We start from the raw sequence: 72,089 nt of genomic DNA on the forward strand, positions 1-72,089 counted from the left end.
AAAGTATCATATTTGAGTTATGCACGGTTCTTAAGAAAATGATTAGATGTGGTGGTTTTAATAATTAAACTAATATAATTTACACGAATACCCTTAATAATTGTTGTTAATAGATTGGTTTAATAAAGAAAAAGTTAATAAATAGGGATGTAGTAGTGGAAAAGTAATAAGAAATGTTGTATTGATATTGTAAAAGAATAATTATTTTAAGATAGAAAAAATTGCAAGTGAGACACTTTTTATAATACGGATGGAGTAATAATTAATGTGTTGTTTTTATAGATTTAGCTTGTGTATTAGACTTATCTTGTTATGCCACAACTAAAAATGTTGGAACATACACAAACTATTTTGGTGAATCAATGGAGAAAGGTGATAATTGGAGAAGATGAAGTGAGAGAATAATAGAGAGAGAAAGAGAGTAATTGAGATGAGGAGAGAATTTGGCATTAAAGAATCAATGTTACAAATGAGGGTACTTATTCAAGTCGAGTAAAACAAATGGAATACAAAACAATTTAAAAAATAAGCCAAAAAACCCAAACACGTTTTCGTAACCGGTTACGCCAAATGCTGTAACCGGTTATGCCTTCGATCAACAGAAAGTGCAAAACTAAAATTTCCTTCCATAAACGGTTACGCCTTTTAACGTAACCGGTTACGCTCACGAAAAAACCAGTTCCTATAATTCATAAGTGCTTATTTTTTAAGCTGCTCTCATCACTTTGCTCCCAGAAGCTTATCCAACACATTTGAATTACTATGTACATCCAATACACCATCTTAATTCAAATGCTCCAAGTTCTTCATGCCCAAGCTCATCACCAACTTCTTGAACACATTATTTGTGATTCCCTTTGTCAAAAAATTTGCAACTTGTTCTTTGCTTCGACAGTATCCTAATCTCAGCTTGTCTTCACACATCAGATCCCTCAAGTAATGAAATCTCATCTCAATATGCTTGCTCATCCCATGTGCAATGGGATTCTTAACAAGGTTAATGGTTGAAATGTTATCAACTAAGAATGTGACAGCTTCTCCAACATTGTTGCTCAGCTCTCCCAACACATTCATAAGCCACACAACTTGGCACGCATATAACGATGCAGCGATGTACTCGGTCTCACAAGAAGAGAGCGCAACCACCGGTTACTTTTTAGAACACCAAGATATCGGTGCTCCTCCGAGCATAAACATATAACCAGCCATAGACTTTTGATCATCTTTATCTCTGCACCAATTAGAATCAGTATAACTGAGTAAATCGTATTTTTTGCCTGTATCTGCTGCGGGAAAGAAAATTCCACAACCAAAAGTTTCTTTGATGTATCTTAGGATCCTCTTAACTACTTCCAAGTGAGACACATTTGGTTTCTCCACGAATCTACTCGCAATACTAACAGTAAACGCCAAATATGGACGTGTATTGCACAAGTAACGTAATCATTCAATCAATCTTCTATATTGAGTTGGATCCACATTATGCTCATCATCACTTTTGGACAGATGTAACCTTACTTGAGTCGGTGTATTGACGGCATTACAATACTCCGTATTACACCTCTTCAATATCTCAAGTGCATACTTCCTTTGGTGCATGAGCAGTCCCAATTTTGACTTGTGGAACTCCATGCCAAGAAATTAAGTCATAATCCCAAGGTCACTCATTTCAAACTCTTCCATAAGTTCACTCTTGAACTTAGAAATACTCAACTCATTGCTGCCCGTGATCAATAAGTTATCCACATACAAGCAAAGTATGATCACATCTTTGATTGCATCCGTCTTTACATAGACATCATGCTCGGAAACTCATTTCTTGAAGCCAATGTTAACTAGGAAACCATTTATGTGTTTGTTCCAAGATCTTGGAGCTTGTTTTAAACCATAAAGTGTTTTCTTCAATTTGTACACTCTTCCCTCTTGATTTGTCACAACAAAACAAGGGGTTTGTTCTACATAAACTTCCTCCTCAAGTGGACCATTCAAAAACGGGGATTTCACATCCATTTGATAAATCAACCAATTATTTCAATTTACAATGCCAACAACTAGCCTTATGATTTCTATTCTAACAACAGGTGCAAACACCTTATCAAAGTCTATACCTTCTTTTTAAAAATCCCTTCACAACTAGTCGAGCCTTATACTTGACAATTTCACCTTTGGGATTTTACTTCACTTTATAGACCTATATCACATTGATTGGCTTCTTTCGTTCTGGTAGATCAACAAACTCCCAAGTACTATTTTTCTCAATCGATTCCAGCTTCTCTTTTTCATCATACACACCCACTTTGGATCACTTAATGCCTCTTCCGTGCTGACAGGCTTGAATTCGGCCATAAGCGTAAAGTGAATAAAATCACCATCATTATTGATCTCATTATCCCAAAATACTTCACAATTTTGGAATCTCTGAGGCAAACCACTCTGCCTAGTTGGTCGTATACTATTTTCCCCGATTTCGGCTTTGACAGGTTGTTGTACGATACCTCCTGCAACCTGATTTTCTGAATTTTCATTGTCGTAACCAGTTATAGGAATCTCGTAACCAGTTACGACCTCTGTCATACTAGTTCCACCAACCCCAGGAAGTAGAAAATTGCGCCCGTAATCGGCTACACCATTCTGGCAACCGGTTACAGGACTTGTCAAATTCATTTTTCTACTGTCAAAAGGCCTTAGTTCTTTGACCACCACGTCCTGACTAATTACGATCTTCTTGTTTGCAACATCAAACAATTTATAACCTCTAGTATGATGATAACCAAGGAGCAATATCATCTCACCCTTGTCATCCAACTTCTTTCGAAGCTAGCCTAGCACGTGTCAAAATGCTATCTAATTGAAAACTTTCAAATGACTTAAGCTTGGTTTAAATCCAGACAATACCTTTTCTGGAGTCACCTTATCAAGCTTCTTTGTAGGGCACCTATTCAACAAATAGGCGACTGTAGAAACGGCTTCACCCCATAGCTCATTTGACAAGTCTTTTCCCTTTAACAGGCTTTGAACCAAGTTCATTCTCAAATGATTTTTCCTCTCAATAACACCATTATGCTCTGGTGTGGAGGGTGACAAAATCTCATGTACTAATACTGAAATTCCGGTAAGACAGAACTCAGATGTCATATATGGATGTCGTGACATCTGATCTGACATTATAAAACAGAAAAGGTAGGCAAAATAAAACAGTGCAGAAAATAAAGAACACAACAGAACTGTTCACCCAGTTCGGTTCAAAAAACCTACTCAAGGGGCACACCAAGCCAGGAATGAAGTCCACTATTAGCAGTATCAATTCAAAGCTAAACTCCCAATTTACAACTCCTCACTTAATCACTACCCAATGACCCCTCTACATAGGTTCTCCCTAGATATGGAATATCTCCATTCCACTCCCAATCATAGCAATGATGTCTAGCAGTCAACAACTCAGCCACTGCATCGACGGCCTAATTTTGAACACTCTAAGCACACAAATAAACATAACTTTGAGTTGCTTCAAAGCTTCCTCCAAGAACACAACTCCACTCATTGCTTCACAGTTTCTGAGTGAATAAAACAAACCTCTTACCTACAGGCTTCGAGGCATAAATCAGTGACCTTCCTACAAACCGAGAGGTTCACCTACACGGCTAACCCTAAAAACTACATCTTGTCAATACTCGGCTAGCTTACAAAACTAGGTTACAAAGCTTCTATTTATAACCTATTCCCAACTGGACTTGGGCCTTCAATCACAGCTTTATTTACTGTTAAAACTCAGCAGAATTTTTCTGCTAAAAGAAAGGTCTTTAATTATAAGTTTCCTAAATTATCTCCATAACAAGAAACTGCATAATCTTCAACATTCTGACTTGATTCTTTTGACCTTTAAATCGTGACAAACTAACATAACAAACTGTTGCTAAAATTGCTCCACAATATAAGCTCCAAGATATTCTCCACAAATATCTCCAAGATATTCTTGACAAATATCTTCAAGATATTTACCACAAATATCTCCATAAAATATGCTTCCAAAAAACAATAATAAATTGTTACGCTTTTGCAACAGATTCTCCCATAAAATCTTTCCACATAGAATTCAATGTTTTAGGAATATTCTGTTTCTGTTATAACAGAATCCAAACTGTCAGCTCAAATCCGATGTCACGACATCGTGTTCGACATGTTTTTCCAACTGTTGAAACATTTCAACACAATATGTTTTTCCATTAAATAGAACTTCAACCTGCTTTCTCTTACAAATTATAATTCTATTTAACCTATTGCCGCTAATTTAATTTTACCAAACATAAAGCCAATGTGAAAACATCTACAATCTCCCCCTTTGGCTTATTTTGGCTAAAACTAATTTTCATAACCTTTGTATTACAGAAGCATAAAAAATACAATGGTTTAAACATTACAATTCAGTAGCAGCAATTTAGAAGTCTTCAGTCTTCTTTTATGATGTTGAAACATCATACTAGGACATCTGATCGGAAAAATAGCAAGTGTACTATTTTGCCTCTGTAGTAATAATAGGGAAATTCCCCGAATGTCAATCTCAAGGACTGCGTAGTAATATCGAGTTCAAATTATAGATCAATTAAACAAAAACTAATATTGGGGTTTTGTTTGCAAATTGTCACTAAACAATAATTAAAATAAGCAGAAAAGTAAATTGGCTTTTTGACAAATATGAGTATTATGCTAGGGGTATAGTGTGTGATTGTTCCTGTAATAACCTTGGATTTAGATCTCTTCAACAAGTTCATAACCTTTAATTACCGCCCTTTAGATTATTTTCCCCTAAGTCCTTAGTGGGAAAACCTTTGAACATTCATCCTAACTGCTAAGTCCTTAGAGAATTATGATGAAATCAAGCCTTTATGTTATCAAGAGTTAGCCGGTAACTATAGGGTATCCCTAGTCCTAGGTGATATCTACTATAGTCTAATCGTACAAAAACCTTAACAACCGCTGTCCAGCTGGTTGTTAACCGTAAATCAATCTTGTTGGTCCGACAAAGAAAGCATAAAAACCTTGTACAATTAAATTAAAAAAAAACAATCTATTGATGAACTCAGGAATTCAAAATCATTACAGAATCAAATCAGGGACACCCCCTAGCATTAGGATTTAGTTACTCATATTGTTCAAAGAAAACAAAATATAAAATAGAGACATTACAAGAATTGAGATGAAAGTTGATCTTCAATCGCTTCCGTTCATGAAAACCTTCTTCTCTCCCAAACCCTTGTTTTCTCCAATCTTCAATCGTGCCTTCTCCTTGCCAAAAAGTGCCCTCTCCTTGTCTCTCAGATCACTTTTAACTTCTCTAGGTTTTCAGATCCCAGCCAGAATACCAAAATTGCCCCTGGGTCTTTAAAATTGTAAAAACATCAAAATTCAGAAATTCTGTCCGCACAGGCTGACACGGCCGTGTCACTTGACACGGTCTGACCGTGTCCGTCTCTGCCTCTTTTGGCTTTGACTTCAACATCAAAGTTGTAGCCCTTTTCATTAGCGAAATTTTTCCGCCGGAACCGCGTCATTCCGAGTTATGAAGCTCCAGTTATGATCAAAATACTACACGCATGTCACGATTTTCAACTTCTTTTACACCAACACTTGTGCAATTTCCATCTGATCCAGAATTAACCTACAACCACTAAGTAGAGAGATCAAAAGCACCTAATAGACAAAGATAAATGGCATAAAAACAAAATGCACACAAAATAACTAGAACTAGATGAATCAAAGAAAAACACTTAAAAACAACCACAAAGTGTTACCAAGTATGGCGATCTTATGCCGAATTTATGACGAAATTAAGTAGAAATGGTGACCGATCACAACCCCAAACTTATCTCATTGCTTGTCCTCATGTGATGCAAGAGATCAAACCGAGGTCACCTTAAACTTTTCTTTTCCACAACATAGTCGATGTCTTTCGCAACTTACTTCCCTTTCTTGATTAAGCTTTTGGGCTTATCGAACCTTGTTGCCCATCACACTTCACAACAGAGTGTATTTCACCTGCAAACTTTTCACACTTCTCACATTGTCTCTCGGGGTTAGAGTGTTTTTCGCTCAACATCACGATATGCAATATCAACCCTTGACTTTGCATACATCCTACTTTCACTACACAAAAAGAATTCACACACTTTTGAGGACTTTTTAGGTTGTAACGGGGCTGAGGTGGAAGGAAGGATAACCAAGAGATTGATTTGCAAATGGTTTATGAACTAGCACTTATGTTATTTTTCTTGTCTTTGTGTTCGGTTTTGTGTGAGAGGGTTTCTTCTTAGACTCTCCTTTTTACCTAATTATCGGGTAGTCAACATCGTTCGAGTCTTTCAAATCTTTTTAGGCAAGTGTTTCAAACTAATTTTTTTCTTTTTTTTCTTGTGCTTTACACATTTTTCTTATCTCTTTTTTTTTCATATCACACTTGCCCTTTATTTTCTTAAGCACCACCCCAAACTTACAATTTCACACAAGTTCAAAAGAAACAATAATTACACAAGTGCCAAACAAAAATGATAGAATTATGGTTAAGGATGACATGTGTGGATTTAAACAAACAAGGGGGAATGGCTCAACGGGTTTAACGAGGTATAAAACAAAAATAAATGAAGGACGGAAAGGCTCTGGGGAGAACAAACAAGTGCCTCAGTGTGTGATTTCATATTTGTACTGTGTCGGTAGGACAAACGCAAAATTAGAGAGATAAAGTCATACCTGATTTCACTCTCATGATGATCTTTACATGTGTTTGGCTTTTTATATTCCTCACCACGTAGGCTAAGTTTGCAGCTTCAACACACCCTTTATGTAATGTGACTTTTCTTTCTGGCTCGATTTCACCACTTACCTTCTCAGTCCAGTTCTTCAAGTTGCGTCCGACACTTTCGGCTATGTCCACTTCCAAAGTACCTCGAGAGATTAAGTTTAGGTTGCACCTTTCATCCACTAACTACCATTCATCATTCATTCGGCATCCATCACTCAATCTATAACACAATGTCAACACAACACACAAACAAAAACAAAAATGGAAAACAACTAAAAGCAAATGAAAAGAACCCATCCCACACTTGAACTAAACATTGGTCTCAATGTTTTAGAACAAGCCTTGGAGAGGTTACTTTCAGAGAGTATTGCACTCCAATGATCACTTCCGAGCTTTCACTAGAGACGCCCTCTTTTATTTCCTGAAAATAAAACAAACAAACAGAGAAATTAATTATTAAAACCGTGGGTTGCCTCCCACGGAGCGCTTCGTTTAACGTCGCATGGCTCGACGGTCCATTCCTCTTGTTAGGGTGGCATATATGACACAAAGAACACATCATCTTTTTTCTTTCTTTTGTTTGGTAGCAATCCCATGAACTTAAAGTACTGATGATGTTGCTGCCAAATCCTTTTTAGCTGGACTTTATTAAACAAGGCATAAATGTCTTCCAATACTTTGTCAATTTCTTGTCTTTCATCTGCCTTGTTATAAAAATAGTTTTTGGGGATACTCTTTTGTTGAAGATTTTCTTGTGGGATGTCCACATCTTCAAAAATTGTTAAATTTGTGGTTTTATCCAAAACTCGATCATCTTCAACTCTCCTTATTTCTTCTTCCCCATATTTCTTTTTTACCTCAAATTCTTCTATTCTTATTGCATCCTCTTCATCTGATGTTATGCATTTTTCTCCAGGTTCAACATATTCTTCTTCCAACTCTAACTTTCTCCAAATAAACTTATCTGGATAAAAGTTAGCTTCCTTACATTCATTCATAAGGATTCTTACCTCCTTCTTATATGCTTTAAAAATTTTAGTCGCCTCTTCCAAAGTGACTCCCGAATCAGGCGACCAACATGCAGAAGATATAGGTGGCAATGTATCAAAACAATACATAGCTACAAAACTCAGACAATTTGTTAGTAGCAAAGTATAGAAGAATTCATGAAGCAAAAATAATCAGATTATTTTTTTATCTTTTTTTTTTATAATAAAATCAAATTCAAATAAACAAAAACTGAAAACAAAATTTTAGTTGACGAGCAACAAAATTTTAATTGAACTAAAATTAAAACTCTATATTTTTGGCAGTCCCCGGCAACGGCGCCAAAAACTTGATCGGAAAAATAGCAAGTGTACTATTTTGCCTCTGTAGTAATAATAGGGAAATTCCCCAAATGTCGATCTCAAGGACTGCGTAGTAATATCGAGTTCAAATTATAGATCAATTAAACAAAAACTAATATTGGGGTTTTGTTTGCAAATTGTCACTAAACAATAATTAAAATAAGCAGAAAAGTAAATTGGCTTTTTGACAAATATGAGTATTATGCTAGGGGTATAGTGTGTGATTGTTCCTGTAATAACCTTGGATTTAGATCTCTTCAACAAGTTCATAACCTTTAATTACCGCCCTTTAGATTATTTTCCCCTAAGTCCTTAGTGGGAAAACCTTTGAACATTCATCCTAACTCCTAAGTCCTTAGAGAATTATGATGAAATCAAGCCTTTATGTTATCAAGAGTTAACCGGTAACTATAGGGTATCCCTAGTCCTAGGTGATATCTACTATAGTCTAATCGTACAAAAACCTTAACAACCGCTGTCCAGCTGGTTGTTAACCGTAAATCAATCTTGTTGGTCCGACAAAGAAAGCATAAAAACCTTGTACAATTAAATTTAAAAAAAACAATCTATTGATGAACTCAGGAATTCAAAGTCATTACAGAATCAAATCAGGGACACCCCCTAGCATTAGGATTTAGTTACTCATATTGTTCAAAGAAAACAAAATATAAAATAGAGACATTACAAGAATTGAGATGAAAGTTGATCTTCAATCGCTTCCGTTCATGAAAATCTTCTTCTCTCCCAAACCCTTGTTTTCTCCAATCTTTAATCGTGTCTTCTCCTTGCCAAAAAGTGTCCTCTCCTTGTCTCTCAGATCACTTTTAACTTCTCTAGGTTTTCAGATCCCAGCCAGAATACCAAAATTGCCCCTGGGTCTTTAAAATTGTAAAAACAACAAAATTCAGAAATTCTGTCCGCACAGGCTGACACGGCCGTGTCACTTGACACGGTCAGACCGTGTCCGTCTCTGCCTCTTTTGGCTTTGACTTCAACATAAAAGTTGTAGCCCTTTTCGTTAGAGAAATTTTTCCACCGGAACCGCGTCATTCCGAGTTACGAAGCTCCAGTTATGATCAAAATACTACACGCATGTCACGATTTTCAGCTTCTTTTACACCAACACTTGTGCAATTTCCATCTGATCCAGAATTAACCTACAACCACTAAGTAGAGAGATCAAAAGCACCTAATAGACAAAGATAAATGGCACAAAAACAAAATGCACACAAAATAACTAGAACTAGATGAATCAAAGAAAAACACTTAAAAACAACCACAAAGTGTTACCAAGTATGGCGATCTTATGCCGAAATTATGACGAAATTAAGTAGAAATGGTGACCGATCAACATCTTTCTGGTAGGTCCTATTCCAATGTTCTCTCTTTCTTTTAAAGGTCCCACAGATCACACAAAGTTTCTCCCCCTTAAAAGTTACTCTTCAGAGATAACATAACATAACCACTTCTCCCCCTTTTTAGCCATAATAAGACAAAGGCTTTGTGGAAGAAAAACTCACTATAGCATAGGAAACATAACATCATAGATATCATCTTCATATAGAATGAGAAAACTGAGACCATGATGCACATGAGGAAGAAAATACTAAATGCTCCCCCTCAAACTGAGAACTATGCTACGACACAAATTGATACAACATCCTCTTTCAGAGCATAAGAGGATACTTACTAACAAAAATTTAAACACTTGGATTATCCATTTACAGACATTGAGAACCAGACCTCTATATTGGATAATTCAGAATAGAAGACAGTCAGTATTCATGACTTTAGAATGATTCAATAACTTGGACTATCCATAGAGATAACATTTTCTCTACAGAGGACTTGGAACACAAGAAACGATTTGTGTTCACGACTCAAAACAAGACTCTTTATTCTTTACCAAACAGTTGTAAAGAATGACCTCAGACTTAACAATGCCTGAACACTACCCTTATTCCCTATGCTTGTCACAATTTGACAAACATAACCTGGACTCTAAACTTACCCATATCCGACAGAAGGACATGAGTGACTCAGACAAGACTCAAGAGAAAAGAAAAGAAAGCAAATACTCTAAAAACCTGAGCAATGGAAATAACATACCGAGATTGCAACAAATGTCTTGATCAAGAGTTGTTATTTGAGAAAGAAACTGCATCAGGTGGACTTGTGCTATGGTTGGAACATACACTATATCAGAACAAGTGATATACACCATCAATGCATGTTTTTAGGTGATACTTCAAAGAATGATCCTTGCTGGTTTTCAAGGATAAAACATGTCTTGAGTTATGTTGTGACATCTTGAATGACATTGTTCTTCTGGCTCAAGGATTAGTCTTTGAGAGACTTTGCATTTGATTAAAAGCAGAATAACATTGTCCTTGTTGATCTTCATACTCTCTTACTCCCCCTGAGTTATACAAATTTAGGACATCTTTGATGTTCGTCCTCGAAGCACTCTTCATTTGGAATTTGCCACAGTTTCCAAGTTTAGAATCTTCAGTTTGCTTGCTACACAAGATTCAGATTGTCACACTCTGCAACTTGAAGTAGAAGAAACTATAATTGTATAACCATAAATCAATCTTCAGCAGATAAGTCTTAACCTTATCTCTCTGGTATCCTCAACGGTAGTGATGATGTATTTTCATGTAGATCTTTTTCCTTCATCACATACTTCTTCTCTTCATACAGATATTGCAAATATCCAGCTCCCATCAAGATATTTAACAAAATTAGTATGCTTCACCAGATACCATTGCCACACTTTCTAAGCTTGTGAAGATAACGGTGAACAATAACATTTAGTTCACACTAGACCTTGAATACACACTGGAAGGGTTTCTCATCTAATAGGTATTAAGTCTCCCATCAAAGTACTTTATTAGTTACTTAGTAAGATTTACTACTCACACTAGTTCATCTTGACTGATTTCTTCTTCTTAGTCTTGCATCCAGGTTCTACACCCAATAAGTACTAAGTCTCCCGTCAAGGTACTTACCAGTTAGTCAGTTAGAATTTGCTACTCACACTAGGTCCTTCTGACTGATTACCTCTTCATATTTATATATTTTCTCTTGGCAAACACAATACAAAGAAGCTGAAGATCTTGAGATGATGTTGTAACATCTGTCGTGACATCATCCTTCATGGTTCTTGGTTAACATCTTTGACATCTAATTCATAGCACTTGGGGTGGAAACAAAAGAGTGCAATTATCAGCAACATCCAGACATATCAAGGAATATAATAGCCAACATCTCAATAAGCTTTTCTTCAAACTTTCATTCTGATTTTGAGATGATGGATGCCATAGTCTGTACCTATAGAGGAGATTCCCTCCTTTAGGTTTCTGGAACAGACTTAGTTATGACATAACACTGAATTTAGTCAGATTCTTCTGAGCCATCTGACTTCCTTGATTCTACAAAACACTACCCTTTCTGGATAATAACTAGGGCAGTCAACATTCGTGACCATATTTCACTGTGGTTGAGACACAATATTCAGCTCCAATAACTGCTCTATGGTTATGAATGAAAGTACACATATCTGGTTCCATTGATCAGAGGAAAATACCAGATATAAGCTCATCTTGATTTAAACATAAAGGATCAGAAAATAATACCTTCACGAGTCTTCTTTAACACTGAGCTTTTACTTCTAACCTCCCATAAAATAAGATGTGGAGTAGAAGTACATGTTGGTCGTGTCATGATCAACTTATAATCAGATGTCTCCTCTTCCAGACCAGGAGTAGGTTCCAAACCAATGTTCTCACACTACATTAGTTTAGCACCAGAACATCTGTTTTTCTGCTGGTAGCTGCATACCAGTACTCAATATCCTAACATCCAGTAGGACATTTGTTCCTCCTTTTAGGAACACTCCATCCTTGAAACTCTTCAAGGTTCACACTTGCAGATGATTATGAATATCATTGATCAGTTGACATTCATCAACTCTAATAAACCATGCCATTATGAGTGGACTTGAGAGATTACTCAAGTATCTTTGACACTTTACTTATAGCTATAAGGTTCTTCCATACATTCTGTTGAATATAAATAACCCTAGAATCTTTCTTTTACAATAGGGGTTACACCAGAGGCTATGCAGCGGAAAATAGGCATACTTCAACAGAATTCACAATGCTTTCTTCTGCACCAAGCAACAGACTAGACCCTACTCCAAACATACAAACCTAATCATAAACCTTAATTACAGAGGTTACCTTATCAGAGTCTTCACTCCCGCATGAAGCTTTTGATAATACTCTTCTCCGTGTATAATGATTGAACAATGCAATCCAAAATCCTCACCCCCGCATGAAGTTTCTGAATTTAATCTTCTTGACCAGGCATCATTATCTTCTTTCATCAAGAAGATACAACGGCTCTGGTCAGGTTGGTCTAGTCTTCCACAAATAGGCTCATCCTCCACTTCAAGGGACCATACAATATGAACACTCCTTGTTCAAACAATCTTCTACCTTGTACACAACCAGAAAGTATCCCCCATGGATCTCATCCAGAAACAGACAGGATGCCTACTCTGATACCAATTGAAATTCTGGTAAGACAAAACTCAGATGTCATATATGGATGTCGTGACATCTGATCTGACATTATAAAACAGACAAGGTAGGCAAAATAAAACAGTGCAGAAAATAAAGAACACAACAGAATTGCTCACCCAGTTCGGTTCAAACAACCTACTCTGGGGGGATACCAAGCCAGGGATGAAGTCCACTATTAGCAGTATCAATTCAGAGCTAAACTCCCAGTTTACAACTCCTCACTTAATTACTACCCAATGACCCCTCTACCTAGGTTCTACCTAGATATGGAATATCTCCATTCCACTCCCAATCATAGCAATGATGTCTAGCAGTCAACAACTCAGCCACTGCATCGACGGCCTAATTTCCAACACTCTAAGCACACAAATAAACATAACTTGGAGTTGCTTCAAAGCTTCCTCCAAGAACACAACTCCACTCATTGCTTCATAGTTTCTGAGTGAATAAAACAAACCTCTTACCTACAGGCTTCAAGGCATAAATCAATGACCTTCCCACAAACCGGGAGGTTCACCTACACAGCTAACCCTAAAAACTACATCTTGTCAATACTCGGCTAGCTTACAAAACTAGGTTACAAAGCTTCTATTTATAACCTATTCCCAACTGGACCTGGGCCTTCAATCACAGCTTTATTTGCTATTACAACTCAGCAGAATTCTTCTGCTAAAAGAAAGGTCTTTAATCATAAGTTTCCTAGATTATCTCCATAATAAGAAACTGCATAATCTTCAATATTCTGACTTGATTCTTTTGACCTTTAAATCGTGACAAACTAACATAACAAACTATTGCTAAAATTGCTCCACAATATAAGCTCCAAGATATTCTCCACAAATATCTCCAAGATATTCTCGACAAATATCTCCAAGATATTTACCACAAATATCTCCATAAAATATGCTTCCAAATAACAACAATAAATTGTTACACTTTTGCAACAGATTCTCCTATAAAATCTTTCCACATAGAATTCAATATTTTAGGAATATTTTGTTTCTGTTATTACAGAATCCAAACTGTCAGCTCAAATCCGATGTCACGACATCGTCTTCAACATGTTGTTCCAACTGTTGAAACATTTCAACACAACATGTTTTTCCATTAAATAGAACTTCAACCTGCTTTCTCTTACAAGTTATAATTCTATTTAACCTATTGCTGGTAATTTAGTTTTACCAAACATAAAGCCAATCTGAAAACATCTACAAATACCTCTTCATCATTATACTTCCCAAACTCATTTAAGGTATATTCACCTTCACCATATGTTTTGAGAATTTTGAGTTTGTGACCACTTTGCTGCTCAACCATGGACTTAAATCTTTTGAACACATCAAATACCTCATCCTTTCTCTTGATTACGTATATCCATATTTCCCTACTAAAATCATTGATAAAGGTGGCAAAGTACCTATTACAACCGTACGAGTTTACTTGCATTGGACCGCACACATCGAAGTACACCACCTCAAGGTGATGTTGTCATATGACCTGCATCCTTGTTAAAACTCATCTTGTGCAGCTTCCCTTGCACACACTCTTCGCACATCTTAACTGGAAAATTGATTTTTGACAACCCGATTACCATACCATCCCTTTGTAACGCATCGAGGTCTCGAAAATCGAGATGTCCAAGATGGAAGTGCCAGAACCACTCTTCTCGACTTGCCGCTGTAGCAAGACACCTATGTTCCATCACCTTCAAATCTATCTTGAAAGTCCTATTGGCAGTCATAGGCACTTTAAGGACTAAAACCTTGTTTCGGTCCAAACACGCAAAGTCTTGTTTTCCATGCGAATCATGTAATCCTTCTCAAGTAATTGGCCAATGCTCAAAATATTACATTTGATTCCTGGAATTTACATCACATATTTGATCAAGGAATGCCCACCATCCCTTCTCATGATAAAAATATCACCGACCCCGTTGGCCGCTAATGTGGTATCGTCCTTGAATTTCACCTTATTCTTCGTGCTCGATTGATTCTGACAAACCAATCCTTTCTACCCGTCATATGTGTTAAACAACGAGAATCAAAGTACCACTCATCACTTCCTTGGACTCTATCTCAAACCTTACCATTACATTTTATTCCGAACGCGCTTCTGTAGCATTTTTCAAATTGCTGCAGTTGTTGTCCAGCAACTTGCAACTGCTACTGTTGTTGTCCAGTAGCTTATTATTGCCATAATTCTCCTCTGTGATCATAACTAGAAGCGTGTTATCATCATCCACCTCTTGTCGAGCAACCTTAGCCTCATCGCTTTGATTTCGCATTACAACCTCTTGCGAAATGGCCAAGTCTATGACAATTATAGCACTTCACATTAATCTTGTCAATCTTCTTGGTGTTGTTGCCTTTACCACTACCTTTGGAGTTGCTTTCACCTCTTTGCCTCATCGAAACCTTCGAATTTTGTGGATCTTTTCCACCAAAATTCTGGAAATTTGACTTACCTCTCGAAGCCTATTTTCCTTTTGATCTTTTACTCTTCTCGTTGAACCGTGCTTACAACATAATCTCCGTTTTAGCTTTGTCATTTCCCCTTTCATCCATCCTTTGTTTATGAGCCTCAAGAGAGTTGTGAAGCTCCTTTTTGCTCAATGTCGAAAGGTCATTCGATTCTTCAATTGCCACTACAATATTGTTGAATCTCAACGTTAAAGAACCCAAGATCTTTGACACAACATTCTGCTCCAAAACAGTTTCCCCGCAAGACTTGATTTGATTCACCAAATGCGTAATGCGCGTTACATTTTCGCTGATTGTCTCCTTCTCTTCCATTTGAACCAATTCGAACTGTCGCTTGTTGTTTTGTAACCTCACCACTTTTGCTTTATCTGCCCCTTCATAAACTTTCTTCAAGATCTCCCAAGCTTGCTTCGTTGAATCGTAATCGTCAACTTTTTCAAAGTTGTCACCATCGACACAAGAATGAATCAAGAAGAGTGCCTTATAAACTTTCTTCTTCTCTTTCTTGTGTGCAACCTTCTGAGATTTTGTAGCTTCCGCCCTAACTGGAGTAACTCCATTGTTAACCACTTCAAGAACATCTTGATAGACAAACAATACCTTCATTTGTTTGCACCATTCATCGTAGTTCTTCAAATCAAGGGTTGGAAGATTAGTGGGAACTCGATCATTGGAGACGATGGTCATCTTTGCATCAGATTATGGATCAGAACCAAACTCTTGATGCCAAATGTTGGAACATACACAAACTATTTTGGTGAATCAATGGAGAAAAGTGATAATTTAAAAAGATGAATGAGAGAGTAATTATGATGAGGAGAGAATTTGACAATAAACAATCAATGTTACAAATGAGGGTAGTTATACAAGTTGAGTAAAACAAATTGAATACAAAACAACTTAAAAAATAAGCCAAAAAACCCAAACACAAATTCGTAACCGGTTAGGCAAATGCTGAAACCGATTACATTTTCGATCAACAAAAAATGCATAACTGAAATTGTCTTCCGTAACCGGTTACGCCTTTTCATGTAACTGGTTACGCCCACGAAAAAACCACTTCCTATAATCTAGAAGTGCTTGTTTTTAAAATTGTTCTCACCGATTTACTCCCAAAAACTTATCCAACACATTTAAATTTAAATTATTATGTACATCCAATAAAAAACACTTTTTTAAAAATTAAATAAAAATAAATTGCTTCTTTGATCAATTTCAGATAGAGTTTAAAGGTAGTGCACTGACAGTGTAAACAAACTTTACACATACAACCAATCAAAATCCTTACTCTTGCCATCATATTAGTTTTTTTAAATTAAAATTGTGTTTTAATTGGATACATGGTTGTGATTGGTTGACAGTGTAAAAAAACTTTACACTGTCAGTGTATATCCCTTTTTCTCTTTCAGGTATATCAAACTTAGGCTAAGTATGTGCAAGACAAGTCTCATATATAAAGCTTTTGAACTTGAAACACCGAAGCTAAGCATCAAACAAAGAAAAGATAAAAGGCAAAGGCAATGAACTTATATTAGTTACTGAACACGCAACATATAACGGCTTCCAAGATCGAATTTGTGCCTTGCCTACCTACTTACGAACACACACCAACGTACACAATATTTTAATGTCACTACTTCTCCATAACTACCATCTTCCTTATTTATTTATTTATATATAATTTTAACTAAATAGCTGAATTTAAAAACGAGACACGAATTGCAAACAACAGTTCCACGTTTCATTCTCAGTCCAACTCCCAGTTTATTTTTGTCCGCATATACTCATTTATTATCATGCAAATGTATTTCTATTTACGTATTTATTAAAAATCAGAAAATCGGTTTGACGGTGACATAAATTAAAAAGAAAAAACGAAAATAATATAAAATAAAATTAAGGTAAAAGAGAAAATATAAATGCGATTTGTGCTGACGGAATCTGTCGGAAGAGAAAAACAGAGCATCTAGATCTTACAGCCGAAAGAAGTTTCCTCTTTCTCTCTCTTCATTATTCCAGTCGAGCAATTTACGGAACAACTAAATTCAGACATGAATTTTGTTCAACAAACTCATCAAAATTCATCATGAAACTTCATAATTCAACCTTCAATATCATAATCTTCATCTTCATCTTCTTCTTCACACTCTCTGTATCAATCCAACTCAACACTACAAAAAATGAATCCGATCATCATAGGAGGATCCTCCATCAACCATTATTCCCGGCGACTTCAGCTCCACCACCAACCCCCGCCGTCTCTCAACCACCACCTTCCCCGAACAACATTCCATTCTTCCATGAATATCCAGAAGGACCACCGTCGAATCAGAATCAAGCAGCACCGGTAACAACAACACCAAACGCTTCAACGGCGAATCCGACGGCAACACAACCAGCAAAAGGAACGAAAAAGGTAGCCATTGTGATCTCCGTTGGAATTGTGACGCTTGGAATGTTGTCGGCGTTGGCTTTCTTTTTATACAAACACAGAGCAAAACACCCTGCGGATACACAGAAGCTAGTGAGTGATGGCACACAGAGGAACAATAATCAACATGATTCAAATTCATCAGCTCCGGTACCGTCGAGTTTTCTCTATATTGGGACTGTGGAACCTTCCAGAAGGTCAACTACAGTCAACGATCCCAGAGAAACAGAGAAGCCTAACCGTTCGCCGTATCATAAACTGAATTCCGTTAAGCGATCCGATCGGTATCGACCGAGTCCTGAATTGCAGCCAATGCCGCCGTTAAGTAAGCCTCCTGTCGACGGGAACATCCCGCCGGCGATGTCTCCGTCTTCTTCCGATGAGGAAAGTAACGAGACAGCGTTTCATTCGCCACAGAACTCGTCGGTAAGTCAGGAAGACGGATTTTACACGCCGGTTACGCGTCTCTTTAATGGTAACTCTGCGAAGAGAGATAATCATTCGACGGTTACGCCTCTTCCGTTATCGAAGAGAACTTCACCGAAATCTCGTCTTTCTGCTGCGTCGCCGGATATCCGACACGTCATCATACCGTCTATCAAACAGACTCCAAATCCGCCACGTCAGCTACCGGAGAAACAGCTAACCACCGGAGGAGGACATTCAAGGAAACCGAAATTCTCAGCGCCCCCGCCACCTCCGAATTTGGCGCATCTTCAATCAACAACCAATACATTTTCTTCACTTAAACCTCTATCTACTCCTGCTCCTCCACCACCACCACCTGCTCCTGCTCCTCCGCCACCACCTCCACCTCCACCAATGATTCGAAAATCATTATCACCGCCAACGGTTTCAGCATCTTCTGCATCTCTAAAGAGGTTAAGTGTAGGAGATGATTCAGCTTTTAGTGTAACAAAAGGTTCAGACTCTGTTGTTTCAGATCATGTTGATAATGATGAGAGTGTGAGATCTTCTTGCGAGAGGTTTGAAGTTGAAGCCAATGAAACGGAAAGTGGAAAACCGAAGTTAAAAGCTTTGCATTGGGATAAAGTTCGAGCTACTTCAGATCGTGCTACCGTGTGGGACCAAATAAAATCAAGTTCATTTCAGTGAGTATATTTAATATCAAATTCTCTGTATATTTTTGAGATGTAGTAGTTGTTCAAGTACAATTGTGAATTAATATTTGTTGTTGTGTGGTGTTTTTTAATGGTAATAGATTAAATGAGGATATGATGGAGTCCTTGTTTGGCTGCAACAATACAGTGAATTCTGCTCCAAAACCGAAAGAACAAGGGGTTAGAAAATCAGTTCTTCCCTCTCTTGATCATGAGAACAAGGTGTTAGATCCTAAGAAGTCACAGAACATAGCTATACTTCTAAGGGCACTGAATGTGACAAGAGATGAGGTTTCTGAAGCTCTTTTAGATGGTAAGTTGTTTCTTTCTTCCATTCTATCTTTTCCTTTTTTGGTGTATATACTTACTTGCATGGTAGATGAGAAAACTTTCAAGTCACACTTTCTAATTTCGGTAAAACATACCAATTGGGTGATTTTAGATTTTCTTGTGTATTTATGGCGCCTTCATCTACAATGTTGATTCACTTAGGCATATATTTAATGATCAATTCAGTTTATGTATGTCATATGGAAAAATTTGAAGAGAAGCATGGCTCAACAACATTAAAACAAAAAGTCTTCATCAACTGCATGTGTAATGTAGTATGGTAATGTCCTTGTGCATCATTATGTTATTTAAAGGGAGGTGCAAATCTAGGTTTTCTTGTACTGGGATTTCAGAATGTGGTAAAAACCAGATCCAACTCATACAATGTACTTGAGAAGAATATAAACAAGTATATCTTAATTGATAAACGTATCTAACTCACAAGCTGTTTTTGTCTTCTTTTACCGAAGAATTTTTGTCATTAAACTAGTTACTGCAATTGCCACCAAAATCAGCTAACATGTGTTCTTAAAGAACTTAGATTTGTCTTTTTGTTCCAATTGTCGGTGCTTCTTCTAAAAGCAATAACGTCCTAGTTTAGGGAGTGATGACAGATGATATACCAAATCATTCTCTATGTTTTCTCCATAGATGTCTAAAAGAAAATAAACTTTGAATTGTGCGAATGCCCCAAAAGTTAATTAATTGAAACAGAAATAAATGTCTAATATATGAGAAACTAGTAGGATGCACGTGCATATGCACGGGCCGCGGTGTTGCCACTCTTATTTCTAATTAACATGTTGATATTACTCAAATGATTATTTGCTTCTAGTTTTTTCACTTTGTCAACATGGACTTATGGGTGTTATTTTTTAATGGGATAGGGAATCCTGAAGGCTTGGGTGCTGAGCTATTGGAAACCCTAGTAAAGATGGCTCCTACTAAAGAGGAAGAGATAAAATTGAAAAACTTCAACGGAGATCTCTCGAAACTTGGATCTGCAGAGAGATTTCTTAAAGCAGTGCTTGATATCCCTTTTGCCTTCAAAAGAGTTGAAGCTATGCTATACAGAGCCAATTTCGATTCAGAAATCAACTACCTCAAGAAATCTTTCCAAACCCTTGAGGTATGGCTAACTAGTAACTATCAAGTCCTTGTTATCTATGATTTCTTGGTGTCTTCTGACAAACTAACCATTAATTTGTTATTACCTATCTGTCAGGCAGCAAGTGAGGAATTAAGGAACAGTCGGTTATTCTTCAAACTCCTTGAAGCTGTTCTCAGGACAGGAAACAGAATGAATGTCGGTACTAATCGAGGTGACGCTAAAGCCTTCAAACTTGACACACTCCTAAAACTCGCAGATATAAAGGGAACTGATGGAAAAACTACCTTACTCCACTTTGTTGTCCAAGAGATCATTAGATCTGAAGGTGCAGAAACTGAATCTGCAATCGGAAATATTCCCGAACAAATGGAGTCCAAATTTAACGAGGAACAGTTTAAGAAGAAAGGATTGCATGTTGTGGCTGGTCTCAGTAAAGACCTTGATAGTGTCAAAAAAGCAGCAGGAATGGACTCGGATGTCTTAAGCGGCTACGTTACAAAGCTTGAAACGGGGCTTGAAAAAGTGCGGTTGGTTTTGCAATTTGAGAAACCAGATATGAGAGGCAAATTCTTTAATTCCACGAAGCTCTTTTTGAAATATGCAGAAGATGAAATTGTGAAAATTAAGGCTCATGAGAGAGAGGCTTTATTCCTTGTGAAAGAAGTTACTGAATACTTTCATGGGAATGCAGCAAAAGAAGAAGCACACCCTTTAAGAATTTTCATGATTGTGAGAGATTTTCTAAACATTTTGGATTTGGTTTGCAAAGAAGTGGGAAGGATGCATGATAGAATTGTCGGCGGAGCTTCAAGATCCTTCAGAATAGCTTCAAATGCACCGTTACCGGTTCTTAACAGGTACAATGGGAAACAAGATAGAAGCTCAGATGAGGAAAGCTCATCATCCCCTTAATATTGTGAATACAAATAGAAACAATAGCCTCTCAAAATAACAGTGAAAGTAAATGAATGACTCTGCAAATCAAACATGTTAAATGCATGTTCATTGCGAGGAAGAGAAAGGAGCATACCGTTGAAACGATTTCGACATTTACTCAAATGGGCTACAATGATTCATGCCAATGCCATTATCCTCATTCAAATGGGAGGTGCAAGAAATGCATCATTTTGTTTCTTCCACTGAAATACGTATGCTACAAGTCAAAATAGGTGCTATTAGATTAGAGACATAGTTCCACACATTTTAATGATGTGAATGTTTTGATTTACGTAAGAGGCTCTATATGTAATTTTTTAAACATCAAATACTGATAATAAATAGCTGTTTTGCAGCAATTTCTTCATCTGTATCTACATTGTAAGGTTTACGCTAGTACATTAGATTTCTGTGATTAATTTTCTATATCTTTTCTTACCAAAGCAAAGAAATCACTTCAATCCACAAAATAAATCCCTTCCTATTTCCAAGCACTAGACCAGCTTTTACCCTTTAATTCTACCCCCAATAATTGGATCAACAGGACTATCAATTCCTTACACTGGTGATCCAAGGAAAAGAACAAAAGGGGTTTCAAAAGTAAACATTAAGAAGGAAAAGATAAGATACTTATGTTGAATAAAGGGAATGATGGATACTTTAGTAAAGAACTAGCTGTAAATCACCACTGTTTCACTATCCAATGGCTTTGCTAGACGCTACTTTTTCTTTTCCTTTTTGAGTTGTTCCTTTATAAAGAATCCAATTCTTCATCACATGGACCAACTGTCATTGATATTCATAGTATCAATTAAGAAAGGTTTTTGATTTCAATAGAATAAGATGACTTATTCTTTAAAGAAGAAATGTTAAATGTAGTCAAAATTGACAGAATAAGGTGTTCACATATGGTTCCAAATCATTGAGACTAAGGATGCATTTATGTAAAACAATGCACACAAGTTAAAAACACTGCACACTAGTTTTAAATTGAAATGTCGTGTAAGGGTTCAAGTTCATTTAACACATAAGATAGATGTTGGAAGAAAGGATTCCTCTGAAACATATTTTTTACAATAAAGTAGTAGAGAGGAGTGACACTTCATCCTTAAGGAACATTAATACCAACATAATACATTAATAAACTTTACAATTTGGACATGTTTTTACATATCAACTGCTATATTCTATAGTTCTATATTCCCGGAAAACCAGTCATAGTGGCCGAAAGCATGGTGCAATCCCAATTCCTCTTGTTTTCAAGATCTTCTCAACCAATATTGTCCATCTAATTTCGTCTTTCTTGCTTTGTTTTGCTAGTCTCTGTCTAAAGTTCCTGAAATGAAAGGATTTGTTATAATTCATCTGAATGATTCAGCTGACTTAAGTACAACGTTGGATAAAATTGTTACCTGCACAGAGGCACTCTACATGAATTTGGATCAGCACATAGTCGAGAATGCAGCTCCAACAGTTGCCACATCCTTTTGCAATGGGCACAACCTCCTGGGGCTCTCAACTTGCAACCAGCAAAATGGCGAACAAGAAGTTCTAGCCCTTTGCAAGATGTATACCTACACGGTTGTTGGTTTGCTTTGAAGTCTTTATCATGAGGGCCAATAGTTCGACAACCATCTCTACATATGTGAACAAGAGCTTCCATTGCATCGTATAACTGCAGATAGACCTCTTTTTCATTCATTTTTCTGATCCTCTCCTTCTTACTCTGATTAACAAGTTAATTCAAAAAAATCAATTAGATTGTGGCCTAATTAAGTCATTATCAATTGTGTATAATACACAAAATGAGAGGCAGAGACAGAGCCTTACATTTTCTTCTTCAATCATTGACTCCAGAAGTTCTTTTTCTAGAATCGGGTGGCTCTGCTTCATTGCTTTCCATCCTTCTGACTCCGAAACAGTTTTGAAGTTTTTTAGTATTTTACGATGACAAACGAGACTGAGCCGTGGTGCATCACACAATAATGCAAGTTGAAATACATCCACTACATTATCTATGGTGAGTAAACCCAATTCTAGCTTCTGTTCACATTCACGCTTCAAGTGAGGGACCGCATATACATGTGACAGCACCAACAAATGTAGGACAAATTCCTTCATTTCTTCGTTCTCGTAACTATAAAAAAAAAAGGCACACAAAATTCAGCACATTTAGATGATGCAAAATGCATTTCAGCCGCAGCAACTAAAAGGCAGTCAGAAAAGGATTGCTTTAACATTTGCATTTGTTTCAATTCATATTTCTACTACTTTGAAATTGATATATTCGGGTTTTGCTGATGTAATTAGCCAGGAACTCTCCGCAACCAATTGATATTGTTTTACATTTGCCTACCGGCAGTGAGTGGAAGTATTTCAATATATAATCAAGCAATGGAATCTAATTTGAGCAAATATAATTTTAAAGAATGTTATGAAGCATGATCCTACAGTACAGGGGGACAAAACATTTTGATAATTTTGAGATTCATAAGGGGATCAAACATACCAGGAAGAGTACAAGAAGCGAATAAAAACTCGTACTGCATCATGTGGAACCCCAAAAATTGAGATTGATCGCCATCGTTTGGAACGATTTGCTTGCTTCAGCATACCTCCCAATACAGGAGAAGCCATCCCCTGTCATATAGTATAAGGTGAGTGTTACTCACACTAGTTGAATTCAAGATAAGATAAGATAAATATCAGTATTCCATGACGACAGCAGATCATACTACCGTAGTACCATACTAACCATGTCTACTCTAGTTGTTTATCTGTATATTAATCAACTCTTAGGCTATGTTTGGGAGTTTGGAGGGGAAGGGAGGGGAGGGCTTTGAAAAATAGGAAGAATTTGGTGAAAAGGTTAAAAGGATTTTAGGTTGGAGGGTTTTGGAGGGTTTGAGTTTATTAATAACACCAAAAACCCCATAAAATGGGGGAACTCAAAAATTGTATTGAAGGAGGGTTTTGAAGGGTTTTGAAGGGTTTAAATAAATTTTCCAAATATCTTTTAGGTTGTTATAGTATTGTGAAAATTAAAAATTTAGTAATGATAATGACTCTTTTATCATTCTAAACAAAATCATTTTTTCAAAAAATGTCAAATATTTTCCTATATTTTTTTAAAATTTCATTTTTGGAAGACTTCCCCTCCCCTCCCCTCCAAACTCCCAAACATAGCCTTAAGCAATGACGAGTGATACCTAAAAATTGACTAGTTTTATAATTGTAACCCTATGAAAACCTTGCGTCTACTATTAATTGTTCAAAGAAGTATGAGCACAGTTCACTGAAAAACATGTTTTACGATGAAATTAAATTACATGTTTTACGATGAAATTTTGATGTAACTCCCCAGTAATACCCATGCATATACAAAATCAAGTGGGATGGATGAACTTACAATAATGTTAGAATGAGCATAAACAATGCCACCGTTATCAGTATTAATGCGAACATCGGCTTTATAACCTTCATTGAAAAGACGCTCCCACAAATCTTTTGTTGCAGTAGGGACACGACTGCTTCGCCCTCTCGGTGCTAAATTATTCATCACCACATACTCACAAGGATAACCTGTTGCGGCTGATTGACGCGAAGGAGGTGGTATGGGAATGGATTTCTTACTACTCAGGAGTGATTTGCCATCCATGTTAGCCATCAGTTTATTCTTCACTGCTCTGCATAAGCATATAAATCATCAAGTTTTCTTGTAATATTTATATAGATAAATAAGGATAAGATATATATTTTTACTTTCTATATAGATAAATAAGGATAAGTTAAGATAAGATCAATTGAATTAAAAGCATTGGAAAAGATTATAAAATATCATGTTTCAAATATTTCCTTTTATTGTATGATTAAGATAAGCCATTACACATAGGTTTGGATAAGATTGGTAAATTTCCTTATTTACTGATACAATACTGCTGTCAAATAATCATAACTTTTTCTACGTATAACAAAATTGAGTCAATTTTTAGGCCAAATACATACTATCTACCATGACCCTCTAAGTGGGATATTTTTAACATATTAGTCCCTTATGATTTTTTTTAAAATTTAATACTTTTATTTTATAAGCATTTACGTCAATAACCTTTTAAACACAATTATTACTATAAAAAATGGATGTATTTGTTATTTACACCGCGTGGCAGAAATGGTGTGTTTAACTCATCTTATATGTACAAACATTCAACACTATGACTGGTCTACATGTCCTGAAACTCTTTATACATTGATGAAGACACATAAATCCTTTTAAAGTTTGATAACAAATTAAAACCTTAACACACATTCTTCTTCCTATAAATCAGTCATAGGAATAAATGAAAAAGTGGTAAAATTACATTTATTCTACATGATATGCATGTATATCCCCAATAAAAAAATAAAAAGTGATACACATATGTAAAATCAAAAAATATATTCTCTTTAATTATTACACAAAAAATATGCATTCAGTCAAAACTTAGAATAAATGAAAAAATATTTTTAAAATGTCAAAATAATCAAATTACTATATTTGAATAAAGGATTATTGTGAAAACAATATTTCTTTTGACTATATGAATGACAATATTTCAAGGAGAGAAGTGAAAAAAGCTTCTATAAAAAGTAATTTTGTATAAAATACTAAAGGGATAATTCAAGGAAACAAATGCGAGTGAATTTGTAATTGTTGGTCAAATTTGCCAATAACTTTTATGAATTAGCAATTTTTTTCTCTGAATTGATACGGTAACACAATTTGCCAATAACTTTTGTGAATTAGCAATTTTTTCTCTGAATTGATATTGTTAACACAAAACGGTACCTCTGTTAAGTTTAACTGTTGCAGAACATCATGTGGTATATTAAATGAAAATGTGGCACTATATGAGGACTCCGCATGACTAGGGGTGGGAATAGGCCAGGCCGGCCTACAGGGGCCTACGGCCCAGCCTACATAGGCCTAGGCCAGGCCAGGCCTATTTAATAAAGAGGTCAGGCTTAGGCTTTTTTAAAAACCTATTTTATTTAATAGGCTAGGCTTAGGCTATTAAAAAAGCCTACGAAGCCTTATAGGCCGGCCTATATTTTCATATATATTAGAGATATGTTAAATAAGTTGGTTCATGTATGCATATATATTAGAAAAAAAAAGCTAGATATATATATATATATATATATATATATATATATATATATATATATATATATATATATATATATATATATATATATATATAAAACAAATGCTAAATAGGTTCACTTATATATGTATATATAGGCCGACCTACAAGACTTCTTAAGTTATATAGATTAATTGAAAACTTTAATGAGATACAAGCTTTTTAAATAGGCTTTCAGGCCAGGCCAGGCTTTTAAAAAGGACAGGCCAGGCCAAAAAAATTGAGCCTATGATAGGCCTTAGGCCAGACTTAGGCCTTTTAAATTTATCGTAGGCCAGGCTCAGGCCTTCTAAAGCCTAGCCTAGCCTAGCCTATTTCCACCCCTACGCATGACGACACAACTCTCAGGGATGAAATTGTCTATTACACTTTTGTTTGGTAAAATTCGAAGAGTTTCTTTCTCAAATTTTAAAGCTAGAGTAACTTTTAGGTTTTTACCATTACAAAATCATAACATACAATTTCATCGACATGACTTTAATGTAGAGTACACATGGATTGTCACATCTACATTGAGCATGGCACATCATGTTGTCTAACAGGTAAACTTAACGTAAGGACTATTTTGATACAATTTCAAAGTCAAAATTGCTACTTGATAAGAGTTAGGAATGAATTCAACTAATGATTAAAATTTCAGGGATGCAATTGCCTATTTACTCGAACAAATGTAGAATAGGATGCACAAATACAGAACAGAGAAACAAAATATGAAGAAAGGGACATTTTCAACTAACTATCCAGAAACTAGTCCCCAAGAAAAAATTATGACAGAAACTTCAATGATCTCATACCTCACAGTATGCTATTTTGATTATTGACTATAAAGCTTCAATAAAATTCATCTTAATTTCGCCAAACTCGCGGTTAATCTAATCCAAACATGCATTAAGATAAACATTTCAACTATCATCCTCCTGCCAAACTCTTCAATGTTCAAACATAACTATCATCATTAATTCTACACAAATCTCAACCCGAAATTCGATTTTGATTGTCATTATTTGCTTGATTTTAAATTAAGAAAAAATCAAATCCACCCGATAATTCCTTTTCATTTAACAATTTCCTATGTTGCAATTTGTCAAACAACAATTCTTTCACACTTCCTAACAATAACTCAAGGATTTAAAATTTTTAATTAATCGCATTAAATAATCAGAATTAGCTATGAACAAAATCCAAATTCCACAAAAACCAGAGAATCTAACTAAACTGCTCAAGAATTGAATCGAGAAATCAACGAATTCATCATTCATCTTTCATCAACAACAGAATTTCATATGAAAACATAAATAAAAAAAATAAAAAATGGAAATGAATTGAATGTGAGGATTACCTTAATGAGACGTTCGGCGACGAAACGTTCGACGGCGAAACGACGACGTTTAACCCGAAATGGAAGTCAGAAGAAAAGAGAAAGCGTGGTTGACGGAAAGAGAGGAATCAAGGGTTTGGGGGAAAGAGAGTCACCCTTCTTCTTCTCTCTTTCATTGAGAGATATCTACGGAAGTGCAAATAAATAAATAAAGGGTTACAAGAAAAAAAATCTGTCCAAGTCTATCTATCTGTCACTGTGATGGCCTGTGGGTGCTTACGCTTCCTAGCTAAAAATATCAATTACTGTCACGTCTTCGCCACGCACATTTGGATTTTTGTCATATCTTGATAGATTTTATCATTTGTCAGTTTCTGTTTCTATTGCCTGTCATCTACTCAATCTACTCTCCTCATTTTATTCTTTTTATTATACTTAAATAAGTTATGGGCTCTTAAATATATTTAAAAAACAATTTTAATTTTTTACTTTACCATTTTTTTTGGATAATCATCTTAATATTTTTGGAATTTTTATTTTTTATTTTTATTTTTTTTGAATATTGGAATTTTTATTAATATGCCACAAAAATGAAAATAAAATACCAATATGCCACAAATTGAAAAAAAAATTCCAAAATGTCCTCTTTGCAGTTGGGGTTCGTCCAACCCTTGGCCGACCCCATGAAAAAAAATTATTCAGTTGGAGTTCGGCCAGCCCTTGGACGAATAAATGAAAAATTGTAAAAAAACTTTAAGTCGGTTAAAAGAATAACCGACTTAAAAGGTGGAAATTTCAGGTTTCTTCCTTAACGCAGGAAACTTTTTAAGTCGGTTAAAATTAATACCTGACTTAACAAGTGCGGAACCTGAAATTTTCACTTGTTAAGTCGGATATCCTCTTAACCGATTTAAAAAGTTTTCTACAATTTTCAAGTGTTCGTCCAAGGGTTGACCGAACTCCAACTAAATAATTTTTTTTCATAGGATCGGCCAAGGGTTGGACGAACCCCAACTATAAAGAGGACATTTTGGATTTTTTTTTTCAATTTGTGGCATATTGGTATTTTATTTTATTTTTGTGGCATATTGATAAAAAAATCATAATATTTTTCATCCATACGTTTACCTCTCATGTGACATTTTTTGACACACTAGCTAACAAATAGATGGCCACGTGAAATATTGTTGGATTATTTTATATTATAACATAAAATCTGAATTAAATTATACAAATATTAGTTTAATTTAGAATAATAATTGTTGAAAAAGTAAAAATGTTAAAAGTTTTTAGGGAATTCTAATTTATTTTAAATCCTATCTTTCAACTGGATTAGTCCAATTAGAGCTGTTAAAATGGGCTCGGCCCATAAGCCCAAAATTTTAGCACGAGTCGTGCTACAAAATACCTTAAAAAAGACATGATCCTGTCTTTTTAGGCCAGTCCACCAGGCATATGTTTTTTATGGGCTGGATTCGGCCGGGCCAAACAGGCTTCGGGCTGGTCCATTAAAAAAAAAAATTGATAAATTTTAGGGGAAAAGGATTGAGATAAGATATGATTTTATCAATGTATTTTCAAGTGATAAAGAAAAGTTAAAGAGGATGAACATATATTTTCAAGATGATGTTGTCAAGGAAATGATTGTGAGATGAAGAAAAAATTTAATAAGTATTGGCGATAGTATTAAGTTACTTTGTACTTTTACATGGATGATTTTGTGGTATTCATATATAATGATGGATAAATATTTTAAACATCACTTATATACGTTTACGATGACTCTCATTTATGTTGTGTTGCATTTATCCATTACATCCTTTTTATAAAATTAAAACTATAACATTGAAATATGGGTCGGGCTGACCCATCGGGCCGCACGAACCTTTGAAAAATAGACTGAGCTCAATTTATGTGGCACATTAAACAATCGTGTCGGACCAGGCCAGTCCATTTAAACACATTGGCCCACTGGGCCGAAGCGGGCTGGTCGGGCCGGCTTATTTGACAGCACTAAGTCCAATACATGTCGAAGTCTAAGGCGAGTTTTAAAATAAAATCAAATGTAAAATATTTAAAATTTATTTATTTGATTTAAAATTATTTATTAAATTATTTTAATTAATTTTACTTCATATTTAATAATTGATAATAAAGTAGTATTGATCTTAAATATTTATATTCGAAATTATTTATTATTATTATGAGTCCATGGTATAAAAGAGTAAAATAAAAAATCCTTAATATTTTACATTCAAAAATATATTTATGTTTTATGGTGTTGTTCAGTGCAGTGTTATATTTATTGTAGCGTAGGAACGAAAGGATAAGTCATCACAGGATTGTTCTCGAGTGCATGAGGAAGCAGAGTCCCCCTCATAAGATTAAGAACACTGATTATCGTAGCGGGTGCATCTTTTATGTCATTATATATTTATAAGTTATTGAATCTTTAATTTTACTAAACACTTCAATTAACTTATCACTTATCAGTCTTAAGCATCAGTCATAAATTATAAGCTATCTATCATCAGTCATCAGTTATAAGCTATAAGTAGGTCAGGTTGATGTGCATAAGGGGATGTGTTGTGCATAAGGTATATCCTTATGCACCGTGCATAAATACTCAAATATTGTTTATATTACTCAAAATATTATATTTATTAGTCAAAATAATATATAGATTATTCAAAATAGTATAAATATTACTCAGAACAATGAATATATTACTCAAAATAGTTAAAATTCGATATTACTCAGAATGGTGTAAATATTACTCAGAATAGTGTACTCATTACTCACAATTAATAACTACTCATAATGAATAGATGTGTACAAATAATACATATATTATTCATGGATTATGATATTATTACTCGTTTCTAACTAAAATGTTACTCGGAACAATTTAAATATTACTCATACGAGACTTATGCACCGTGCATAAGGATATACCTTATGCACATCAACCTGACCCCGCATAAGGTATATTCTTATGCACGGTGCATAAGTCTCGTACGAGTAATATTTAAATTATTCCGAGTAATATTTTAGTTAGAAACGAGTAATAATATCATAATTCATGAATAATATATGCATTATTTGTACACATCTATTAATTATGTGTAATTATTAATTGTGACTAATGAGTACACTATTCTAAGTAATATTTACACCATTCTGAGTAATATCGAATTTTAACTATTTTGAGTAATATATTCATTATTCTGAGTAATATTTATACTATTTTGAGTGATCTGTATATTATTTTGAGTAATAAATATAATATTTTGAGTAATATAAACAATATTTGAGTATTTATGCACCGTGCATAAGGATATACCTTATGCACATCAACACATCCTGCTATAAGCTATCTGCTAATTTATCAATCAACCACTATTTTTATCAAACAGACCTTTATTATTTTAACAAGATATTATTATCTTTATTAATTAAAATGATCTTTTATGTCATTTTGTATTTATCCGCTAATGAAACAGCTAATATACTAAATATTCATATTAACTTATTTATTAATCACCCGCTATAAACTACCGGCTATCTTTACGGATCAAAGCCTAAATTTTTATTAAACACAAGAGTCATATTATTACTAGTGCGTAGGAGAAAATGTTGGTACTTGTGTACCTAGACACCGCCCCAAGTTAGTACCACCGACAAAGAGACAGGGTCGGTTTGTCATGGCAATGTCAAATACATCATACATGTGAATGTGATGGCATTATTCGCCATAAATGCTAAAGTTGAATGAATAAAAGTAAGTGACAAATTATGCTACAAAAATTTTCCCTTATTTTTCACCATGCATGCAGCTATCACTTTCACAAAACATGGAATATGTCAATTTCTACTAAAGATGATTTTAGACGACAAAATCCGGGGCTGCGGTGATAGTGATTACTGCATCACTTATGACCTTTAAATTAAACCTACTTTTTTAAATATCAAAATTATATACATGCACTTATTATTTTTAGAATTAAATATGAATTTAAAAACCAAACTTACACACATAAACTTTTTAAAATAGTTTAGGTGTAGGTTGATGTTAGAAGGTCTTATCTATTCTCACCTCTATAATAATATCTTCTTTTTAATAACTAAATTGACTACTAACAAAAATATATTTGATAACCTTATTGACTATTAAAAAGATATTCGTTGATGTGTTTGTAATTTTGATATGATGATAGCCCGTAATAACAACACATCTCACATTCAATCATTCAAATAGTTGCTTATCATTTTTTTTATGTAGACAACTTCCTCAATTAATGAAGTTATTATCTTCGTGTGCACTCTATTCTTTTAGATTACACTATTAAGTTTATTTATTTGAAATAGAGAGACAAGAGGAAGTAAGGATTCAATATAAAAATATGTGGAGTAGAGAGGGACAAGAGAAATTAACATTTATTTATTTGAAAGAGGCTAACGAATATTCTAAAATCATTTTGTAGGGAAAATAATTTATTTTTAAATTTATTGAATAATTAATATGTTTAACTTATTACATACAATCTTATGTACTTAAATATTAAAAATTAAAATACTTAATTTTTGTAAAGAATAATTTTTTATTAAAAATTATTTAAAAATATTATTAAGGTATTGTTAACACTTAGCGAAACTCTTTTTACTTAACATTAAGACCTGTTTATTTTAGATTTTCTTAAAATAATTCTTTTGATATTCTAATTATATTTAAAAATAAAATAGTTATTTTGAATTATCTTATAAAAAAACCATTTTTAATAAAAGGAAGAAAAGCTTAATCTATGGAGTCTTTGTTTTTTTAAACCTATATTAATGAAAAAAAAACTATTTCGTATTTAAATATGCATAGTTTTTAATTTGAATTTTTTAACTACTCTCTTCATCACAAATTAGATGTTATATTTTTTTGGAAACTAGAATATTGAATTACTAATTAGGCTTACTACAATTGTCCATATGGACTTTGAATCACATAGAGTTTTTAGTTTGAATGTCTTTTTTTTTTCTTCCAAAATATGAGCTTCACTATTATGATATCTTCTAAGAGAATCTCTTATCTCACTCTTTGAGGTTCTTACGCACCATGTGTATTTTTAAAAATATCCCTGCTTTTGGAGGTGTATCTCCAGAAGCATTTTTTTTACTCAACGTTGATTTGTTCTGTAGGTGCATCTACGTAACATTCTCTTAACTGAATTATTTTGAAGTTTTTCCCCATGTTTATCAGTTTAAATTACTTCCGTAGATGTAGCTCCGCGAAAACCCAAATTTTGGCAAAAAAAAGTGTTTTCTAATGTGTATCTTCGGAAGCAGGAGGCATAAATCGAATTGCGCTAATTACCTAGGAGTATCAAGGGGTCGATTGAGATATTCTCTCTTCTAAAATGGTTGAGAGACGCTATTTTAATATCTTTAAGATTATTATGGATCTGGTCCACCAGCATGCTCGTGTGGCTTCTATCTTCAAAACTAGCGTTGTTTTTAATCTTCTTCGAAACCCTAACAACAACCTCCTTGCAATCAGAGTTAATCACCACCCACGATGCTTCAATTTCCTTAATCACCTTCGTCACGTTTAAGATGGCTTGAGCTTCGTCGTAATAGGGTTCTCATACCCTCTATGGTTATAGGTTATCTCTCCTATAATCTCTCCTTGAACTTTGAATCATGCTCCTAGTAGCTAGATTTGCATCTGTGCTAACATCAATCTTACACTTGTTCTAGGTTTTAGAGTTTTGAAGCTGAACTTCATCTTGCATGTTCACAGTCCACATAACGATCTCATTATTCAGATGGTGTCTTTGCTTTTGATTCTTATCCTAGATATCAGTTCTCTTGTTCTTATAATCTTCCTTATGATTATGATATGTCTTTGCGACCGATTTGATCATCCTCTTTTTTATCTTCTTGAATGAGATTGTGAGGCGTTTAGTTTTGAGGATCGTTTTTTAGGATGGTATTCTTTCCATGGTATTTGATCTTGGTCATTTTCTTATTCTGGTCGATGTGGAACCTTATTTTGCTGGTGATATACTTTTAATGATGATAACTACCAGTTAAGTGGATAAATATGCAAACCTAAGCATTAGGGTTTGATGGACTTAACTATCTGGTGATGAAAATCAAATGGAACGTAACATAAAGCCTCATCTCAAGCTGCTCAAACAAATGTCCATAAAAGAAATAAAGCATTTGGCAAAGTCTTGAATTATTGTGGCACCTTCTAATTTAATAATGAGTGAACAATATAACATAAGGGCTTTATTGTAAAAGTGCATGGTTAAAGCACAAACACACTAAAATCTATTTTTCAAACTGCTTTTTACTAAAGAAAATATCTTTAATAATATCTTGAAGTTGTGTCACATGAATTAGGAACTATCAAAATTGTTAGGGGCAAAACTTTGACTTATCCAATCGATTAGTATCTTTGTTTAATCAATTAGTTCAACTCAAAATTGACTCCCATGCAATTAGGACAACACCTTAATGATGTACAACGATAGATATATTTTCTTTCCTTTTTTAAACTTATAATCGATTATATTTTAAGCTTCTAATTGGTTGTGAACATGTGCCAATCGATTAGATAGTCATAAAAAGCATTTATTTGAAATTCTTTTTTGAACCAAACTCTAGCCTATAAATAGAGGTCCCTTTTCTCATTTCAATTCATCCAGAATCGAGTTATGACACTCTCAAATTTCTCTCTCTCTCTCTCTCTCTCATAACTTTTATTTAACTTTATCTCACTAATATTTTAGCCTAAGTGATTTTGTGAGAAAAGTTTTTTTGGGAGTGAAGAAAATTTGTAATTCTAAAAAGGTAGAATTAAAAATTCACAAAAGGAATCTTTTGTTTACATCTTGGTTGAATAATATTCATTTAAGGATTTATTTCGGTTACAAGCTAAACACGTTAAAAGCTTTGGTTTGGAGATTGTATGATTCAGTCTTTGTTTAGGTCCGAAAGTTCGGCCTGTATGAAAGCTTCCATCAGGTTCTTGGTTAGCCCGATATAAAACAAAAATTAGGTTCAAGATCAACCCGATATAAAAGTTTGATAAGTTCGAGATTAGTCTAGTATTAAAATCTCACAGGTTATTGATTATCCTGTATAAAACCAAGGTTTTAAGGTTCATGAGCTCAGTCGTGTAAAAGCTTGCAAGGTTTAGTACATTGAAGACTAATCGCTCCAAGATCCTTGTTTTTGGAGAAAAGACTAACTGCCTTGATTCGCTGTTTGCAAGAGTAGACTCAAACTTCCTTGCTTCAAGATGTTTTTGAAGGTGTTTTCTTTGGTAAAAATATTTTAGTATGTTAGTGTATGTGCGTGCACACTTTAGCCATGTGCTTTTATGATAAAACCCTTATGCTTTACAAATAGGTTCATTCACTATTAATTTAGGAGGTACCACAGTACTTCAAGACTTTGTCAGATGCTTTCTCTTTTGTGGACACTTGCTTGAGTAGCTTAAGATGAGGCTTTAGTTTTCATTCCATTGGATTTCCATCATCAGATAGTCAAGTCCATCAAGCCCTAATGATAAGGTTGCATCTTTATCTGATTAACTGTTCATGCTTGACATAACATAAGATATTAGTTGTCATCATCAAAATTTGATATCCTTGTTAAAAGCATATGACCTGCAAAATAAGGTTCAACACCCCCCACTCTTTGATGATGACAACACATCTCTCAAGGGAGGTGGTAAATAAAAATAATACAAATATACTTGAAGTTATTAAACTCCCCATGATTTAAATAGAGAGTATCCCAGCTCCCCCTGAGAGTATTCTTCTCCCCCTTTGTCAAAATAAAAAGGCGGGTAAATATGCATTGTAAAAAAATTAAATATGTAGACAAGAGAGATTTAGAAATTTAGAGAAAGGGAAAAACATCACACTCATATTATTACTAAAAAAAATTCAAATTACAGAAGGGAAATTTGCTAAATTGAAAGCACATGAAGGAAAATACTGAATTAAAAGTTTGCAAGACAGAACAAAAGGAAAAAACTTAAGTCAGATTATTCTCAGTCAATATCATCATAAATAAATAGGTCATGTGGTAGTTTGGTTTGGTTAGGGATGAAGTGGTGTACTATGAAGTCCATTAATGATTTTCATGAAGTCTTTGGTTGTGAGTATTTGAGGGGAATTGTCTGAGCTTTCTATTTCTATAGTTATTTCCTGACTTTTGGCCTTCGTTTTCTTCTCATTTGATGGTGTCTTTTTCAGTGATTCTTCCATTTATCAGCTCGTACTTCATTGATGGTATGGTTGAGGTTCCTATTATGGTTGTTTCTTCCTTGAACTCTTTATATCCAAAGTCGTACCCTATTTCTTCCAGTTTTTTTACTAGATTTCTATATGAGAGGTGTGAATTTTTCCTTGATTTCTATCATGTAGTCAGATACTTGTTGTGCCAAATTTACCTTGACTTTGTTTTTTATCAACCATATTGTTTCTACACCAACATGAATTAAGAGACCGAAGTCGCCTCTTCTGGGAAAAAGGATGTGATTCATTACATAGAGAGTCATTTGACTTTCAAGGTGGATGTATCCATCAACGGATGGATGAGGTATATGTGATAATGGTTCCTTCATAAGGGAAGATGCAGCAGTGATGTTGTTGTACCTGTTGGGTTTATCGCCAAGCTCAATGATTCTATCTTCATGAGGGAGATTTAACATCTCTCAAAATTCTTCTATTGAGAGATTTATCCTATGTTTTCTTACTTTGCTTTGATATATTCCACCAGTGAGATGAAGGTTTGAGAAGAACACATTCACAAGGGATATGTATATCCTTTTTAAAGGCATACAGAGAAAGGTTGAGAGGTTGAGTTCTTCAAAGATTTTGAAGCATTTGCATTCTTTGAAATCTTCTAGAGCTAGGGTATGAATGATCATAAGGGTTCAGTTGGCAGAGTGTTGGAAGTAACTTATTTCTTGTTGTTTGGTGGTGAAATCATCGGTAGGAGGGCTGGAAGTGAAGCTCAACCTTCTTGGATTCATGATCATTTTGCAAGAATAATCTCACATATACGTTTTGAATGGAAAATATGCAATACAAAATAGTGGAAGGAGAATACCTATTTATAACATGCCATCTGAGGATTTGAGCGTGTATTCAGGGCAAGTATTAAATGCAGATTATGTTGATCGAAAATCAAATCAAAATCCTTCCTTTTTGAGTCTCCTAACCGATTTGGCTAAGGGCACTAATCAGTTAGATTATCCAATTTCTCAGGATTATGTGAAACCTTCATTAATGTTGGGATTTGATTTGCTTAAGGCACACTACTTGGATTTGATATGAAAACATTTGTTTCAAAATTTTCTAATCGGTTGTCAACACGTGCTAATCGATTGAGCTTACGTAGCTCAACCTCCTTTTGTAATAATATAATGCACCTAAGAGGGGGTGTGAATTAGGTACTTTGAAATTTTCTGGTTTTTAGTTGAGTGTGTCTTTATTTTATTAGTTTGATGTTAGGTTATGAAAGCAGTATAGTGCTGGAAAATAAAGAATCAGGGAGGTTTATACTAGTTCCCCTTACAATCCGAGAGTACGTCTAGTCCCCTTATACACTCTAAGAGATTTCAATATTGTTAGAACTTTGTACAAGCCTAAACCTAGACTTCTATACACAAGCTTCTAACTCAATCACCAAGGAAAACTACCTTGTGATTTTACAACACAGAAAAAGAAAATGATCATTTCTTTTTTCAACTCTCTTGTTTCTAACAATCCTGGACAACAAGGTACAAATACAAATATATGAGATTTTAATAAGAATAAATTTGAAGCAGTAGGATAGAATAAACCCTAAGAGATGAACTTCTTCCCTTTTAAGAATTTTGATATATCTCTTTTTTTTTTTGAAGGCAAATGCATTTAATTAGAGAGGGCAGTAGAAACAGTTACATCAAAAGAGGGGATATGACCCAGCCAGGTTTTTGCTCCTACTAAATTCCCTATCCTAATCAAATAATGAGCATCTGCATTGTGACTTCTTCTAATGAAAACAACAACAGAAAAAACAAACTGCTTAAACAGAAACTAACAGTCTTGAATAATAGGATCTATAACAGCATTCACTCTGCTCCCATGTACGCAATCCACCACTAATAACGCATCCGAATGGACAACAACACGTCGCAGCTTTAGGTTCACAGCCAGTTGAATTCCCCACCTAAGAGCAAGAGCCTCTGCCACTTCAGGACTAGCAGTGCTCTCCATCCTGTTTGTTGCTGCCAAAACTATTTCCTTCTTGTTGTCCCTAATCACACAGCCAAACACAATCGAATCATTATTGAAACAACCTGCATCAACAAAAACAGTATGGTATTCCTCACAACTGTGACTCCACTCCGCCTCCACCTCCATAGTTCTCTTCCTATCAGACTCAGACGCTCTACAATCTTCAACAGCATCCATAACTTCTTTGACAATGCTCAAAGGCTCCACTTCCTTCCCTTCAAAAACTACAAGATTCCGTGCCTTCCATATTTTCCACATCGTGACGCATATGATCTTGTCTATGTCCTGCTCCTTTCTCCCCAAGATCTGTTCCAGCCAGTTCCTAATTTCTACACCTTCCGAAATTCTAACACATGAAGGCAGAGCAAACCACACTCTCTTCGCAAACTGGCAATGGAGAAAGAGATGATTAGATGTTTCAGAAGCTAACGAGCAGAAGGGACATAAGGTTTCCAGACAGCACCCTTTCCTTTGAAGATTAACCTTGGTCGGGAGAATATTCTTACAGAGCCTCCAAATAAAATTCTGCACTCTTGGCAATATTGGCGCTTTCCAGATCTTCTTCCAGATTTTCTCATTCGGGCGATTCGACGAACTCTCCTTCTGAGCCTCCTTCGCTCCTTTGCATAGATGATACGCAGATTTAACGGAGTAGATTCCATCCGCTTCCTGGTGCCATATCAGAGAGTCAGAAGAATTTCTGAAGGATAGTGGAATGCTGAGAATTTGTTTCGCTTCCCAAGGATCAAAGCATTTCATCACCACATCTCTATTCCACCTACAGAGGTCTTCATCAATCAATTTATCCACTGTTGCGTCCTTGTCCAAGCCTCTAACCTGACCAAGGATTCGGAACCCGCTGCAGTTTGGAACCCACTTATCCTCCCAGATTTTCACACTTCTTCCGTCACCAATACGCCATCGAGTCCCCGACAAGACCAGCTCCTTCGCACTCAACACGCTTCTCCAAGCATAACTAGGTGAGAACCCCACGGTAGCCTCCTTCACTGGACACTTAGGATAATATCTTCCCTTCCACACCTTCTGTAACAGAGAGTTTCCCTCGTTTAAGAGTCTCCAATAGTGCTTACCTAGAAGGCTAATGTTGAAGTCCGCAATTCCTCTAAATCCCAAACCTCCCAAACCTTTTGCTTTCGACATTCTTTCCCAGCTCATCCAGTGGATCTTTCTCTCCCCGTTCTTAGCACCCCACCAAAATCTCGCAAGCATCCGCTCAATCTCCTCACACACCCCAATAGGAATCTTGTAGCACGACATTATATAGCTAGGAATAGCTTGCGCCACAGCCTTGATAAGAACTTCCTTTCCGGCCCGCGAAAGAAAACCTTCTTTCCAACCTTTCACTTTCTTCCAAATCCGCTCAACCACAAGAGAAAAAACCTCCTTTTTAGATCTACCAAGAACCACAGGCAGACCTAAATATCTCGATTGAGAAAACACTGTCTTTACTCCCATCCTATTATGGATTGTTTGTTTAACTTCATCACGCACATTTCGACTGAAGGAGGCCTCGGATTTCTCCAGGTTCACCATTTGGCCAGAAGCTTTTTGATAGGTTGATAGAACCTCTAGGATTTTCTCAGCTTCCTTAATGCTTGCTCTTGAAAAAAGGATGCTGTCATCTGCAAAAAACAAGTGAGAAATTTTTGGGGCACCTCTCGCAACCTGGATTCCATGGAGACATCCATCCGAGACACTTTTCTTCAATAATCCGGACAGAACATCTGCACAAATAACAAAAAGGTAAGGTGAAAGTGGGTCTCCTTGACGGAGCCCTCTTTCAGGGTAAAACACTCTGCTGGCTTGGCCGTTGACTAGAACTTGGAAAGAAACCGTGGATACACACTTCTCAATCAGCACAATCAAATTTCTTGGGAAACCCATCGCTTCAAGGGCTCCTACTATAAAGCTCCACTCCATTCGATCATACGCTTTGGACATGTCGAGTTTAACCGCCATGGTTCCTTTCTTTCCTTTCGTCTTCTTCTTCATCCAATGGAAACACTCCATTGCAACAAGGGCGTTGTCTGTTATGAGCCTCCCTTGAACAAAGGCGCTCTGCTCCATATCAATAATGTTTGGTAACACCTTTTTAATCCTGTTCGCAATTGTCTTCGATACTAACTTCATGGCCACATTACAAAGGCTTATCGGGCGAAACTCCTTTGGGGACGATGGATTCTTGCATTTAGGAATAAGAGCAATAAAGGTACCATTCATATCAGTCGGATCTTTGCCTTCATTTAACACTTCCAGCACCATCCTCTTTACATCCTCCCCCACTATATGCCAATATTTCTGAAAAAACAGACCTTGCAAACCGTCGGGGCCCGGAGCTTTTAGCGGGTGCATTTGAAATAAAGCCTCTTCCACCTCTGTACCTGTGAATGCCGTCCCACATTTCTCTTTGTCTTCTTCATTGAGTTTATTTCTGACCACCTCACAAACTTGTTGAATATTTGTAGGACCTGAAGAAGAGAAAAGCTCAGTAAAATAATTAACTAAAACGCGTTCACATTGCATTCTCCCCCTCCACCATCTTCCTCCGTCGTCGCGCAGTTTCGAAATCTGATTTGTTTTCCTTCGCTGCTCGGCTTTCCCATGGAAAAACTTTGTATTTTTATCTCCCTCGCATAGCCATAACGCTCTACTTCGCTGCCTCCACATTATTTCCTCCGATGTTAGCAGTTTGTTCCTCTGCTTTTCCAGCGCTTTGTATCTCCTTATATTATCCTCGTCAGCCTCCCACATCTCTTGTTTATTTAATTGCTCCTCGATACGATTAATCTCTTTGCGAATAGCTCCGCATCTGTATTCCTTGAAATACTCCCCAATACCCGAAACAGCTTTAATCTTATCATAACCTGACCTTCCATTTGAACACCAATTCCTCCTAACCAGCCCTTCGCACTTTGCATCCCTACTCCATACCTCCTCAAACCTGAACAATTTTCTCCTATTTTCCTCTTTGTCACTATTATAAATTTCTAACTGTAACCTTATAGCAGCATGGTCAGAGCCGAAACGCGATAAATGTTTCACCTTGATTGGCTGAAAACGAGCAATGCCAACATCATTTGCCATAGCCCTGTCCAATCGGCACTGGATGTTGTTGTTTCCATGTCTCCCATTAGTCCAGGTAAATTTGTAGCCCTCAAAGCCAAGATCCCTAAGACCGCAATCTGCTACAGCTTGTCTTCCCCAATTAAGTTGGCTTATGGATCTTTCGTTTCCTCCCTTCTTCTCATGGTCAGCCAGAATATCATTGAAATCCCCTATGCAGAACCATCGGTCTTCACTTCTTTTTTTAAGATTCTGTATCATCTGCCAGGTCTTCGTCTTGTTTTGGTCTTCCGGAAATCCATAAATCCCTGAAAGATGCCACTGATCAGCCTCTTCCTCATCTGCAATCGAAACATTAATGTGATTATGAGAGTAAGAGGTAACCTCCACCTTCAATGATTCTTTCCACATCATTGCAATACCCCCTGCTCGTCCCTTTCCCTCCCCCCTACAGCCCACACTGAAAACCTGATCCATGTTACACTTGTGCTTAACATTATCAAACTCCTTATCTTTCAACCGTGTTTCCATTAGAAAGATAAGGGAGGGATTTTCTAAATGATTGAGCCTTGACAAGGCTCGAACTGCCCGAGGACTCCCTAAACCTCGGCAGTTCCAACTGATGAGCTTCATTGTTGTAGGCGGTGTTGGCTTTCCAACACCACCTCTGGTCCGTTTGCCTCTCTACCTTCCTCCGTGCCCCCCTGTCTCCTCTTTTTCTCTCCACTACCACATTCTTCAGCCAATCCATCTACCACCATGACATCAAAGAGTTGCCTCTTAGAGCTTCCAGGTTCCTTTAACAGGTTTTTATTCTTCTTTTGAGGTCCCTTCCTCCTAACCCATTTCCTCTTCTGAACCTCCACAGGCCCCATTCTACTACCTTCCTTCTGTTTTTCTAATGAGATAGCCACTGCCCCCAACGACTCTGCAACCGTTTCTATATCACTGTTTCTCTCCATAGTCTCGGGTATGACCTTAGGGATTTGTTCCTTCTCCACCACTTTTTGATTTGTTTGCTGGACCTCTTGTTCCCCCCCACCCTTTTCCTTCTCTCTCGATTCGCACCTACTTTGTCCCGAAGACACATTGAAAATGTTTTTGCTGCACGTGCTTGAGCTTGAATCCTTCTTCTTCTGTTCCTCACTGACCTTGGGCAATGGTGACGCCCTCAGCCACTGACCGTATGCTAATTCTTGCTCCTCAATATCTTCAAAGCCTTCTTCATTTAGGTCCTCCAGCGCCTCGCAGTCCTTAAGTTGGTGTCCTATTCTTCCACAGACAAAACAGAACGTGGGTAAACGCTCGTATTTGAAGTGAACTCTTAGATTTTTTTCTTTGAATTTCACAATCGTCCCTCTTTTCAGCGGATTCTTGAGATCTATGCTAACTTTAATTCTCAGAAACCTTCCAATACGGTGAGCATCCTTCATATCCATCTCTTCATACGTTCCCATAATGCTTCCTAGCTTCTTTGCAGTAGCTTCCGATCTTAGCATTAGTGGCAAATCGTAAATTCGAACCCAGAAAGTAACGTATTTTGATATATCTCAATAGTATCTTTAAGTGCTAAGAACTTTTCACGTTATTTGAATTATGAAAATAATGTAAAAATTTTTGAATTTTGAAAGTGACAGATGCAATAAGATACATTGAAATACTTAGGAAGAAATTTTTTGAATGAGGTGAATTTGATCACATAAAATACTTTTTATTTATATGGCCATTCACACCTTTTTGAATCAAAACAACCCTATTGAACATTTATGATAATGTGTGAAATTGTTTTGAAAATATATAATGAATGGACCATGAAACGATGCAAGAAACAAAAGTAGTTTTTGAAAAATCAAAGTGTCAATCGATTGAATAGAATGATCAATCGATTGCACTCTTTATTATGTGAAAATTTTGAATTTCAAACGTGTCAATCGATTGAATGGAATGATCAATCGATTAAAGCTTTAAAAATTTCATAATATAAACTATGTCTATCAATTGCCTATCCCATGCAATCTATTGACACCTTGAAATTTTTCTAAAAATAGATTGTGTCAATTGATTAACTTATCCATGCAATCTATTTACGCCTTAGAAAAAATTGTTTTAAAAAAGAAAACTCAAGAAAAATATTTTCATGCAATGATAGGAAATGTGAGATATGTCATGGATTGATTTTAAAGTGTTTGAGCACTTAAGGTGATATGTACTATTAAACACCATATTTTATCATCTCGATCCATCATTCATAACATAGCCATATGATAAGATTTTTCATCTTAATGCATTTGATCATGTCTTCACAAAAACGATTTGTCTTCATCAATACCTCTTCACTGAAAGCTTATTCTACGCCTTCATGCATGTTTGGGCCTTATGTTGGATTTCTACCTTTTTAGCACCCCCAATTAATAAATTTTGCACCCTTTTATTAGAAAACACTAAATTGTCTATCTTATAGGTTAGAAAATAGTTTAACTTGGTGAATAAAATATTAAGAAATGTTATTTTAAGAGGTTAATCAGATTTTTCATATTATTTCAAACTTAAAATAATTCTACCACTTTTATCAAGAAGTTGTGATAAATATTTTCCGAGAGGGAAGACACCAGGTATATCCTTCTCTACACATCATTGGATTTGAGAATTGGTAAGTCTACAAAATAAATGAGTCCATTATAGACATATTTATTCAATCGATCACTTAGGATCGTAAATTTTGAGATATTCTCAAATATTTTTCTTTGATCATGACAATTGACATTTGTCATCATCGTTCATCTTTGAATTGGAGACTTCATAAATGTTGTATACTCAAGAAGTATATCGTTGTTTTGCACAACTTTTTAATAATCGTTAAAGCTCAAAGCTATAAAGCATACTTGCAAAAAACTTTAGGGTTTCACCTTCGATGCTTATATCTTCTTGGACCCAAGTGCATCAGATACAGATACAGAAGATGTAAGGTTGTTACCTTTAGATTTTTTCATTTTACCAAAACAATAAGTTCTAGATGACTTGTTCTCTTATAGTGTGTTCACTTATATATATATATATATATATATATATATATATATATATATATATATATATATATATATATATATATATATATATATATATATATATATATATATGATGCTGTCATACCTCAATTTTGCCCGTACACTTTACCATTATGTAATTTTTAATTATATTTTATTTCGAATAATAATTGACATAATTTAGTTGATAGTGAAGTAAGCATAGGGAGTACAAGGGTGTAAGGTCCTTAGTTCAAGTTTCGCTTTCCCATTTTTAAGTACATTTCCTTTGTTTATTTCATTTTCTCACCTTTAGTATTATACAATCTCCCAAAATCAAATCCAATTTATGTGAACCTTCCCAGCAAAGTAAACCATTCCAAAGATCAGACTTAATTCATTACAAAAATACACAAAATCATAATCCCAAATCAAATATACTCACAATCTCAATCTCATAAAAATCTTTCCCAATTCAAATTCAATTCTAAACCTAATCTTGTTCCTATATAAAAACCAGAGTTTTCAGGAGAAAAGAGGAGGCCAATTAGGATTAACAACAGACGAAAAAATACACAGAAAGAGAACCGAAAAAGCCTTCCCCTAATCACCATCACGTTCATTCATATCACTTTTCCAAACCTCTAACAACCATATCATTATACTTTCCATCATCACCATCAACAACAACAATACCTTCACTGCAATCCTTCACCAGGAACACACTACAAACGTAAATAACCATTCTTCACCACAACACAAAACTCCTATATCACTTCATCTCTCAACCACCATTCACCTGTATAAAAAACAAACTGTAACATAAATTTATAATCTTTACCATCACTAAAAATCAACAATAAATAAAACCACGACAAAACTGAACAAATTTCTATTTTTGAAATAAAACATAAACACTTGATAAATATCACTAGGGCCTTACTGTTTCATTCTAAACTCTCAAAATGTTTGTGGTCATATGCTTTACACCATATATCACTTATTTAATAATCAGAACTTGCACTCCTACTTTAAGTAACAAAACTTATTTTGATATATATATATATATATATATATATATATATATATATATATATATATATATATATATATATATATATATATATATATATATATATATATATATATATATATATATATATATATATATATATATATATATATCATGGTTTTAAATTGCGGATGCGGGTTGCAGTCACTGCTATTTCGGTTTTTTAGTATAGTTATATTACTTAGTTTTATATTTACTATTGTAACTTAGTTTAGGCCTCTTATATTGTGCCAGGTCAGCTTACTGTGTTAGTTAGTTAGCCACACATTTGTTCATCTTATCTTGTAGATATATAACTCTACTATTGTATTGATTCAAAGGTTAATGAGAATCAGTTTGTGCATAACCGTTTCATAACAAAATCTCTGCCATATTCTTGTTCAATCTTCATCTTCTTCATGGATTCACAAGGTAGATCGGTCACCATTAACATAGTATCAGAGCTACAATAGCTCTGGTAGCCATCGTTTTCTCTGGTATATCTTCTTCTTCTTTTTCGTTCGTTACTCTTCCGCTTCTCTGTGCTTTTCCTTTTGCATTTCTTTTTGTTTCTTTTCTCCATTGATGGCTTTCCAGAGCTTTACCGATTTTTCTACCAATTCTTCGAATCCTTATTATCTTCATCCAAATGAAAATCCATCCCTTGTTCTGGTTACACCTCTTCTTGATGATAAAAATTACCACACATGGGCAAGATCTATGCACATTGCATTGATCTCAAAGAATAAAGAACGCTTCATTGATGGTACTTTACCAAAACCTCCAATTTCTGATGTTCTTTATGCTCCATGGGTACGTTGCAACACGATGGTGTTAGCGTGGCTTCATCGTTCTATTTCCGAATCCATTGCAAAGTCTGTTCTTTGGGTGGATAGCGCAGTTGGTGTTTGGAGAAATTTACAGATTCGTTTCTCCCAAGGTGACATTTTCCGTATCTCTGATATTTAAGAGGATCTATACAAATTCCGTCAAGGTAATCTCGATGTCTCGAATTATTTCACATAGATGAAGGTTATGTGGGATGAATTGGAGGCCTATCGACCTATCACTGCTTGTGCTTGTGCTATACCGTGTTCTTGTGGAGCTATTGCATCCATTCGGAAGTATCGATAGCAGGATTACGTTATTCGTTTTCTCAAGGGCTTGAATGAGAAATTTGCCCAATCTAAATCCCAAATTATGATGATGAGTCCTTTACCCGATATTGAAAAAGCGTTTTCCCTGGTTATACAACAAGAAAGAGAGCTGAATCACTCCTCCTCTGGAATTCCCAGCAACACCACTACTGAAGAGTCAACTGCTTTTCACCTCAATTCTGGTTCAACAACAATGGCGAGTCTGGGAATAACTTCTACAAAGGAAAAACTAATGGATATGGTGGAGCAAAGGGCAAGAATCTTGTGTGTACACACTGCGGCAGAACTAATCACACCATTGATACATGTTTTATGAAGCATGGTTATCCCCCGAGCTTTGTAGGTAAAGGTAAATCTTCATCTTCCACTCCTCATTCACAATCTGTTGCTTCTGTTGACACAGGTAAGGAAACACCACAGCAAAGTTCATCACAATCCTTGATTGGTCTTACTGAAGAGCAGTACCACAACATTCTGGCATTACTTCAACAGACCAAGCCGCCTTCTCAAGCCTCCACTCAAGCCAATTCCATCACTACTTCTCCTTTTGTCCTGAATTCTCACTCTCATAATGAACCTGGTAAGAACCATCACTTGTGGATTCTGGACACAGGTGCCACTGACCATATAGCCTTTTATTTAAATAACTTCCTTTCTTACAAAACCATTATCCCTATTCATGTTAGCTTGCCAAACGGTTCCCATGTCACAGCTTCAATTTCTGGTAATATAGCCATATCTCCTACCCTAACTCTTCATAATGTCCTGCATATTCCTAACTTTCATGTAAATTTACTCTTAATTGCTAAACTTGTCCACCAAAATAACTGTCATGTTCAATTCACTAATGATTCTTGCAAAATCTTGCAGAATCATTCACTGGTGATGATTGGTACAGCTAAACTCCAAAGAGGACTCTATGTACTTGATTCATCATCTCACCCTCATGCTTGTCATTCTTCTGCTCAAAACTCTACTCAAAACAATGCTAACCTTTGGCATCTCAGATTAGGTCATATTTCTCATATTGGTTTGCAAAATATATCAAAGTTGTTTCCCTTTATTCCTTCTACTTGTAATAATGGTTCACCCTGTGATCCTTGTCATTTTAGTAAACAAAAGAGGCTCTCTTTTCCTCATAGTAATACTAAGTCTCTTGCTCCCTTTGCCATATTACATGCTGATGTGTGGGGTCCCTTTTCCACTGTTTCCATGCTAGGCCATAGATACTTTTTAACACTTGTAGATGATTTTAGTAGATATACATGGATTGTCTTTCTCAAAACTAAAAACCAAACTAAAGACAGTATTATTCAGTTTATGACATACATTGAAACTCAATTCCATACTACCTTAAAGTGTCTTAGGTCAGACAATGGAACTGAGTTCCTTTCTCTTTCTAATTTTCTATTGACCAAGGGTGTCATTCATCAAAAGTCTTGTGCCTATACACCCCAACAAAATGGGGTGGTAGAACGTAAACACCAGCATATTTTAAAGGGTTAAATAAGTTTTTAGTCCCTATAAATATGACACTTTTCACTTTTAGTCCTTACAAAAAATTTCGTCGAATTTTGGTCCTCATAAAATTTTCCGTCACAAATTTTGGTCCCTCCCGTTAGATTGCTCTAACGGAGGCTTACGTGGCATGCCACATGTCTCGCCACGTCAGACAAAGACAGAATTAAATAAAAAGAGGCAGATTGCGGGGGTTTTAAACCCCTTTAAATAACTGAAAAAATAATAATTTCTCACAAATAATTAATTTCCCACAAATTTAGAAGACATCATTTTTTTTTTATAAACATTATTCCTTCCAACTTGTTTGAAGTAATATCTAAATCATTCAAATTGATAAGTTGACAAATACTTTGAGAACGAACCCATTAAAAAATATGTTTGAAAGATTAATAGTATATATATTTAAAAGAATTCATAAAATCATCTTTTAAAATACAATTTTTAAAATTTATAAGAAATAAAGTTTTATTCTAACTTTTTTTTTAAAATAATTTTTTTGAATAATGACCTTTTTAATAAATGATATTATAATTATTTTAAGATACATATGATCTACTCAATTCTTATAATAGAAGAAGTGTTTTGGTCAGTGAAAAAAAAGCGGTAGCGGATAAGTGTTTTGAAGTCCTGAAACAGTGAAACTTGTATTAATTTTTGGGTTAATACCTATTTTCAATCCTGTCATATGGAGTTGCTTTGAAAAACCTCCTGGCAAAAAAAAGTTGCAAAAATTCCCCTAACATTTGAAGATTCTCTCGTTTTAAACCTTGTAAAAATTTTGTTTTTAAAACCAACCTTACCATTTGAAGATTCAGTCATTTTAAACCCTATAATTTTGTAGATTATGTCATTTTAAACCCTCTAGAATATGACGGGCAAGATTGGTTTTATTAAAAAAAATAATTTACAGGGTTCAAAATGATAGGGTCCTTCAAATGGCAAGGTTGATTTTAAAAGTAAAATTTTTACAAGGTTTAAAATCAGGGGGTTTTTCAAACCAACCCCATATAACAGAGGTGAAAATAGATATTAAGCGTTAATTTTTTTAAACATAATTTTAATTATAGTTTGTATATGTTATCTTTCAAATTTTATTCATTTTGCAGAAATGGTAGTGCTGTTTTTTTAAATGGGTTTGAAATTATTCTACGCCAGCTACAAAAGTTGACACCTAAACTACATCATGTAAGTTTAAGAGGTTATTTTAGAATTCATTAACTAACCAAGTTTGGAGATAATGACAATAAATTTGAAGTTTATTTTATTATAACAATGTAAATTGCTATAAGATGGATTAGTATATATCGTTGTTGGAGTTGCAACACAACTTTTCATAGAAAACTGTCTATTTGTTACTATATAGGAAGTGTTGAATGGCTTTAAAGTATGAGAGTCTTATTTAATTAAAGCCATGTAGGTTAGGGATCATGCCATTCTTTTTATCACTATATCATAAAAATCTTTGTTAAATATGTGTGACTTTTTCAAAATGTGACCATGCACTTATTTTTCTATGCATTGATTTGGTGGGACTTCTTTCTATGCACTAATTTTTCTTCAAAAAGGCAATTTAAGATGATATTATTTATGTTAAATTGTGTTACGTATAACATATTATTTTCGATATTTATTAATGTAATACTGCAAATTTCACATACTTATGCTTTAAGAATTAATTATACTTATATCTAACTATGCATCAATGTGTCCATATTAGTACAAATAAATATGAACAGTTATAATAGAGATCAAATCTATTTGAAAGAAGACTCGAATACTTCTTCATATGTATACTTGCCATTATAGCTGAATTAAAACTTGAATTCCCTATCAATGGTTTGATTAATTGCTTGTAAAAAATTATTGTTTTTTAAATTATTTAAAGGGAGTTTAAAACCCCCGCAAACTGTCTCTTTTTCTTTAGTGTTGACTGTTACTGACGTGGCGTGACATGTGGCATACCACGTAAGCCTCTGTTAGAGTAATCTAACGGGAGGGACCAAAATTCGTGACGGAAAATTTTGTGAGGATCAAAATTCGATGAAATTTTTTGCAGGGACTATAAGTGAAAAGTGCCATATTTATAGGGACCACTAACATATTTAACCCTATTTTAAATGTATCTAGATCCTTATTCTATCATTCCAATCTTCCTATCAATATGTGGAACTTTTGTGTCCAACATGCCATTCATATCATCAATAGGTTACCTTCTCCCTTTTTAAACCTTAAATGTCCTTATGAGCTTTTATACAAACAACCTCCTTCTCTTATTCATTTGAAAGTTTTTGGCTGCTTGAGTTATGCCACTTCCAATCAACCTCATAAAACCAAGTTTGATCAAAGAGCTCGCAAAACAGTGTTCTTAGGTTTTAAAGATGGCACAAAGGGATACATCTTGTATGACCTTCAGCATCACAATTTATTTGTATCCAGACATGTAATTTTCTATGAAAATTACTTCCCTTTTAAACCAAGCAGTCTCCATCCAAATTTACTTCCCCTCAAACCTCTTTTCCTCTTTATAATGATGACCCTGCAGTGTCACATCAATCTCCCTCTTCTACTGATTTGTCAACTTATCCTGACAACACTATCTCTTCCTCTGGCTCACAACAGCATAACTCTAGTCTAGGACTTGACAATCCCAATATAAACTCACCTCATCAACCCAGTTTTTCTGAACAGGACCATGGTACTTCTGCCTTTGTACCTCTTTCTACTCTAGACAATACTGCTTCCCTTGTCCCTTCCACATCAAATCCTTCTTCTGATTTTGATCATTCCAACCCCTCTACTACCAGTCCTTTTGATCAGTCCATTGGTCCTACTGACAATTCCCATGTTACCTCTGTTCCTACTACCAAGCACTCTAATCGTGTGTCTAATCCTCCTACATACTTAGCAGACTATCACTCCTTTCATACCAAACATACTCATCCTTATCCCAAACCTAATTCTCAACAAGTTCCCTATCCTCTTGAATCTGTTCTTTCATATGAAAAGTGCTCTCCCTATTTCAAACATTTTTGTTGTTCAATATCCTCCCAATCAGAACCCAAGACCTATAAACAAGCCATTCAACATGAATGTTAGATAAATGCCATGAATGTTGAGTTAGCAGCTCTTGCAGCAAACCAGACTTGGACTGTGGTGGATCTACCTGTTGGTAAGGTTCCTATAAGATGTCGTTGGGTCTATAAGGTGAAACATAGGGCAAATGGTTCTGTTGAGAGATATAAGGCCAGATTAGTAGCCAAAGGCTACACACAAATGGAGGGTGTGGACTATTTTGATACATTTTCCCCTGTTGCTAAACTCACCACAGTTAGAGTGTTGCTCTCCCTTGCAGCCATCAAAGGTTGGCACCTTGAGCAGTTAGATGTGAACAATGTGTTTTTACACGGGGATCTTCATGAAGAGGTATATATGACTATCCCTCCCGACCTTTCTGATGTTTCCTCTCCTTCCAAAGTTTGTAAGTTACAAAAGTCCTTGTATGGCTTAAAGCAAGCCAGCAGACAGTGGAATTCCAAACTATCTGCCTTTTTAATTTCCCTTGGATATCATCAATCACAGGCTGACTATTCTCTCTATGTCAAATCTGATGCTAATCATTTTACTGCACTTCTGGTTTATGTTGATGATGTAGTATTAGTAGGAAACTATTTGCCTGAGATTCAACATGTCAAACAGCTTTTAGATCATAAATTCAAAATCAAGGATCTTGGTCAGCTACGCTATTTTCTTGGCTTTGAAATTGCAAGATCTAAAACTGGCATTTTCTTAAATCAGAGGAAATACACTCTTGAATTGCTGCAGGATGCAGGTGTATTGGCTGCCAAACCTTCCTCTGTTCCATTTGACCCAGCCATTAAGCTTTCTCTCCATGAAGGTACCTTATTGTATGATCCCTCCTCCTATAGAAGGTTAATTGGCAGACTGCTCTACTTAACCAATTCCAGGCCCGACATTTCCTTTACAGTTCAGCACTTAAGTCAATTCATGTCCCAACCTCGCTTACCAAATTTTCAGGCTGCTACTCGTGTCTTGAGGTACTTGAAATCTGTTCCTGGTACTAGCATTCTTTTCTCTGCTTCAAGTTCCATCAAACTCCTGGGCTTTTCTGATTCAGATTGGGCTCGTTGCCCCGATACTCGCAAATCCATCACCGGTTATTGTATGATGTTAGGATCCTCCTTGTTGTGTTGGAAGTCAAAGAAACAGCACATTGCGTCTCGCTCTTCTACTGAGGCTGAATACCGCGCCTTAGCATCGATTACTTGTGAAATTCAGTGGCTACATTATCTGTTTCATGACTTCCTTGTTGATTTCAAACAGCCTGCCTCTATTTTCTGCGACAGTAAGTCTGCCATCTACCTGGCCCATAATCCTACTTTTCATGAACGCAGCAAACATATTGAATTAGATTGTCATGTGGTGCGTGAAAGACTTCAATCCAAACTCATTCATTTTCTTCCCATCTCTACACATGATCAATTGGCTGACATGCTAACGAAGCCTCTTCACTCTCCTACCTTACGAAAATCCTTGGTCAAGTTAGGCCTTTGCAACATCCAAAGTCCAACTTGAGGGGGGCTGTTAGTATAGTTATATTACTTAGTTTTATATTTACTATTGTAACTTAGTTTAGGCCTCTTATATTGTGCCAGGTCAGCTTACTGTGTTAGTTAGTTAGCCACACATTTATTCATCTTATCTTGTAGATATATAACTCTACTATTGTATTGATTCAAAGGTTAATGAGAATCAGTTTGTGCATAACCGTTTCATAACAAACTCTCTGCAATATTCTTGTTCAATCTTTATCTTCTTCATGGATTCACAAGGTAGATCGGTCACCATTAACATGGTTGTTGCGATGCGGAATGCGGTCATTGCGGCGTGAATTCATATTTATGAACATGAAATAATATATTTTATTATTTATTTTGATTTCATATTTCTTCCATTTTCTCTCTAAATTTTCATATATATTTCATTAACAAGTCGTTTCCCTTTTGAATATCATTAATCCTTTTAAAATATATCTTAAATTTACAATATAATCTAAAAAAAAGTAGAGGAAATAATTTTTGCGAGCATTGCATAATCCCTTGCGGTCTGATGCAGCATTGCAGCCTAATGCGGATGCAGACACTACCGCAACCGCAATATTGCGGCTGCATTAGGTGATGCGGTTCGCAATTTGAAACAATGATATATATATATATATATATATATATATATATATATATATATATATATATATATATATATATATATATATATATATATATATATATATATATATATATATATATTGTAGAACTAAATTACTTTCTAGGGTCAAGAAATGTATCTTTCTAGGTCTTAAATGAGGCACTAAAGAATATCTTATTTATTATTTGAAAACTAAAAACACTATCTCTAGAAATGTCAAATTATATGAACATGCTTTCCTATACAATGCTCAGACTTGCAACAGGGACACTTTGAAAATTTCCGCAATATTTGAGGACTTCCTTCATTGATGTACTTGACCAAGAAGACCACAAGTAAGCAAGACATCAAAATGAATACAATGTTAGCATTGACATGGACATCTCTGAGCAGTCAACATCCTCTACATCAATTAGATGTTCATAATTCGTTCTTTCATGATAGTTTAGATTAAAGTTTACATGCATCTACCACCATGAATTACTTCAACATTAAGTACTCATATTTGCAAAATTAAGAATATTGGATCTAAAACAGTCTAGCAGACAATAGTTTTCCAAATTGTCATCTGCCTTGATTTCTAGAGGATACTCCCAATATAAATCTAACCATTCTCTGTTTAACAAATCATGCTTAAACTCTTTTGTGATTGTTTTAATCTATGTTGATGATGCTTACAAATAATAACAACCAAGAAAGCTTATCTCAGACAATTTGTTCCTTCCTCATTTAAGATCAAAGATTTGGGACATCTCTCAAATACTTCTTAGGACTAGAAGTGGTAAGGTTTCACATAGAGATTCATGTCTGTCAGAGAAAATATTCCCTAAACCTCCTTCAATTTCAACAAGCCAAATCCTACAACACACCATGAAAGTTAGTTATTTAGGTTGTTAGACTAACTTAAGCACCTCATCACAAGCTGTATTACTCAACGATTCTCTCAAATTAATACATCCATTCTTTCACTTTATGTTCAATTCAATTTATGTTTCCGTGGCAGATTCTATCTTCATCTATGAAATCACCTATTAGCACAGATTCTAATAATTTGCGAAAGCAGAAGATTTAGAGAACCACGCAGAGAAAAAGCCGAGTAGTTGTGTTTGGTTCCAAATTTGAGGACGCGCTGATGTATTTGATAAATCTGCTAACTCCTACAAACTTGCCAAATAATATAACCTTCGCACTTACTATTTTATCGATAATGGCAGGGCCGGCCCAACACATTTGATAAAATTATTAGTTTTTTATTTAAATATTATTTTTAGATTTATCTAACATAAATTTATTAAAAATAGTTTAAATTAGATATATTTCATTGGTAAATTTTTTTTTTATGATAAAATTTTCTTTATATTAATAAAAAAGAAGATAAGATATTATATTTTATAAAAATCTAGTGAAAATATTACAAGTCCACAATTTATTTATGTTTTTATAAATTACAATTTTTTTAATAAAATTATTATAATTGTGTAAATATATTAACCAATATTAAAAATATTTTTATTTATTTAATTATTTGTTGTGCTCATTAAAAATCTATAGATAAAAAAATGTAATGCTCATTTGTTTTTCTTTATTTTTAAAGTTCTAATTATTTGTTTTGTTATAGACTTTCCTTTTATTTTTGATATTATACTATTGATTAAAATAATGATATAAACATTATAATTAATAAGTAGTAGTAACTAGCCATAATGTAAAACAATCGCGTGATCCCAAATTGCAATACACTCTTGTATGATATATAAACATAAAGTAGTAACTAGCCAAAGTAATGATATATTATATACATACTATGCAAATTAAAGTAGTACTCTGTCTTAAAAAGTGAGGCCCTAGGCGGTGGCCTTGTTTGCCTACCCCTAGGGCCGGGCCTGGATGATTGGCTACATGTTTGTAAAGGTTTATTAATTGTGAATTCTGATGCAACCCTTTTAAACATATGACTCCTTGTTCCAATTATTCCTCTTTTACATTACTGAATAGCTCTATTATGATTTATTTATCTGTATTATTCTCTTGCATGAATATTGTGCAGGATTCTTGGAAAACAACACTTTTCTGAGGGTGAAGGAAGAACTGAAAGCCAAAGAATTTGAGGAGGATGATCTGAATTGAATCTTGTCTTAGTTTAGTGATGATTGGACTACAGGTTTGATTGTCTATGCATGTGTTCAACTTATATATTACTAATATAAAATGAGCATACTTTGAGCATTGATTAGTGGTATAATTAAGGGTGTGTTTGGCGGCGAGAAACTGGTTTTGGAAATTATTGATACCAATACCATTATCACCGTTTTTATATTAAAGAATAAATTACGGTTATTTCACACCATGGTTTGAAATTGCGGACCGCATCAGCTTATGCGGCCGCAATATTGTGGTTGCGATTAGCAGCGCATTGGCAACAGACCGCAATTGCAGTGTGAACTGAAATCACACGCAACAGCCGCATCACCACCGCAATAGAACAGTTAATAATGCATAATAACGGTGTTTCAACCGCAACGGACCACAACGGTCAAATGGTTCATGTTCAGCTCAGATTCTTTTTCAATAAAACTTAAGCAGAAGAATCTTAGACATAAACAGAAAATCTCATACACAAGCAGAACAATTTCAAACATTAGAATAAGAATCTTATGTTCGGATTTAGAGTTTACCTTTACTTTATGTCACTTCTCTGCTGCTTTGAGATTCCAAATGCATGTAAAATTTGTATTTAACTTACTTTTGCTTCATTGATTTTCATTCACAACTTTAATACTTTATCAGAATTTCTCTCTATTTCACCGTGTGTTTGAATTTGACGCAAGTTTCTTTCTCTCCTTTCCAACTTCATTCATACTGCTGACAGTGCTGGGTATGTAATTTTCTGCCTCATTTCACTCATTATTGCAAAAGTATAGTAATGTTTTTATAAATGAAGAGAGATTTGGAGAATGATTTTATTTTTTTGAAGTTAAATGGCTTGTTTTCACTAACTGAGTAACTGTGTTGTTGTTATTGTTCACCGCCATGTTCTTGTTGGTATGCAGACCATATAAATGATGATGATATAAAGTAAAAAAAATTATTAATTTAATTTATTTTGGAAGTGTAACCATGTGTCTAGTAGCTTGCTTTGATTCATTTGGAACTTGTGATAATGGTAAGGCCACGTGTGTTAGTCATGCACATTTTTTTGGAAATATGTCGATGCTTCTGATGTTGATAGTAGAAACACTTACTACTACTTTCAATTGTTAGATAAAGTTGTGGAAGAAGTGGGTGAAGAGTGCGTAGTTCAAGTGGTAACAGACAATGACGTTGTATTATAAGCAGCTGGTCAAAAGCTAATGGAGAAGAGGCCACATTTATATTGGCCTTCTTGCGTATCTCATTGTGTAGATCTTTGCTTAGAGGATTTAGGAAAAAAGAAAATCATACACAATTTATTAAGTGAAGCAAAAACGGTGACAATATTCATCTATAACCACACGTATATTATGAGTCTCATGAAAAATATACTAGTGGTAGAGATATTGTTCGTCCTGGTGTTACCCGATTTGCAACACAATTTCTGCAACTTTAAGCAATTGTAAGACAAAAGGAAGGTCTTGAAAATATGTTCAGTTCTGAAGAATTTAGAAAAACAAAATATGGTAAAGAAAATAAAAGACCGGGATATGAAGCAAGAAAAATTGTTATGAGTGGGGACTTTTGGAGTAAGGCTAATGACATATTGAAAGTATTTGAGCCAATTGTAAAAGTTTTGAGACTAGTTAATGGTGATGAGAAACCAATAATGTGTTTCATATATGAATCCATTGATCGAGAAAAACAAGAAATTCAACAAAATTATCGTTATCATTCCAAATATAATGATATCATTGACAAGCATTGAAAATTCATGCACTTGACCTTCATTCTGCTAGCATGTCATTATATTTTATAATTTTAATTTGGTCATGAAATTTAAATGTGTAATATCATATCCTCAATAATTGATTTTGATTTCTAGGTTATTTTCTTAATCCACAATTTCAATATAGAATCGAGCATGGAAAAGTTGTGTATAAAGAAATATTTAATGGAACAAAAAATGTAATCATGAAGCTAGAAATAAATATGGATGATCAAATCAAAGCTCTAAACCAAGTAAGTAATGGATATTATATTTTCATATGATAAACCATTTATTAAAAAAATTGTTTATGTATTGATATGTTTTGTTATATTACCTAACTAACACTTTTTAGAGAAAAGAGTGAAACATTTGGTACGCCTATAGCTCAAAAATTTTGGTCTAAGATGGATGCAGGTAAAATACAATTTTTTTTATAACTTTTATAAATATACTTTATATTTTAATATAACCAATAATTTTCATTTTTTTCTTCTTTAAAAAGATCAATGGTGGGAATACCATAGGTCACGCGCTCCTGAACTTCAACGTTTGGCTAAGAAAGTTGTCAGTCAAACAACCTCTGCCATAAACTGTGATAGAAATTGGAGTACATTTAGCTATATCCACACAAAGACAAGAAACATATTAAAGTACAAAAAATTGCATAAGCTTGTCTTCACAGATTACAACATGAAGTTGAGAATGAGGGATAAATTAAGGAAGAGTCAGGAAGAAATAGAAGCAAATTTTGATCCTATACATCTTGATTATAGATTTCAAGAAGATCCATTATCTCATTGCATAGAAGATAGGGAAATCCATTATTGCCTTATTGGGTGGAGTTCAAAATGCAGAATGATTGCCGATAGTTGATACAGATGATGAAAATGTTGATGATAATAGTGAATCTAATGAAAGTAGTGGTGGTTTAAGTCCACCAAGCGATAATAGTGGTGATGGGGGTGGTAATGAAGTGGTTAATGAAGGTGAAGGCGTAAGTGGAGGCGGTGAAGATGAAGGAGAAGATAATGATCAATTAGAACTTGATCCATATAATGAAACACCACTAGGTTATAGGCGTTATAGGAAGTTGAATGATATGGATCGTTCTGATAACTCACTACTTAAGACAAGAGGAAATGTGTCACAATCTGGAAGAAAGGAGAAAAGAAAACAAAATGTTCCACTCGAAGATTCTTCCTCGTCTAGTATTGCTAATAGTTTTAGTGATTTTGGAATTGACGATTCTTCACAAAGTAGTCAACAATCTTATCCACTTGTTTACCAGTATCCATATTTCAACTCTTATAACCAATATCATATTGATCAAGCTCCTTTGTACTACCAACAATCAATGAATGATCAAAATCCTTATCATCAACAATCAAATGGTGATTTTGTTGGTTATGTCTTTGAACAAGGAGCTACATAAGATGATAGTCAGAGTGAAAGTACAAGTTATGCTCCTTCACGACATTCCACTATATGGTAGCAAGAGTCACGTAAGTTATATTTTCAAACATTTGAATTTAAATTTAGTTAACTATATGTGATGAAAAGTCTTAATACTAGATGCAACTTAAATGTACTAATTAGGAGTTTCATCATCATCTTCTTTTCTCTTTTTGCAGTGAAGACATCTTTGTGTGACAAAATGATGTTGTTTTTCATAACTAAGATTGCAACATAGGACATTAGTCGTTTTATTTAAAATAAATTATAACTTTTTTGTATGATGTACTTGAAAAATTAATTTCGATGTTTGTTTAAATAATTTACAAGATTATTTGTGATAATGTTTGTTTCATTAGAGTTCAACTTAAATTATACATAAATACGATATAATAGCCAAAAAATGAATTGATACTAATACAAAATTATAAATATAAGAAACATAAATAATTATAATAATTTTATATATTTTTTATATTTTGTGCGTATATAAAATAATTTCACGCTGCAATGCGCAACGCAGCGACCGCATTGGCCGTAACCGCAACATCTACAATCGCATTTGCAACTTCAACCGCAATTTAAAACCATGTTTCACACCGCGACGACCGTAAGACACCTGTAGTGATCAAAATCATGCGCGACCGACCATTTTTTAAAACCTTATTTGGATGCAAGAATGTAATTTATATGCCTTAAGTTGTTGAAATAATAAGAATAAAAATGTGATGATTTTCAATGCTACTAACATGAACATATTGATTCTTAAACTATAACCATATTTTCATCCATTGCTTCCAATCATTAGTCTTTTAAAATTAAGGATAGATCTACCTATATTGAATAGGTCAGCCGAGCATAATCTAATTTGCAAAATGCAATGGAAAATGCTTTATAGTGTTGATGTTGACATACCATTTCAAGTTATAAGAATCATCGTTGACCATATTCAATTTATTTAACCACCAACAAATTAATTTAGTTTTTCGGGTACTTAATGAGTTTTAGCTTTAATAATAGGGGTGTTCAAAATCAAACCGACCCAATAGAAAACCGCAAATCAAATCAAATCAAAACCGTAAAAAACTGCATTTTATTCAAATTTATTTGGGTCATTTTATAACAAAACCGCACGGTTCAGTTTGCGGTTTATATTTTACAAACTGAATCAAACCGAACTAAACTGCATTATGTTATAACTCAAACTTCATTTATTCCACATCCAACCCAAACTCAAATCTATTATGCATTAGCCTTTGGATTACAAATGATTTTCTCTTCCTCGCACTTAAAGTTTAAATTTAAGTCTTCTCAAATCTCTCTTATCGGTATCGCGCCTTCTACTCATCTTCTTTTTCATGTACATCTCACATATTCTTCTCTAGTCTCTCATATCTTATAATTTTTATTTTTCATTTTCTTATTTTTATTCTATTGTTCTCTCTTCCAATTATATTTTTAATGCACCTCTTCCTCTCTTATCTCTCATCTCTTCTACTCTTTCTTTTTCATCTTCTCTAATCTTTCATCTCCTCTATTTCATTATAATGTTTTTGATATTTCTTTATGCTACTATATTATATTTTTTATTATACTTTTCTCTAATCTTATCTTTGTATATAAAATGAAAAGTTTTTGTCCAAATATGATGAATTTTGTTGTTATTTGGTAGGCATAAATGACTAAAGACAAAGTTATATTGTCATCTATATGTGTATGTATGACTCAATAATTTTTTTGTAAAAAATCGAACCAGCCGAACCAATCCAAACCGCATTGATTTGGTTTGGTTTGGTTTTATTTCTAAAAGTCAACCAAACCAAACCGAACCGCACATTTTTTTCTCTTACGGTTCACATGATTTTTTAAGTCAAAACCGTCAAAACCGCACCACGAACACCCCTATTTAGTAGTCTTCTATTTGATTAGTCATCTCCGAGTCTTTTCTTTACAATAAAGTTCTATGCCATTTTTAGTCTTCTCATCATCTTTTATTTTGTATTAGTCAATATCTTTATGTTAAACATATTATCAAAAAAAAAAAATCTCAATATGCATACAGTAAGACTGAGTCTTAATAAATTATTTGTGAGATATTGGATCGAACTCTAGTATGGTCGAAGGGTAGCTTCTTGGTTCGACAGGATTAAGCATGAAGTTGAAGGTTGTTCACATGCTTGTGTCGAAGATGCTAGGGTTGTTAACATGTTAAATTAGGTTTTAGTGTTTAAACCCTAATTTGTTAAGTTAGCTTGTTTATTAAGTTGGCTTGTGTAATGGGCCTTGTGGAAAAATCCCATTAGTTATTATGTTAGGTTTTATTATAAATAGCATACTAGTCTCTCATCATTGTTAAGCTGCAAATCCTAATTTAGGGTGAGAGGTTATTTGTTATTCTTGTAAACTTGTAATCTTGTTTTAAGAGAAAGTAAAAGAACAGCAGTTATAACCAATTCTTGTGTTCTTCTTATCTTTCCTAATTCCTATTATATTTTGTTCTTGACATCATTTTCACAACAAATTGGTGCGGTGAGCATGGAGAAGATGCCTTCAACAAAGTATGAGATTGAAACGTTCACCGGAGTGAATGATTTTGGTCTGTGGCGCTTGAAGATGAAAGCCCTACTGGTTCAGCAGGATTGCTTGGAAGCGTTGAAGGGTGAGGAAGCCATGAATGCAGAATTGACGGCAACGGAGAAGACGAATATGATCGAGAAAGCACACAGCGCAATTTTGTTGAGCCTTGGTGATAAGGTTCTCTGGTAGGTATCAAAGGAGACGGCGGCATCAGGGTTATGGGTGAAACTTGAAAGTTTGTATATGACTAAATCGCTGGTAAATCGACTCTACCTGAAGCAAGCTTTATATTCATTCAAGATGATTGAAGACAAAGTGTTGGCTGAGCAGTTGGATATGTTCAACAAGATGATTCTTGATCTTGAAAATATTGATGTGAAGATCGATGATGAAGATTAAGCGCTGTTACTATTGTGTTCTTTGCCTCAATCACATGCTCACTTCGATGAAACTCTCTTGTATGGAAGGGAGTCTCTGATGTTTCAAGAAGTTCAATCAGCCTTGTATTCTAAGGACTTGAACGAATGAAAGGAGCATAAACCTTTGACTATTGGTGAAGGTTTGGCTGTTAAAGGAAAATTCTTGCGAAAGGATGGTAAGTTCGACAAGAAGAAGGGCAAAAGCCAGTCGAAGTCTTATAGTAGCGAAGCATCTGGAATTTGATGATATCATTGTAAGAAGGAGGGTCACACGAGAAAGGTGTTCCCTGAACGCCTGAAAGATCATGGAGGTAAGGATAATGGCAATGCAGCCATTGCTCAAGATGATTTCGAATTATCGGATGTTCTTGTGGTTTCAAGCAGTGACTCGAGAAGAGAGTGGATAATGGATTCAGGTTGCACTTGGCACATGACTCCAAACAAAGACTTGTTCGAGGAATTATGTGATCAAAATGGTGGATCAGTATTGTTGGGAAACAACAAGGCTTGCAAGATTGCAGGTGTTGGATCTGTGAGATTCAAGCTCCATGATGAGTCAATAAGGTTGTTGACTGAAGTTAGGTATGTTCCTGACTTGAAGAGAAATTTACTTTCTCTTGGTGAATTCGACAAGAAAGGATGTGTTTTCCATGGAGAGAGAAGTGTCCTAAGAGTCATGAAGGGGTCGAAGGAAGTCTTGAGAGGCGTGAAGAAACAAGGCTTGTATACCCTTGAGGCTGAAGTTGTAAGTGGTTCGACAAATATTGCATCCACGAAACCTTTGTCGAAGACAGAAATCTGGCACATGAGATTGGGCCATGTCAGTGAAAGGGGTTTAGTCGAATTAGGGAAACAAAATCTGCTTGGTGAAGACAAAGTCAAAAAGCTGAAGTTTTGTGAATCCTGTGTACTTAAAAAATCTTGCAGAGTGAAGTTCAACAAAGGCAAACAAAGAACACATGGATCCCTTGACTATATTCATGCTGATCTTTGGGGGACTGCAAGGTGTGCATCACATTCTGGGGCGAGGTATTTCCTATCCATAGTAGATGATTATTCCAGAAAATTATGGGTATTCATCTAGAAGACTAAGGATGAAACTTTTGAGAATTTCAAAAGTTGGAAGACTCTGGTTGAAAATAAGACTGGCAGAAAGGTCAAGAGGTTGAGAACCGACAATGGCCTTGAATATTGCAATGAGGCGTTCGACAGTTTTTGTGCGGCCTTTGGTATTGCAAGGCACAGAACTACTGCAGGTACTCCACAGCAAAATGGTTTGGCTGAAAGGTTTAATCCAACTATTTTGGAGAGAGTCAGATGCATGTTGACTAGTGCGGGGTTAAAGAAGGTGTTCTGGGCTGAGGTTGTTTCGACAGCAACTTATCTGATAAACAGATGTCCTTCGATAGCGTTAGATATGAAGACACCTGAAGAAGTTTGGTCGGGACATCCACCAGATCTCGACAGACTGAGAGTATTTGGCTGTGTAGCCTATGCTCACATTAGGCAAGACAAGGTCGAACCTAGAGCTCTAAAATGCATGTTCATGGGATACCCTGAAGGAGTCAAAGCTTATAGGCTATGGTGCCTAGAGCCAGGTCACAAGAGGTGCCTAGAGCATGTTCATTCGAGATGTAGTTTTCAATGAAGCTGAAATGGCTTTTAAGAAAACTGATGATGTTGGTCCAAGTTCAGAAACATCTGACAAAGAGCTAGAACAGGTAGAGATTCCTGTTAAGGTGGAGCATGTTGATGCTGAATTGCATATCCCTGATGAAGTCGAAGAAGCAGAAGATGCTAAGGAAGTTGAGGAAATTGACGATGACTACCTATTGTCGAGAGATAGGTCGAGAAGAGTTATCAAGGCACCTCAGAGACTTGGGTATGCAGATCTTATAGCTTATTCCTTAATCTCTACAAGTGAAGTTCTAGATGAAGAACCTAGAGACTACAAGGAAGTTATGAGGAGTCGAAATAAGACTGAATGGCTAAAGGCCATGGATGATGAGATGAAATCTCTTCATGATAATCATACTTGATAACTGATCAAGAAACCTGTTGGGGCAAGGTTAGTCAGCTGTAAATGGATTTTCAAAGTTAAGGAAGGAATCGAAGGAGTGACGTCGAAAAGATACAAGGCAAGGTTAGTTGCAAGGGGTTTCACTCAGAAAGAAGGTGTTGACTTCAATTATGTGTTTTCTCCTGTTGTGAAGCATAGATCCATTCGAATGCTGCTTGCCATGGTGGCACAGTTCGACTTTGAACTGGAACAGATGGATATGAAGACTGCGTTCTTGTATGGTGATCTAGATGAAACAATCCTAATGAGGAAACCTGAAGGGTATGTCGAAAAGGGGAAGTAAGAATATGTGTGCAAGCTGAAGAGATCCTTATATGGGCTGAAACAATCTCCTCGACAGTGGAATAGGAGATTCGACAAGTTCATGGCACGCATAAGTTTCATTAGAAGTCAGTTCGACCACTGCGTTTACTTCAGATTTTGACCTGGTAATTCATTTGTTATTTTGTTGCTTTATGTGGATGATATTCTCATAGAAAGCAACAATTTTGAAGATGTGACGAGGGTGAAGGCTGAACTCAATAAAGTGTTCGATATGAAGGATCTAGGAGCTGCTTCCAGGATTCTTGGAATTGACATTCGAAGAGATAGAAAGAAGTCAAAGTTATGCTTATCTCAAGAGGCATATCTACGAAAGATTCTCGAAAAATTTGGTATGTCAAATTCGAAGCCAGTTGTGACTCTGACAAACCCTCAATTCAAGTTGAGTATTGATCAGTGTCCCATTACTGATGTCGAAAGAGCCTATATGAATAGCATCCCATATGCTAATATAGTTGGTTCTTTGATGTATGCTTTGGTCTGTACTAGACCCGACATAGCATATGCTGTAAGTCTTGTAAGCAGATACATGGAGAATCCGGGAAAGGCTCACTGGCAAGCATTGAAGTAGATTTTAAGGTACATAAATGGGTCTCTGAACAGGGTTCTAATTCATGGTGGAGCCTTGGGTGAAGATAGTAAAGCAACAATTGAAGGATATGTCGACTCTGATTATGCAGGTTGTATAGATTCCAGAAAATCTATTTTTGGATATGTTTTCACTATGTTTGGCACTGCAATTAGTTGGAAAGCAGCACTTCAGAAGGTTGTTGCTCTATCAAGCACTGAAGCGGAGTATATTGCCCTAACTGAAGCTGTGAAAGAAGCATTGTGGCTTGAAGTTTTTGCGAAGGAGCTGAAACTTCAAGGTCGAGGTATCACTGTTAAATATGATAGTCAAAGTTCAATACACCTGTCAAAGAACTCAGCATATCATGAGCGAACTAAGCACATCGATGTGAGGTTGCATTTCGTCAGAGGAGTAATCGAGCGTGAAGTCCAAGTGCTAAAGGTCTCGACTGAAAACAATGCTGCTGATATGATCACCAAGACATTGCCGAGTTGCAAGTTTTTCCACTGTATGTAGTTGCTAAAGCTGCATGAAGAAAGCTAGTTGTTCCCTTGATGTTGTAGAGTTAGATCCAAGGTGGAGATTTGTGAGATATTGGATCGAACTCTAGTATGGTCGAAGGGTAGCTTCTTGGTTCGACAAGATTAAGCATGAAGTCGAAGGTTGTTCACATGCTTGTGTCGAAGATGCTAGGGTTGTTAGCATGTTAAATTAGATTTTAGTGTTTAAACCCTGATTTGTTAAGTTAGCTTATTTATTAAGTTGGCTTGTGTAATGGCCTTGTGGAAAAAGCACATTAGTTAGTATGTTAGGTTTTATTATAAATATCATACTAGTCTCTCATCATTGTTAAGCTGCAAATCCTAATTTAGGGTGAGAGAGGTTATTTGTTATTCTTGTAAACTTGTAATCTTGTTTTAAGAGAAAGTAAAAGAACAACAGTTATAACCAATTTTTGTGTTCTTCTTATCTTCCTTAATTCCTATTATATTTTGTTCTTGACATCGTTTTTCACAACATTATTTTTTTCAAAAAAGGCTATCCTTCTTCTGTAACAATATTTTGAAACATATAAATTTTAACAATTCATAAACTCTACTTCAAACTTTTTGTTATGTAAACTTAGACGGGAGACCATTTGTTTCATTTTTCTGCTTTTGAAGGTGATATGAGATGAATATTTCTTATTCATGGATCGAAAGTGAATGAGGATCTGACATTTGAACTTTGGTAAAGTCTTACGCTCTAACAGGAATGTACCATAAAACACTCTAACAGTCAAGTCACTAACACTAACACGTATAAGTATAAGATTTTTATGTTAGAAATTTGTCTACCAAATACTACTTATTTGTCTTCCGGTATTTACAATAGATTCTTAGAATTTAAGGTGTTGAACAAATGACTCCAAATATAAGAGGAAGGTGAATTGTGATATTCAAATTGAAAAAATAGAAAATCAATTGATTTTAAAAAGGTTAATTTTAAAAAGATAATAGAAGTAGAGAATAAGTAGCTGAAAATATAAATAAAGAGATAGCGTAAAAAAATTAACACTAGAGATTATCCTAGTTTGACCTTAAACCACGCGACTTACTCCAGTCCTGAAGATTTTTTTCTTAAGATTTTCACTAACAACAACTTAAGTTTTTTCAAAGGCTAAACTCAACAACCTTACACCAATAACTTCAGCTTTTACACATGTTCAACCCAACAACCTTACATCGAGCTATATTATAAGTTGAGTTTGCAACTTTCAAATCTATTACAAGATCACAAGAGAACTATAATTTTGAATAAATAAGACAAAATACCTTTTTTTAGCCCTTAGCTTTACCTCATGGTTCATTTTGGTCCCTTAAGTTTTAAAAAGACCGAATGGATCCTTTAACTTTTAAAATAGGGTCTTATGAGTATGTTTTGTCTATTTTCCCCAAACAACGTTTATGTTTGTACTCATGGCAGTTGAGTTGGCAAAGGAGCTCCTTCTTCGTTCGTTTTCTACAATTTTCGTAATAAATCGAATTAGGGCTCAGGGTTTGTTCCATTCCCATCTCAAATTGATTCCAGAAATTGAAGGTTGTAGCAAGCATGAACTATGGTCATTGTTCATCCATATCAAAATAGGAGAGCATTGGAAGTTTTGATTTCAATGTATACACAACTTCCAATCTACATTGAAAACCTATTTGCCACTGTGGAGACATAGTTGTTATTCGCATGACAACCACTGTTAAGAATTTTGGAAAACAAGTATGGGGTAATCCATATTTTAAGTTAATAATAATATTGAAAAAAGGAAAATTAGTTTCAAACTCTTTTTATCCTCGAACAATCGGAAGCAAGGTGTACATTTTGTTGGAATCGATTATTCGTCTTCCATTAGAACTTTTCTTAATAAAAAATAGGACTAAAAAAGAAAACTTGGGTGCAAACTCTTTTCATCCTCGAATAATTGAAAGCAAAGTTTAAACTTTGCTCCAACCAATTATGGGTCTTCTGCCAAAAATACATAATTAAACTCAGATTAAAAAAGGACAATCGGATGTACATCCGCTTGATACTCGAGTAGTCAAACACAAAGTGTACACTTTGTCTAAATCGATTACCCATCTTCCACAAATATGATTATAAAAAATAATTGGATTAAAAAAGGAAAATTGGGTGTAGCCTCTCTTTATCCTCGAATAGTTGGACGCAAGGTGTAAACTTTATCTAAATTGATTATTCATCTTCCGCCTAAAAACGACTTCAACCAATCAAACCTTTTTTTGCCTTACCGCGTTGAAAAACTTTTCCCAAACTAACGCTTCATTCCTCCCATGTGCGAGAAGCAAGCAACGTTTTCCGCTCGACTGTGATCAAAGCATAATTCGAGAGATTTCGGATCATGTTTAATCCATTCCGATGCAAAGTAAAAACAACATTCACTTCTATTATGTGTGGGTAGTAAGCTATGTTTTACCACTCAAATGCGACCTAAACATCTTTCGCTAAAATCGACCAACAAACAAATGTTTGCTACCCAGAATTACGTAGCTTTGAGTTCTCTGTCGCACTTGGAGATACGTAGGATTTTGTCAAGTACCACAGTAAAAAATATATTACTCTCACCCAGAACTACGTACCTTTGAGTTCCCCATTGCACTAGGGGATACGTAGGAGCAAGATTCGCAATCTTGTCATGCACCCTAATAAAGAAATTTCCTCTTCACTTCCTTTTGTAAATACCTCACAATAATTAGAAGAAATCAAAATAATTTAAACTAACACTCTTATTTGCAAAGCTAATTAATCGGTTCCTGTTTAGTAAAACAGATGGGCGGGGTGCTAATACTTTTATCGCGCATAACCGACTCTTGAACTTGAATTTCGTTGAGATGACCATATTTGTGTTCTTTTAGGGTTTTATTGATGTTTTCCCTTTTAAAAATAAACTTCAGGGGTGACTTTATTGAATTTCCAGCGTTCATTCACTCGGGTATTTTTCACGCCGCGACACTAGTCGATGAGATTTGTGTAGATGATGTGATGTTGTAAACATCATGTTAAAGCTGCAACTAGGTGTGATCAAAGTATCTTTTCAAATAAGTGTTTCCAATATTGAATATTTATATATATATATATATATATTATATATATATATATATATATATATATATATATATATATATATATATATTACTTGAGATTGCACGACTTCGTATTGAGATAGTGTATATAACATATTGTAAAGGAGTTGGAAGGTGTAAAAAGTGTTCAAGCTTACAAAGTTGCGTGTTGTTGCTTCATTAGGACAACACATGAGTTACCTTGTGCGTGTGAACTTGTAGATCTTCAGATACAAAGTTATTTAATTTTACCGGAATCATGAAGGTTATGTGGCCGACGATGTTTGTGAGCTTGATGGAATCAACGGAAGAGGGGAGTACCTATAGACACTCCGATGCTCAAGTAAGTACGGGTGAAGAGGTAGAAAATTGGGTTTGAGACTAAAGTTAGAATACCTAAACCTCCTGTAGAGGAGGGTATTTATAGTGAGCCCCCAGCATATGGCCAATGGTTTCCGTTATGGACTGAGAAACCAGGCCCATAACGAATGACTGCTAGGATTCCCACGTGAACATGGAGATGAGCAACACGTGCTCATCATCCTTGGTCAACTGCTCCAAAATCCTTGGGATGTAGGTGGACTTTCCCGTTGCAAAGGGCAAGACGGTTTCTCCCATCCTGCAAAGAGTGGGGGAGCAGTTGATTACGTGTCATGGTCTTTGGTTTGGGCGCATCTTGGTGAAGTTTATATAAATAGTCAGTTGTATTCTATGACACAATATCAAAAGTTAGGAGTTCATTGCGAAACTCTAGCTTGGGTGTTTGAAAAGTGCATTTTGATGCACATTCTTCTATGTTTGTACATAGGCATTTCCATGAGAATGATACTCGAGTTATCGTTACTGTTAACTACAATTTTTAAAAATACTCGTTTTTTATCCGTGGATGACAGCGAATCAGTGTTTAAGATTATGAAAGATGGATGACGATTTTTTATATGGGTTACCCTATTGCTTCTAGATACAGTGTGATATTGGTCTTGTTGTCCAGTAACTTTAACATCACTTTCTTCTCATTTATGGTACCACCATCTATGCCTGCGAGTAGACATAAGCTTATTGTAGCTGATTTTGTTAACAACAGTCATTGGGTTTAGATAAAGTTGAAACTTGATTGTGCGTTGCCTCCCATCATTAATCGTTGGAGACAAAACTGTAGTGAAGGTGCAAGAGCATGGAAAACATCATATACGATACATATAAGGCATTGAGCCGAAGAAGTCAGGTAGTCAATATATAATTTTATTTATATTCATATTATTGTATAGTTGTGATTGTATTGACACTTGTGTATGTTATGTCATGTTATGTTAGATTGTGTTCATGATAAATTATGTTATGTTTTTGTTATGGTATGGTGATGTTAATTTTTATTTAATGTCAAAAACATAATAAAAAATCCCAAAAACCACGAATGCCTACCGAAAATTTAAAAAATCGGTCACATCCCTGAGCATACTAAATATTTTGTTAAATTCGGATTTACCTCAAATTATAAGCTTAACAAAAATTTTAAATATCTGATAAAACCTATAGTATTATATTGAATTTTTGAAAAATACGATAACAAAGTATAAAAAATGAGATTATATCAGGAATTTGCATAAATTTGATACCGACAATTTCAAAAATTTGATAAAAAGACATGTTTTAATTGAAAATCCCATATTTTAAAAAAAAAATCCGGTAAAAACTCAAAAAATGAATATTAAACACATATTGTTTGTAAAAACCTAATATTTTGAATTAAATATCCGAAAAAATGAACTTTTTTTAAAATCCATTTTTTTATTTATAATTTACAATTATTATGATAAAATTAATAAGTACACAGGGGTGCCATGAAGAATCACGGGGTGCCGAGAACAACATTAGATTGTCAGGTATATTTCTCCCGAAATTAGCCCAACAATAAAAATAGCCCATCAGGTAAATTTGCAAAGTTTGAATAGACGAATAGAATAAATTTTGCTACAAATTCCACACTTAGTAGTAATTTACATAATGAGGCAAACATTATAAACCCTATGTTTGACCAACAAAGGTTGAGTTAACAAATAATTTCAAGTTACTAGTCCTACAAAATCAAAATAATTTCAAGTTACTAGTCCTACAAAATCGGTAGAATTAGACATTTAAAATGTAGAAATAATTGATGGATGACCCCAGAGCCGTCTTTAATAATTTGAAGACCCTATTCTAATAAAATTATGCCCGTATTAAAATCATAAAATATTATTTAAAAATTATTATTTATTTAAATAGTAAATAATACAAAAGTATAACTATTATCTCTTCTTCTTTTTAATTTTTAAATAAAATAAAAAATTTATAAACAAATTTTATATTTAATTAATTATATTTTTTTAACTTATATCATATCATAAAAACGTGGTATAATTTAAAATAATTTTTGAAAAAGTGTTATAACATTTATTAATTAATATGATCGATTTTTTTTTTTGGTAGAAATGATCTAAATTTTTTGTGTAAGTAGAACTAACTTGTTATATTACTGATTGTTGAATGAGATAATTAATGTTATTCAAGCTTATACATTATATATATTCTCATGTAATAAGTGAAGTTGGAAATCATATTTTCATGTTTGTTTCAAGTTTTATTAAGTTATATCTGAGATATTTTTTATTCTTGAAAATATAATTTATTCATTAATTTATAATTTTTTATTCTCATGCAAAAGGATGAGAATCTTACATTTCCATTGGAGTATGAGATAACCACTTATAACCTCTCATTCTAAATTATCTTAACTCTTTTATATATTTTTAAAATTAACTTAAATATATTTTATAAATATTTCAAAGAACTCCAATTACTTAACAAACATGTAGGTGGAAATTAAATTCTTGGTAATAATGTTCCAGGAATAATATTCTCATATTTATAAAAGTAATCTTTTAAACAAACACACCTTAAATGAAACTTTTGATATCATTTTAAGAAATGTGGTTCAAATCTAACCAGTGGCGGTTCTATAGCCCGGCGAGTCCGGGCACGCGCCCGTGCTCAACCCCTATTTTCTTTGTATTTCTCCAAATTTAATAGTTGAATTCTAGACGAAATTAGGGGCAAAATTAATAAAAACAAGGGTGTGAAAACTAAAATAGATGAGTATCCAATGGTCCAGACAGACCCAACCCAATTAATTATATATGAATTATAACAAAAAAGTTTTAAAAAATTAATTATGCTAGTGTTATAGACCGGATGGTGTTTCATCTTCCCCCTCTTTGTACGGTTGGTGTTTCATCTTTTCCCTCTTTTCCCTCTTTGTCTTTGACGGTTGGTGCTTCAAGATATACATATTTAATCATTATTATTAAATATTATAATAATAAGAGTTTTATATTGTTGATAAAACTCCAGTCAGCTAATTATCTTCTCAGCCTTTTTTTTCTTGAATGATACCATTTTCATTTTTTAGTCTTCTTGTAATTTATGTTTTCAAAAATTTATAATTGATTAGACCTTCCCTAATTTTATAATTTTTTTTACTTCTTTTCTATTATAATTTTATAGCGACATTATAATTTCCATATATTATAAAATCAAACAAGAAATAATGGGGTTTAAATTTAATTAAAAGGTAAGAGTAATACAAATTGAAATGTATGAAAATGATAAGTTTTACTATGTGGTCAAATTAGAGAGTTCAAGCAAAATTAATTTGTCGAAATTATCTAAGTTTTCCACATAATAAATAACATTAAAATTTTTGGGATTTTTTTTAAGAAATAAATTGAAAATGTCCAACTATTATTTTGTTAGTTTTTGAGGGATTATATTTTATGTCTCTCATTTTTTACTTTCTTTTTTATTGAATAAATTATCTTTAATAAAAATAATATAAAATTAATGTATAAGTAAATTTATAGTTATAAAATAAAATAAATGCATAATAATTTAAAATTTCAACTCAATTATAGATATTATAATAAACCAATATAAAAACTAAAGTGGAAAAAATTATTTGAATTTTTAGAGTTTTTTAATTTTCTCACGGACACACACGATTTACCATTGAACATTGAGAAAAGTCTTATTCTACATAATACTCCCTACTAATTTCATTTTTTAATTATTTAACTTTTTTGGTTTCCGTGCAAATATATTTTAACTTTGTTATGATATACGGTGT

The 72,089-nt window shown here is 34.6% G+C and overlaps 2 protein-coding genes across 3 annotated transcripts; one reads left to right on the forward strand and one right to left on the reverse strand.

Annotated features, from left to right (window-relative positions):
• The first annotated feature begins 17,143 nt into the window (after nt 1–17,143).
• LOC131652264 (formin-like protein 6) lies at nt 17,144–21,507 on the forward strand. Its single transcript, XM_058922072.1, has 4 exons — nt 17,144–18,754; nt 18,865–19,076; nt 19,981–20,222; nt 20,319–21,507. The coding sequence occupies exons 1-4, from the start codon at nt 17,298–17,300 to the stop codon at nt 21,114–21,116; spliced, it is 2,709 nt and encodes a 902-aa protein (XP_058778055.1). The 5' UTR covers nt 17,144–17,297; the 3' UTR covers nt 21,117–21,507.
• Nucleotides 21,508–22,103: 596 nt separating this feature from the next.
• Nucleotides 22,104–27,855, reverse strand: LOC131652265 (BTB/POZ and TAZ domain-containing protein 4). 2 transcript variants are annotated; one of them, XM_058922074.1, is made up of 6 exons: nt 27,666–27,855; nt 24,550–24,821; nt 23,650–23,780; nt 22,971–23,277; nt 22,553–22,866; nt 22,104–22,476 (listed from the first exon to the last, which is right to left on the reverse strand). In XM_058922074.1, exons 2-6 carry the CDS (start codon nt 24,805–24,807, stop codon nt 22,356–22,358), a joined length of 1,131 nt encoding a protein of 376 aa, XP_058778057.1. In that variant the 5' UTR covers nt 24,808–24,821; nt 27,666–27,855; the 3' UTR covers nt 22,104–22,355. The 2 variants fall into 2 exon arrangements, with proteins under 2 accessions (XP_058778057.1, XP_058778056.1); XM_058922073.1 differs by having other exon boundaries at nt 24,550–24,826; nt 27,666–27,854.
• Nucleotides 27,856–72,089: the final 44,234 nt, after the last annotated feature.

Source organism: Vicia villosa, linkage group LG2 (assembly GCF_029867415.1).
Source record: "Vicia villosa cultivar HV-30 ecotype Madison, WI linkage group LG2, Vvil1.0, whole genome shotgun sequence".
Classification (NCBI taxonomy): domain Eukaryota; kingdom Viridiplantae; phylum Streptophyta; class Magnoliopsida; order Fabales; family Fabaceae; genus Vicia; species Vicia villosa.

What these genes read in the sequence shown, in the direction of transcription:
- LOC131652264 (XM_058922072.1), top strand. Translation starts at nt 17,298, where the DNA reads ATGAAACTTCATAATTCAACCTTCAATATCATAATCTTCATCTTCATC. An exon ending in ATAAAATCAAGTTCATTTCA is followed by an intron (nt 18,755 to 18,864) that starts GTGAGTATATTT and finishes TAATGGTAATAG; the next exon opens with ATTAAATGAGGATATGATGG. An exon ending in TTCTGAAGCTCTTTTAGATG is followed by an intron (nt 19,077 to 19,980) that starts GTAAGTTGTTTC and finishes TTAATGGGATAG; the next exon opens with GGAATCCTGAAGGCTTGGGT.
- LOC131652265 (XM_058922074.1), bottom strand. Translation starts at nt 24,807, where the DNA reads ATGGCTAACATGGATGGCAAATCACTCCTGAGTAGTAAGAAATCCATT. An exon ending in ATGCTCATTCTAACATTATT is followed by an intron (nt 23,781 to 24,549) that starts GTAAGTTCATCC and finishes ACTATATGACAG; the next exon opens with GGGATGGCTTCTCCTGTATT. An exon ending in CAATGATTGAAGAAGAAAAT is followed by an intron (nt 22,867 to 22,970) that starts GTAAGGCTCTGT and finishes CTTGTTAATCAG; the next exon opens with AGTAAGAAGGAGAGGATCAG.